The following is a 72089-nucleotide window of genomic DNA, read 5'->3' on the forward strand; positions in this document are numbered from 1 at the left end:
GGCTCCTTCTCGTGCTTGCTTGCATCTTGTATGCCATGTACTTCTTGCAGTTAACACTTATGCTCTAGTGAGTGGCTCAGGCTTAGGGTCCTTGGCATCTTTTAAAAACCCACCAATTTTACCTACCTTGATTGGTACAATAGGGGGATCATCTTGCTCATTTTTAGCAGAATGACAAATATGGTAGTCCAAGAGAGGAATTGCCAACCAAATGGCACAATCCCCAATGCCTTGGCCTCTTAGCTAGTCTTTCTATAAAAAGCAAGGGTTAGGTTCTTCACAAACCTAGTGAAGGATTTTTCAAAGGTATCATCTACATTGATATACTTCAAAAGATTAATGGAAACCCAATCCTCTTGGGATCCCTCCAATGAAACCACGAACTCATGGAAGTGGGCATTCATGTATTCGACAGGCCCTTTGTGACTGGGCCCATGCCAAAGTATTGTGTCGTAGTGAGATGGGAGAGTTGACAATTTGAAAGAGGTCTTCATGATCTCTGAATTTTGTCTTCTCAAAGAAGGCCATGAAGTTGCTTAGTTGGGAGTCTATGCTTGTGGACAATGGTTGGGAAGGGATTCAGGGTAGGAGTGCTTGGGTGAGAGGGAGGCAAAAAGAAAGCTATGAAAAATGAGAATGCGAGCCCAACGAACTCATAAATATAGAATTAGAGATAAGACCATTAAAAATTCAAAAATAAAATTTTAAATAATGAGCATTAAAAATTTGAAATCAAGAGAAAAGTAAGATTTATAACTAAAGCAAAACCAATATAACAAACAAGCATAATATATCATTCTTCGTTTTTATTTCCATCATCAAATTGTACATGGATCTCAACTCCATTCAAAGCTGTAAATAACATGAAAGATTTTTATATTCTCTTTCTCACTTATTAAAAAATTAAAACTTTTATGCATGCATCAAAACATAGAAGATCATAGATAAAGTCAAATAAACATATATTTCTACGTCCAACTCGAAAGCTAAAGCAATCAGTATCCACACTCTCCATCAAAGTTAAATATTCACGAACATTAAATAAGCTCTAATACTTGTTCATCGAGGCTTTCTCCACCATCCTGTTCGGCATATGAATTTCAATGTCAAAGGTTGGTCCACCATCTTCATTAGACTCTACAGGGATCCAACTGCCCGCTTTTTTCATCCACATTGATAATGGAAGCACATATACAAGGAAGAACGTGCCATCACGTACCGAAATGTAGTGATATTGCCAGGCACCCAACATGAGTATGCATCACCTCTATGCATACCGTCCACCTGATCCCAACCTTCTCCAAAAATAGATGCAATGAGTGTTTCACCTATACCTTTTCAAATGTACATAGAAGGACAATAATGCGAATTAGTAGCTTGGAAAATATGCGTGAAAGTATCAATTGACACAAACCAAGAGATTCCCATAGATCTTGAAGCTTTAGAGAGGTTCATAGAACTACAAATATCACTTAACATTTTTGTTGCTAGTAGCTGCATGGACCATCGATCAGGGATCAACCACTTGATCGAGTCAAATAGTGAGCAAGAAAGTTTGAAGCCTCCACTCCTCAAATGTAATTGAGTTGAGGGTGAACGGAACCAAAAAACCAATAAAAACAAAGAGTCTCATAGGTAGGCACTGGCCAACTTGATAGAAAAATTTGTGCTAAGATCCCCAAGTCATAGTGTGGTAGACATCGATCAGTTTGATAGAAAAGGCTATGGTAAGACTTTGCTAATAAGTCTAGTCTAAAACCAGCAAACACTTACCAACTTGCTAGCATGGACTATGTTAAGACCCTAGAATAAGTCAGTAAACACCACCCTTAGATTGTTGAGGACAGAAATCTATTGTGGAGGGGTGAGTGTAAGGGCTTTGTAGAGCCATACCATGGTGTTGTTGCTAGAAACACCTATATAGGGAGTAGTAGTGACTTTAACCTCTACTTGGTTTCCACTCTAGATGTGATTCCATGTATCTAGTGGTGAACCTTCATATGCATAGCATCACGAGGGTGTAGACCTAGGATGTGTCTATGTTGTATTGTTTTTTTCATTGAATAATGCAAAAGTATACCTTGATCTCACATATCGTGGTACCTCCCGTGTCATGTGAAGTGAGTGATTGAGTTTAGATGCATTACGCCCACCCCAACCTCCCCCCACAGCAAAATGAGACTTGCTCCTTAGTTATCTTCACCAGCTCTTATTCTCTCTTCGACCTTCTACCACAAGTGATTGACTTTAGGTGCATTACATCCACCCCCCCCCCCCAAAACAGCTCTTATTCTCTCTTTGACCTTCTACCACAAGTAAGTGATTGAGTTTAGGTGCATTACACCCACCCACCCCCCAAAATGGGACTTGCTCTCCTTAATTATCTTCACCGGCTCTTATTCTCTCTTCGACCTTCTACCACAACTACAGTTTGCAACCATGACAAAAACAAGGTAGTCCAAATCTCAATGTTTGCATCACGTTCGACGAGAGCTATTCCCTATGCATCAAGTCAAGAGTGGTGATCACAATCAGCAAGAGCCTTCTCAATCAGATCCTGAGGAGATGATATATTGATGTTAAGTATGAATATACAAGGCAGTGGTTACGCAAAATAGGGCCCTCTTGAAAAATGCATGTCTATCCTAGGATAATAGATGGGAGCTGAATTTCTATGGCTCAATGCAAGTGGAGGCCTTGAACACAATATTAGTGAGTTTGGGAATCTCCCAATTCCCATCTTTTAATACTAAAAAGGTGTCACCCAAATAACATGCCCATAAGTTACTCAAAACCATATGATGTGACCTATCATTGGAAAGCACTTGAAAAATGGAATCTATTAAGCTATAGAGTGCTTAATTTGGAGTTATAGTGTTCAAGTTATGACAAATCCAAAGATTTGACCACGTGTCCCAAACTTATGGGAAATTCCCATATTCACCAATATGGTGTTCTGGTGTAATTCGAATAGTATAATAGCAGGAGTCATGCAGATTTCTGATAAGCTGGTTAGCTCATGTTTTCCATGTGCCCTAGAATGAGAATCTGAGGGTGTGGGGAAGTGTACCTCTGAGCAAATGTAATAGGATTTTGGAGATCCTGTAGGTGTCAGGAATGTGTATACTTTGAAGCACAATGATGCAGTGAAAAAATTACATGTGCGATGGTATGTAGAATGCTTTATGTAATTAGTGAAGACAAAATCCATAGCTGAAAACGTGTTTGGTATGCTAAAAATATAAAAATTTATGGGGAAGCACAAGCACACAACTGGTTAAGAATATGGAACCTTCTAAAGATTATTTGCAGCTCATAAGGCCTATAGAGGTGTACACAATGCAACAAAGTATTGCGGTTACTAAAGTGCCAAAGGTCATGAAATTGGGCAAATGGTATTCCTAGTCTGACTCCTATTGGGGTTGTGGTGATTAGGGAGATCGCTCAAGAGTTGAAGGAAGCTAACTTGAGCAGAAAGAATTACTTGCAAATATGGATATACAATAGGCAGCAAATTGTTTGTACTCAACATCCTGAATTTTTGGTTGTAGCCCATGGTTCACAAGCAGACTTCGAAGGAAGCCAATAAGGGATGGTGGCAAAAAAAAGTGGAGAAGAATAAGCAACTGAACCAGCATGTTAAGAGCATCCATATGCAGCATACTCAAGAGATGTAGGGAGTATAGGAAAAAGTTCAAGCAGCTCAGCAGCAATTAATCAAATATAAAATTTTATTTGCTAAAACCTTTAAACAATGGACTAATGATTTGCAGATAAGGTGATGATTGAAATGCAAATGATGATGCAACAACATGCAAGTTTGAAAGTGGAAGTTGAGATACTAAACAAAATGTTAATGTCCTTAATTACAGTATAAAAGTGGGTTCTACACAACTTAGATATTGAAGTGGAGGGGATGGCTATAACAATAGTTGAGAAACCATTTGATTGTAGTAATCAATCAGGCATTGAATTTTATGATAGGGAGAATGGGTTTTATGATTCATAGACCCAAACCTAGTTGGGGCCTCCATAAGAGACCAATATTTGCGAGTTTGAATATTAACTAACTGCACTCCAAGCGAGGTGAACTTGATATACTTGCATGGAAAGAGCACCAGCAGGTGATTGGACTGCAAGAGACCCAAATCTTTCAAGGCACATGGCCATTGCAGTTGCATGGATATGACTCATTCCAGCGCATGGGCTCAAATAAGCCTAGTGAGAGAGGATTGGTCACCATAATCTCATGGGATTATCGAGCATTCGATCTATGCCAATCGGCTCCCAATTGCCTACTTGTGCAGTCCCTGCAGTGCAGGGAAGCAAGGGCCATGGATCCATGGGAATGTGTATAATATTCCCAAGAAGCAGCTTTGTGCAACAAAAAGGTAAGTTCTAAAAGACGTGTGCAAAACGTTCAGTACCCTACATCGAAAAGGCATCCCAATATTTATCGAGGATGATTGGAATTGTAAGCAAAGGATATTAAATCGGTATTTGGAGATCCACTGCCTCGATATCTCTATATTGCACACAGCTGGCTTTGGGCTAGCATACCATTCCAAGATGGGAAATGGAAGGTCAAACATGGACTTCTATGTCAGGAACAACACCGCAATTGCTAGACTCTCAACAGCTTATGTCTTCAGAGCAACTGATGTCTCTAACCATTGACCTGGCGTGGAAGCAATCCCAAACCCAAATACTCCACGTGTGCCTTGCATCAATGCAAGTAGGGTAGACACGGCGGTGAATGCTTTCCTGTCTAGTAATAGATGGGCAACATTAATCGACCTCAGAAAGGAAGTAGAAGGCGAGGGTCCACTCCCATAACAATTGGTGAGGGAATTCACCAACACAGTGAAGGCCATTGCACAAGAAAATGGAGTCATGTCAGTGAGACCCCCACCACCACCCAGGAATTATTACAGACTCAACTCCAAAGCACACCGTGCTATCAACCTGAAAAGGAAGGCTTGCAAGTGGCTCAAGTCTCACCCTGAGACATTTGAAGAGTGCACCAAGATTCAGAAACAAGCTGAACAAGTTTGTTGTGATAGCGAGAACCAAAGTTTCTCTCGTGCAATTGCCAGGGGGAAAGGGTTGCAATGAGCAAGGTTAGCCTATAAATGGTGGAAGCTCTAGAAAGGCATTGTAGGAGTCAGAAATTGTGGTGGACAAAAGGCTCAACCCCTCAAAGACTCAACTAGAATGCTACAGACAAAACCCCCTAAACTCATGAAGATATGGGAGAGCCACTACTCTAAGGTGTATGACAACTGTCTAGGAACAAGTAACAATGCCAACCACTAGAAGAATATGGATATGGGCTTGCGTCTAAGGCCCCACATCAAGGACCTAGACATTCCTATTGCGTGGTACGATGTTTGATATGTGCTCAGGAAACTTAAGCGGCCCAAGGCTACATGCATAGATGGCATCCCTCTAGAGGTATTCAAGATTGCGTACAAGAATGATGCATGCCATAAGTCCCCTTTATGGGCTAGCAATGTTAAAGGTGTTGAACGCAATTTTTGAGGCTGGTAGGATTCCGGAGGAATTGGAATCATCCATTGTGGTTTCCATTGCGAAGAAGGGTGATCTCACCGACCTCAACAGCTATCACGGCATCTCCCTAATCTCGCTACTACTCAAAGTGCTAACATCAATCATAGTCTCTAAGATCTATAAGGCCCTAGAGAGCTACAAGTTCTTCCTCAAAGCTGGGAGACCTCCTGTCCAAAGCCATATTAGTGAAGCAAGGTGTATGCCAAGGGTGCCCTAGATCTCCCACCCTATTCAACATATTTATTAATGATATCATGAACGAGGGTGACGGATTCAAAGTCAACGTTCTCGATTAAACCGGTTGAACGAGTGGGCTACCAAGTGGGGAATGAGGTTTGGTCTATCCAAGTGCAACATTATGGTCTTCTTTAGGAACCTACATGCTTTAAGGGCTCGGCCACTCTACTTAGGGACCAAACAGATCAAAGTCTATGAGAAGTACACTTATCTAGGCATTGTTTTGGATAGTGAATTCTCAATCGATACAATAATTCACGAAAGGATTGAGAAGGGTCGCAAGACCCTTCACACCTACCAGGTCTTCCTTTCTTCCCATTCGATCCCTATGTGGACTAGACTCAATGTCTTTGAGGCACGCATGCTTTCGGTTCTTACATATGAAGCCAAGATTATGGGAGGTCATCATCAAGCACTCCTTCAATCATTGGAGTCACTCGCGGTCATGGCAATGAAATGGATTCTTGGCAAGGGAGCTAAGTTGACAACAATTGGGGCAACTACCTTTTATAAAGAATTTCACATCCCCCCATACCAACGTTTTGCAGCACGCAACATGTGCATGCTTTGGAAAAGTACCCGTGACTCAAGACGTGGATTCGTGAGCTTGCAAAACTATTATCGTTTACTGGCAAAGTCCACAAATGGACCTAGACCTCCAAGACCAAATGTTGACTGGAAAGGTATGTCCGTGAAGCACCTCTACTCTCTGTAAGACATCATGTCTAGAAGAAATGGGAGCAACAACACAACTATTTGAGGCTTTCCTCTTATAACAGAAACAAGTTCGAATGCTCAAGGAACTACCTCTTTTGCGCCAATCTATCAAACAACATTAAGGCTATGGAGCAATGGTTTTTGTGACTGGCACATGTCGACAGTGTGAAGTTTGCAGATAGCTACCATCACTCTCGTCGACAAACATATCCCCTGTGCAGCTCTCATGAAGCAGGAACCTCTTATGCGCACATCTTGCTCACCTGTCCTCATTGATTCTTAGGCAGAACATGCACATTTTGGGTATAATAAGCGAAACTCGCGACCTTCTATCCTAGGGGAGTACCTTAGAGAATGAAGCTGCACTACTCCTTAGTGGGGAGGTTGATGGGGTGTGTTTACCCAACTGGGTGAGCACTCATCCGCACTTGGGGAATGTTGTTCCGGGGCATCACCTTGTAGCATCATCCCTCACCGAGGCAATGCCAAGGTACTTGGGAGCATTGTACATGTGATCCTTATTCTTTTAAAAGAAATAAGAAATTGACGATATCCTCCCTTTATGAACTTGTGCGCAAGCTCATACTTGTACCAATGATGGCACCGCCTCACCTAAGCAAGTGAATGTTGTCGAGAGACAGTGTTTTCTTGGGTGTGACAATACACCACCTTCGAGCCGATGCCCAACCTTGGGGTATGGCATCCTTTAAGGGAATGGCATCAAAGTCAAAACATGTAGGAGTTCCAAAACGAAGCTTAATGGATAGTCAGGCAACAACGCACTTTGATAATGAAAGGAAACACTAAAAGAGGAAGGAAAATCCTTAAATATCAGAGTGTGCTAAAACTTGCAAGAGGTAACATGTGAATGACTCGTAAGTTGTCATCAAGTTGACATGCTACAAATATGAAAGGGGACAACAAATTGGCTAACTTAATGAGCTAAGTAGCAAAAACGCTAGCCAACCAACAAAAAATAATAAAATAAGGTTTATCACAACAAAACCAGCTTGATCACCACATAAGCAATGTGAAAAGCCCTACAATCCACTAGCATCTAAAAAGTGAGCTCTATCATCGTAAACGCAACCAAAACTCACTAGAAACGAAATGCATGCTCTAAATACATCTACTCCTCAGTCAAAACACATGACAGAGTGAGTGTTAGAGTTCCTAGTGTCCCTGTTTGAGTCAAATTGAGGCTCATGGGCAAGAGATGATTAAATACAAATGCTAACATTTTTAAAAATGTCGTCACATATTTTGGACAAAATGTTTTGTAATTTTCTATTTCAGTCAATAATTATAATGATGTAGAATCTATAATTATTAAGGGATTAGTGGATTTAGGTTCTAGATTCCAACTATCCATAGGGCTATATCAAGTGTTAGGGCTAGGATTATGAATATACATGTGAAGCGTCTTAAGATATCATGAGACATGAAACTTATCTTTTGCATCTCCTGGCAAATGAATTGATGGGATGATGATGTCACAATAGTTCTCTAATCTATGTGTGCTGTGATTCCCTAATTCTCTATTTTCAAATGAGTAATACTATTGATCATTTCAATTCGAGCCTTGCATATCATATTGACTATTCTGGTCAATGCATACAACATGTATTTTGGTGCAATCTATACGTTCTATGCCAAGCTCAAGGACAAAATATGTCCATCTTTGCTCTAAGCTCACTTTTATTTGTCAATCTAACTCTTTATAAGAATGATATAATATTCATTGTTTATTAGTACACTATTAACATCACATCAAAGTCTAGTGTATAATATTCATTGTTTATTAGTACACTATTAACGTTGCATATTGATTGTCATCATGCAATTTTGAGAACAAATAACTTTGGAATATGTCAATCTTCTAATTTTCCCGCACTAAAAAAAGTGGCATAGGGGGCTTTTTTGCTGGTTTGGATGATTGTTGACTTATAATCCGTTGTTCTTTGTGGGCTTTGTCATAAGTAACGTCTAGTGCAATAAAAGAAATATATACATTTTGGAAAACCATTGATCAATAAGGTGACATGCACACAAGGACGATTGTTGCATTCATCTTTAGTTGTTTCCATGTGTTAAGAATACACTCTAAGGTATCTTGATAGTCTATGCAACCTCAAAGCTTTGATTGATCTAGAAGTTCAATAAAATGCATCATTTTGCAATGTTGAGAATAACACATTAAAGGAATGCATGATGCACTATACAACAACCACAAGGGCATATGGACATATCTTGCATTTATCCTAATTGAATCTCTGAGCTACTTTCTTTGTGAAATGTGTCATTGTTTTCTTCTCTGAGACTTGCATTTAGACCACAAACAAACACATAAATAGGCATCATGTTCACATGATTGTTTCAAACCACAAACATCTAATTAGGCACATGTAGGTTTGTTCTCCTCTAATTTGTATATTCATTGGTTAATGAATATAAAGTAATGCAGACATGTACACGTGCATGCATAGGTTTTTAAAAGCAACTTGTTTATGGCAAGTATGTATAATTTGTTTATACATCTACATGAGAACATGTAACCAAACCAATAGGTTCAATGTTACACAAGCCTTTTAAGTCGCCTTGTCTATATAAATAAATTAGCAACAACTAACGAAGGCAATGAAGCACATTCTATTCCATAAGGATATTGTGAATTATACAACAAAATGGATAAAACCACTATGCATATCTCCAAAATCAGCTTATCTATAGCCAAATGGACACAAATCTAGACCTAGAAATAAGTTGGGAGAAGCAAACAAAATAACGATCATCAATTGTTAAGGAACAAACCATTGAGACAACTTTTCCAAGACTACATAGAAAGATATTGGGGAAGTACGAGAGAATGGACAAGGTCTACAAATAAACAAGTTCCTAACTAATGAATATCCAAAAAGAGTCTTTATTTGTAGAAGTAATGCATTGTGCTCCAATTTATTACTAGCATGCTTAATAGCCCCGTAGACGTTTTGTACACTTTACCTAGTACATTGATCCTTAATCTCACTCAACATTCAAGCTCAATATGGGTGGAAGTTGTGGACTTCCCTAAATATACACAAACACATCTTCCAAGCTTCACAAAACAATATGGGTATCAAGAAATCACCTAGCTTCCATGTGCTACAATCTCTATCACAACTTCCAGCCCAGCTGGAGAAGAGAATCAATCCATATGTCCTACTAATATAAAACAATTCTCATCAACTCCGTATCCTACATAGCAGGCTTAACAGCAACCAAATCATGAATGAAATCCTTACAAAAGCATTAGGTATATACACATTACCAAATAAATCAACTCCTTGATTAAATCATTGGCACAGAAAGATGCAATATTTCAACCAAACCATCATAGTTAAATTTCCCATCTGACTAATTGGTGTTGTAAGCCCAGAGTTTTCTTTGGCCACAAATTGTGTTAAAATGTTATAGTTTTAAGTTTATACAAATGACTCAATAATGGGAGTTTGCTTTCTTGAAGGCTCACCCAAAAGATTACTTCATTGTTTATCTGGTTGTAGAAGCTTCTTGCGAGGGCTTGTTTACATTTTCTTCCACTGTGATTGTGTGGGCGCTTTTAAACTCTACCTTCATAGTTTTGGCATTTCTTTGTCCAATGTGGATGTGCATGTTGCCCTCAAAATGCCAATGTGCTGGGATGGATAGAAGTGTGGAAAAGCCAGACAATGTTAAACTTAATTTTAGATTAGTGCAAGACATGAAGGAATTGTAAACCAAACCAGATGTTCCTGCAGATGAGAGTTTTTTTCTGTCACTACTGAAACCAGAGAGTAAGGAATCTGGAAACTCACAAAGGCACAAGAATGCACTAAGGCATGAGAGTGTCATTAGAAGGGCCCATCTTGGGGTCCAAGCTTAGCATTCATAGCAAAAGAGCGTTTACAAGATAGAAGGGGGCACGAGAGGGATTTAGTTCACAGTGAGGGCTGAGCTATCAACACGCATCGAGCATGGCTCAACTCCACGGGGTGAGGGACTAGCTCAGAGAAGCTCATACCCCTCATCCCACGGAGTTTCTGCTCACTCCCTTGCACATCTCTGCTTGAAGTCTTAAATACTAGTGATGTCTCAAACCAAACACAATTCCCCCTTTTGCGTGAGACATGCAACACTTGTGAAATGAAACTTGCCCAGCTGTTACCCATGCTGTAATTTCGACAGGAGTGTGTTACTACAGCAAGGCAAAGAAACCTCTGCTATGAGAAATGATGTGACATATAATTGACTTTGGCATTAAGCTCTTATGGAGATACGAAAACAGATTCCTATCAGTGACTCTCTCATGAGACACACATCAAAGTACTCAAGAATGACGAACAAAGAAGCTCGTAACTATCTTCAACACATTGAATATCAAAGAATTTAAATATAATAGAAAGAACACTGAGCCAAATTCTATTAGGTTAATGAACTCCCCTGTCAGTTCAGTTGCATGTCAAATTGTCAAGTAAATGTACATCTCAAGATCATATCAAGGCAGAGCTCCATAATGTTAGCCCTTTGTCACAGGGCCTAGCCTACTGGTTTATCATACAAACTAGGAAGGCTAGGGTACAAGAATAGGTCTCAAAATATGAAAATAAAAAATTACCAGTCATGTAGACTTCACAGAATCGTCATTCTCTAGCCATCCTTCAGCTCATCCAATACTCAAAAATACGTATTGAGATTGTCTTCAAAAGGACTAAGCACTCACTGCCAAGTGTGCATAGTGCTGAAAATTATTCAAGGCGCATTCTTACAAAGCCCACCAAAATCTTACTGCTGTCAATTTCAGACTCGCTGCTAATGGCTACACTGAACGTTATGTAATAGAGGTACAAACATCTCAGGGAAGTAATATGACGTACATTCCAAATGGTTAAGCACTTCTTCTGAACAAAAGCCACCAAACCCATAAAGAGAACCAATTATTCAAAATGAGTGAGCTTTATAGCTACGTTGCTCAAAAAACTTGATATTCTGAAAAACTGAGAATGCTCCAAGTTGAGACTTTGGATATCACACAGGTATAACATCAGCCTTTGAGTTATCTTCACATATCAAAATTATCCCTTCTAGATTTGCAGGTAGAAGAAATCTTCTCCACTGGCACCCAGTAGAGACTGGTTCTGAAGGTGGCACAATCATCAACACATTGTCGGTCCTCTGAACTACTCCCATAACAGTAACTGTGCTTCCTTCCTTGATGTACCTGCGATCACATTATTATACCTCATTATTCTCATACAATCAAGCCAACTTTTTCAAAGACTAGGGGAATAACATACCCTTCCTTCAGTCTCATAACACGATCATCACTTGACAAACCATGTTCCGCAAGCCAACGCAAGAAATTTGAAGGCAATTCTCTATTTTTGTTTGTGACATCCACAACTGTGTTCTCCTCCACATAAGGTGTAACAGCTGCACCATAACCAACCTTAACGAGAGCTCTCAACCCAGACTGGAAGTCTGATATGTAGAAGTCAACTACTTGACGCTGCAACCATGGTAGAAACCAATTAATCTTACATAGGCATAAGAACAGATACTAAGTTGTTCGAGTCTCCTGATAAAAGGACAACCAGAGCATTAATGTTATAACAATTGCAAGCACGGAATAACTGCAGCAGGGATCTAACTGCTGTTTGAAAGAATAACCAGTCAATTCCACAAACCCATGAAATTCTAACAAGTTAAGAAATCAGAGAATAAAACAATCTGCAGAAAATCGCAACTTATTACCTCCAAATATCTCAAGCCCCATGTAAAGATTCGATGTTTTGGTCTTGCAGGCTTTGCACCTAGACTTCTGTACTCGTATAGTCCAGCAGATGTATACACACATCTACTCACTTTTTGGTAGGAGGATTCAAGAGGCATACTTCCACAAGTTACCATCTGAAATGAGGAGCACAAAATGCTTCATTTAACAAAATATCCATGATAGCTTCTCAAAAGAGAGTGGACAATGAAGTACCAAAATTTTTCATTGATCAGGTTTCCTAATGCATCTTAACAACATAACGATTGGATCAGGTACCCTATAAGAAACAACACATAGCATGAAATTGGAGCAAAATAATGTTAAACTTTAGGCAAAACATGCATAAGATGTTGTCACTTAAACCACTTAAAAAGAAACATTAAATGGTAGTCAGCTCAACTTTGAAGCAGACATGGGTAATCCATCAGCTCAGCTGACAGGTAACAGCATGGTTCCAAACTGTTTACAGTTCAGTATCAGCAGGATAAAAAGCCTGAACCTCCCCAAAAAGGGAGAATATAGTATTGCACAATCATCCTTTACTGCCATAACAGTGCTGCATGTTAATGAAATTGAGTTTTGTGCTCTAATCGACACCTTAAGCTTTTGCATTGTGGCTCCCTATGAATTTATCAAGGCAATGAACAGCAGAAGCCAACACTAGACAATCACCTATTTAGCTTCTTGTCCTGCGAACTATTGAGCTACAAAATGTATTATATCTTGATTATCTCTTTATTACAGCCCCAAAACATGCTTATTACCAGAAGTATCATTAAATGGCCAAATTTCATTTAGGGAAGTTTGTAGGCCATCTTATAGGCTACACCTTGATGCCCTTTGATCCATGATCCAAGCTCCCTAGGCATTTAAACCGTCATTAAATGCAGTTGTTGCCCCTCATGTCCTAGGCACTAAGTGACACCACGGTTAGGTTTCATTTAGGGTTTCCTATGATCAGGGTTTTATTTTCTTATAAAAATACATTTTGTGCCTCATTAGTACATTAAGTGTCGCATTTTTCATTGTAATCGCCTTGAGCATTGTATTCTCTCTCACTCATTAATACAATGCCTCTATTTTGCGATTGAGTTATTATGCATTGATCAATTCATTCATTATCTTTCATTCTCTATCAATTACTTCTCGCGTGAGCCAATAGAACAAAGATATGACGACCAATACGTGTGAACCTTTCTTGTAGATGGAAACGAGGCTGAAAATACAAGTGGGTGTCTACCCCAAAAAAAAAAGTGGAATTCACTACAAAGAAGATGAGAGCATCAGCTGTAAATGAAGAGTCATGGCTGGTCAAAACAAAACAAAACAGGTTGCAACATTGAGACATAGGTAAAGAAAACAAGCTGCCCAGCACCTTTAAATTGCTGCCCAATTGTCAAATGAGGCTGCCTAGGCCAGCCAGATTAGAACAGCACCAAAATATAAGGTTGGGAGCAATCAAGAAACTATTAGCAATCATGTTTGTCATGCACTATCATCTCCTACCTATGAGCCTCAATTCGAGTTAGACTGGGACATTAGGAGCTTTGACATGTCTGCCGTGCCCTTTGACGGAGGAGGCAGCTCATTCTAGAGCATGTCGAGTTTTGTGTGCATTTCTTGCATTTTCAAATTAGTTTCCAGCCCTTGCCAATGCTTGCTTGCCCTTGGACTGCCCAAGATGCCACATCATTATTTGTCAGATTTTTCAGCATACTATCCAACAGGTCAGCCAGATTTAGAGCCATTTTTTGGCAGCCACCTAGATTTGGAGGCCTTCAGCTATTTATAGTTGTCCTCTCCTCACTTGGCACTATCTATTAGCAGTCATGTTTGTCATGCCTTGTCATCTCCTGCCTGTGAGCCTCAGTCTGAGTTAGACGAGGACATTAGGAGCTCTGACATGTCTGTCATGTATTATGATGAGGGAGGCTAGTCACTCTCGACTGGCTGTCTTAGGATGTGCATTTCTTTTTTGCCTCTTTTAGTGGGCAGCCACTGGCTGCCTGGCCACTTTTTTGGTCACTGATGTGGGTCGCCCATTTTAGGGCATTTTTAGGGTTTGAGCCCATTTTAGGGTTAGGTTTAGGGTTTGTCCTTTTGCCTATTTATAGGCAGCCCCCCTCCCCACTTGATCACTTGTCTTCTTGCAGATTCCGACACTCCTCCTCCCCCGTGGTGGTGCTGCCATCATCATCAGCCTGATCTGGTGCCCTCACTGACGCTGTGGGCTGCGTGCAGGGACTGATCAGTCTCCTTCCGCCTTCCCATTTGTATTCAGCATTCATTTCAGTCAATGCAGATTTCTCTTCCTTATTTTCTGCTTTCTCTCTCTCTCTCCCTCCGTGTTCGTATTCCCTCTTCCGCAGCGCACTCTCACATGGTATCAGAGCCGAAGGAGAGTACACGGAGCTGAGATTTACGCGGGAGATCACCCAAATCTTTGCGTTTGCTGCTGGCCTCATCCCCAACAGCCAAGGCGGCCCTTCTAGGAGGTCACCATCCTTGCGTTTGCTGCAGGCGCCCTCTGCCACGTCATCAAACACCACTTCCTGCTTGCGTTTTCAGTCAGGGTGGCCACTCCTACAGCTGGGCAACATTCCTCCAGTCTGCGGTAAGCTGTTTTGGCTGTCGTTCCATCTCCAGGCGGCTCTTCTCCTACTGGTGACCTACTCCTAGGCTGCGTTTTGGTGCTGGCGGTTTTTGTCTTGGTGCTATTCATCAGACAACCTTACGTTTTGCAGCTCCAGGTGTTTGTAGGCCTCCCCCGCCTGCGTTTTGGTGATTGGTGACCGTACTGTTGGTCATTATTCGGCATCGGCAAAGTTTTCTTTGGTGTTTGGTGTTTTGCAAATTGGAAGATGTCTTCTCATCAGTTTACGGGCTTTCATGACTCGGATGACGAGCTTTTGTCTCGACACTCATCTGAACAGAGGCGTGATTTCTATCACGAGAACCATCGTCCGAAGTCTACTCCTCTTTCCCGTCCCCCTTCTATTCATGTATCTTGGCGAGCCCCTTCCAATGGCCGAAGATGCAGCCTTTAGTACCCCCTGTATAAGTACCCGTACTTCCTCAGCTGCCCAAAGAGGACCCGTTGGATGGCTCCAACTTTTCTTTATGGTCCTGCAAGGTGAGGTGTATCTTGGACTCCTTCAATCTTTGGGAGCTTGTTTATGTTCCTATTCCCCGGCCTCAGGTGGATCCCGCAGATGGGACATCTATGGATCGTGCAACCTTATGGGATCGGCTCAATTCTAGAGCCAGATCTTTCCTCTTTCTGAGTTTGCAAGATTCTGTCCTTGTTCATGTTCACAGATTGAAGACTGCAACAGACGTGTGGAGAAAGCTCGCGTCTCTCTATCAACAAAAGATGTTTGCCCACCGGATCTCTCTTGAAAAGAAGTTGCGGATGCTCGCTATTGATGATAGTCCTTCCATGAAGGACCACATCAATAGATTACAAGATATGAGGGATGAGCTTGCATCCCTCGGTCAGACGATATCTTCTGAAGACATGGCTATGATTCTCTTGACTCAGCTGCCATCGCCTCGATTTGATGTTTTCTACACCAACCTTCTTACTTCGAGGACCCGTGCCAAGCTTCTATGGGAGGAGCTATCCCCGCTTGTCTTGGAGCATGACGAGCGACTCAGAGAGGTCAGTGCTAGTGGATCCGACTCCACTAGAGCCTTTGTTGCAGGTTCGGGAGGACAGAAGAAGAAGAAGAAGTCAAAGGCTAAGAAGAAGGATAGTTCTTTAAGCTTTGACTCAGATTCAGAGAGACCGATGTGCCCACACTATGGGAAAGGGACACATCCCGAGGAGAAATGCTGGAAGAAGTACCCTCACCTTCGTCCGGGAGCGAAGGGTGGATCTACATCAGAGCCTTTTTCTACCTCTACACCAGCTGTTACCCATGAGTCAGTATTCCTTCATAACCATGCTTTGGAGGAGGATTCTTTTTCAGTGGCTGCAGTGTCTTTTGCGCAGCCTTGGTTAGTCGACAGTGGTGCTTTGAGTCATATGACTCCCCGAGGTGATTTGTTACAAGATCTCCGTCCATTAGAGGGTTCAGTCACTGTTGGAGACATTTTATCGGTGCCTATTAGTGGTGTTGGCACATTGCCTTTGTTTACCGACCGACCTTCGAGCTCCTTTTCACAGGCCCTACATGTTCCGGATTTGGGCTTTCCCCTCCTCTCAGTTTATGGCCTTACGAGGCTTGGCACACGAGTGATCTTCACCGAGCATGCCGTTATTATTGAGGATTCTTTTATAGGAGCTGTCTTATCTACAAGTTGGCAGGAGAGCGAGCTTTACAGGCTTCATTCCCCTTCTTTGATGCAAGGTCCTCGGAGGCAATCTATTGCTACACCCATTCCCGCTTGTGTACCTTCTATTCCACAGGTTCCTTCCCATCCCCCACCTTCTCCTCCGATGGTTTCCTCGTACCCCCCATCCCTTTCAGAGGGGGACAATCTCGGTGATGCGGCCATGGATTCCCTGGCCCCTAGTGTTTTAGAGGGAAATTCCCAGGATCGTGAGGAGCTCCTTCAGCGGCAATCTTCATCGACGGACTTCATCAACATTGGCATTCCTCTTGCCACCCCAGGATCTATTTCTTCTTCGGCCTTCAGCCACATCCAGGATCTGAGAGGGGGTGTTAGCAGTCATGTTTGTCATGCCTTGTCATCTCCTGCCTGTGAGCCTCAGTCTAAGTTAGACGAGGACATTAGGAGCTCTGACATGTCTGTCATGTGTTATGATGGGGGAGGCTAGTCACTCTCCACTGGCTGTCTTAGGATGTGCATTTCTTTTTTGCCTCTTTTAGTGGGCAGCCACTGGCTGCCCGGCCACTTTTTTTGTCACTGATGTGGGGCGCCCATTTTAGGGCATTTTTAGGGTTTGCGCCCATTTTAGGGTTAGGTTTAGGGTTTGTCCTTTTGCCTATTTATAGGCAGCCCCCCTCCCCACTTGATCACTTGTCTTCTTGCAGATTCCGACACTCCTTCTCCCCCGTGGTGGTGCTGCCATCATCATCAGCCTGATCTGGTGCCCTCACTGACGTTGTGGGCTGCGTGCAACGACTGATCAGTCTCCTTCCGCCTTCCCGTTTGTATTCAGCATTCATTTCAGTCAGTGCAAATTTCTCTTCCTTATTTTCTGCTTTCTCTCTCTCTCTGCCTCCATGTTCGTATTCCCTCTTCCGTAGCGCACTCTCACACTATCATCTTCTTTTGTTCCTTGGTAGGTGCACTGTCGGTCGCTGCAATCTTCTCCATCTCCAAAGTGGACAACAAGCTGGATATTCTCCATCTTTGTGTAACCAGCCTTCCTTCCGTGGATGGGTGGTAATTCCCTGATTACAACTTAATTACAGCAGCAAACAATAAATACAAATCTGAAAATACAAATTTACTTACTGATCTTGGACAATGCACATCCGATTGGCCCTAAAATTGGTACCCCTTTCGATATTTCTTTAGCTTTATTGGAGAAGAAGTTGATTTACAATGGGATTCTCCCGATCCCCTTTGCAATCCAAACTCCCTTTGCTATCCAAAGTGACCAGCAAGTCTTCAATCTAATTTGCCCCTTGATTCAAGCACTTAATTGGCCTTCGCACACTTCATGGATGATGGAAATGCCCCAAATTCAATGGGATTCTCCCGATCCCCTTTGCAATCCAAACTCCCTTTGCTATCCAAAGTGACCAGCAAGTCTTCAATTTGATTTGCCCCTTGATTCAAGCACTTAATTGGCCTTCACACACTTCATGGACGATAGAAATGCCCCAAATTCAATGGTTGGCTAGTCCTCCACCTAAATTTAGCTGAAATTCACCTTCAGCCCTGAAAAATCCAAGTCTTTGAGCTTCCAATTTCTAGTACACTTCTCCAGGCTGCTGCTAAACCCTAATTTCTACTGTAAATTAAGGTTTACAACAGAGAAATTTGCAATTTCTCAGTCTCCAAGGGCCTAAAAGCTGAGATCTTCGGAGTAACGCTGTGAAATGGCTAGGAGATGAGACAGAAAGCAGTAGAGAGAGAAAATTCACAGTTTTTTCATCGCGAAGAATGGTTGAAAATTAATCAAATGCAACTGCTGCCTTGCCACAACAGCTTGTAGATACAAAGAATTGAAGAAAATCAATCATTTACTGCAGCTACCCTATCTCAACAACCTGTAGATACTGTCACCTATTGTTGATTGGTCTTCTCCAGCCCTTGGCTGCCTTAAAAGGTCCTCCAATGGCTGCAAATCAAACCAGCAGAATGTCCTCCCTCTCTCTTGCGGGCTGAATATACTAAAAATGCCTCTCCAACCTCTAAAGACGTTTTTCAATCTTACATGGGCATTTTTTTACAAGTGGCAACCTTCCAAGATGGTTTTTCCAACATTATCCGTAATTGAATATTAATTTTCAGTCTTTAAATATTGAAAATTAATCTAATAATTATTTCCGTGCCTTGAAAAATAATCTGACTCGCCAATAATTAAATTGGCTAGACATCTTCCACTCCCGAGTGTCTCTACATCATGTTTAGCCATTAGATTAGCGTTAAGTATCATTAAATGCCACTTCTCTAGTATCACCAACTAACACTTATGGCCAAATGAATGACCTAGACCAACAACCGGTACCAGATAACACCAAGTACCTGTGCGGCATAACTTATAGTAACTTTTGTCTTTGACATCCTGTGATTAATCATGTGATTAAAAATTAATCCACATGTTAAGTGAGGTTTCAAAAATACATGTTCTCATGACAACCCTCCCTCTTGAAATCCTTGCAATCGTCCTCGATTGCATTACCAAATGCATCAAAAGTAAAGTACTATCCTAAAATTTCCATAGGGCATCATAGTCAACACAACATTGCGCATTGCTGTTCAACCATTTCATATGCCTAACATATGCTGAAAATTACCAACCAACATAACATAACATAAGACTCATTAAGAATCTCAAAAACATTGTCAGATTATCATGTGACATATCCATTTCTCATAAGCTCAACTCATCTAGCAAAACCAAACCATAGTATAGCATAACCAAGCATAAACTAGATGTAAACCATTGAAAATTGAGTATAATCTAATCATAAACTGATCACTTGCTAATCTGAGAGCTGATCACCAGCTGCTGCAAATGTAACCCCAAACTAATCACAAACTCATTGCAAAACTGACTAGCAATCAATGCAAAAATTGATGCAAAACTGATCCAAAAAGTGGCCATAAACAGTTCTCAAGCTGATCAAAAATTGAGCTGAATACCACTCAATATTAATGATCATACACTGAAAACCAACATTCCATAATCAATCCCTAATGATCATTAAGTAATCTTACACCAAGCATAACCAATACCATACCAAGCATTGTAGGGACCAGTTAGACATGGAGATCGAGACAGATTGTCGTTACACGCAGTGAGAGACAAAGAGAGTGAGATACAGCAAAGTAGAGAGTAAGGACATTTTAAGGTACAATGACAAGTGTTAACGAAGACAAGGCAAGTAACCCAAACGAGAAAGCACTTTCATTCTTGTTTGACTCATGTGTCCCAACCAGCCATGCCATAAAGAAACGCTTGGTTGCTCGGTCACGGCAACAACATAGTCACGCACACTAGATACATGAAGTGGATACAAAGTATCACTCTTGCAACCTCTCACAATAACCCTAGTTCCCTTACAGATCTTCCATTTTCCATCACCAAAGGTGGTATGAAAACCATCATCATCTAGCTGCCCTGTGCTAATCAAGCTCTTCTTGAGCTGAGATACATGTCGTACATGCTGAAGTGTAAAGATGAAGCCATGCTGAAACTATAACTGCACACTGCCAATACCTGCAATCTCACATGCATAGTTGTTCCCAAGATGAACAACACCATGTCGACCCCCTGTATAGGTGGAGAACCACTCACGATGAGGGGTGACATGAAAGGAAGCACCTGAATCGAGAATCCAAGTATGCACATCATCATTTGTATCTGCAAGTAAAGCATGTGCACCAAAGTGTGAAGAGACAAAGAGTACGTCACTTCTATTGTCACTATCATAAGTGACTACATTCACCTCTTCAATTTTTACATTGCTCTTCTTAGGCTGACTCTCCTTCTTCTCTTCCTTACTATCATCTATCTTTTTGCATTTTCCTTTCTCTTTCTTCTATTTGTAGCAATCACGTTTAAAGTGACCCTTCTTACCACAATGATAGCATTCAACATCTTTGCCACGTGATTTACTGCGTCCCTTGTATTCATATTTGCCCTTTTGTTGTGACCTGCCCCTAGTATGCAAACGACTAGAAGACTTACTGGATGCATTGTTCTGCCGATTCATTTCTTCCATGAGTAGAGCACTCTCTATATCAGCATACAAAAGGATCGCATTAGAATTGCTCATAGCAGTTCTGAATGTATCACAACTCTCTGGTAGAGTGCAAAGCAAGAAAGTAGCCTTAAATCCCTCATCAATCATGAACTTCAAGGCAACCAGCTGGCTGAAAATGGAGTTAAACTCACTCAAGTGAGTAGGCATTGCTGTACCCTCTTTCATACGCAAATCCATAAGCTTTTTCAGCCAATACACTTTGCTTGCAGCACTCTTTTGTGCATACAGTTCTTTCAGTCTAGTCCATATAGCATATGCAGAATCCAAACCTTCAATGTTGAACAGCAAGGCATCAGAAATCGATAGCTCTATGGTTGAGCGTGCAAGCTCATTTAACTCATCCCAATCGTCCTGTTCCATGTCTGCGGGATTTGCCCCTTTGGTTTTGATCAGCTTTGCTTGCTTCTTTTGCAACAGGATATTGTAGCACAACCTTTGCCATACTACAAAGTTATGTGCGCCTTCAAGCTTCTTTATGTGCATCAGATTACTGTTGTCATTGCTGCCAGCCATGATTTTCAGCCCAAATGTGACCAAAAAACTAGCAAATGCAGGCCCAAACTATCACCCAAGTGACCAAGGTACAAACAAGTACCAATCAGCAATAAATGACCACGCAGAAGCACAGATTTCAGATCTGTAATTAAATTTTCAGAAGCACCAAACCATGTGCTACAGCATTATCCAACTGATTACAGCTGTTCCAAGGGCATATGCATCACATTACATGAGAAATCCCAAAATTTCAGCTCAAATTTCTATTGTACATATACCCACACGCATAAAATTTGACATGAACGGTCAAAAGCCCCAAAAATTTTGTGCTCAAAGCATCAAATACTATCTGCATTTTCTCTGTCATGCATAGATTATGCCAAATTGCCAAAATAAGGAAATTTCAGCAAAATCCCCAAATTTTACGGAGTGTTGATGTCCAAATTGCGTGGAATTCAACCTGCGTGTACATAAAATGACCAAATGCTGCACAGATTTTGCCCAAATTGCAAAAGCCCCAAATTGCACGGGGTCCAATGTGCCTCAATGTCGAGAAATTGGATTAATTTCAGCCCAATTTGTGCATGTACATGAAAAGCCCCAAATCTCAGGGACAAAATGTCACAAATTCCTGCAATTTCCGAGGCAAATTTGTTTGTCCTACATCACAATCCCCAAATCTGGGAAAAGCCCCAAGTTTCTGGGCCTAAATCTGCATAGATTTGCACACTGTGCATGCGCGCACCAACACCCAAAGGAGAGGAGGCAAATTCAAAGGAGATTTTGAAGAAATAGAATTTCTGAAAAAAAAAATTAAATGACGCGGGGGGGGGGGGGGGGGGGGGGGGGGGAGCCGGGTCTCGTTGACCTACTCGACCGCCATCCCGTGACGCATGGGACCTATCCTGCCGTGCAGCGCACCCGTCGGCTGCTGCCCCTACATTGCCCAGTCCCGCCGACTGCTGCCCACTACCCTGTCCCGTCCGCTCGAGTCGCCTGTCACCTGGTCGCCAATTCGCTACGCTGCGATACTCCAACCCTACACTTGTCGACTATATCTCCAACACACGAGCCTGCCTACGACTCTACTGCTCACCTTTGAGCTGTCTCGTCACCACGTTGGTCTTTTGCCTCAGCCTGACGATCGTCTGCAGCACCTTACGCTCTAATACCAGTTTGTAGGGACCAGTTAGGCACGGAGATCGAGACAGACTGTCGTTACCCGCAGTGAGAGACAGAGAGAGTGAGATAGAGTAGAGTAGAGAGTGACCACATTTTTAGGTACAATGACGAGAGTGTACCTTTAGGTTTTTAGATAGATATATATGTGTAAGTACAAGTGCTAAGGGTGTGTTCACACCTGAGCACATTTAAAAGGCATGAGGCCTTTATTACCAACAAGCATAATTGGTTACACACCAAGCATAACGGATGCAAATGTACAATTTCAGAGCTGAAATGAAAACCATACCGATCTGCATACCAAACATAGTGACTAGTACACTGAATATTGATCTCCTGGCAAACATACTGTTTAGGTATAGTACCTTGAATGTATGCCGAATACATTCGAGATCCACTACTTCTAGAGTTGTCCATTACTGAGGAGCAAAGATGCTAGCTCCCTCACAAGCATCACGTAATACTTTGGACCTCTGCTCTGCTACCTACTTGAGCCCAAACTAAAGTCGGTTGACTTGGCATCATCATTGTGGAATCCTACATCCTTTCTACACAGCAATGTGTCGGCTGTAGTGGTAGTTTCTATAAGCTAAGACATGCTAGAAACAGTGGACTTAATGCAAAAGTCATGAATACCCTTTGGCAAACCACAAATATACTTCTCCACCTGCTCATGAAGGGGTATTGTGCGATAAGAAGTAACTGGCAGTAATGCATCCCGAAGCTTCTTATCATATTGATCCAAGTTCTAGCAGTCTTTGGAATTCAACTAATTCCAAGCTGTCATAATGTCTACTTCAAAGGTACTTGTCAACCAATTTGAAGCAAACATTTGCTTGAACTGGACCCAAGTGGTAGGTGACTTCCCTTGAATAAGAAGTGTAGACCACCACTGCAATGCATTTACCTTCAAAAATGTGGCAGCCTTGCGTATCTTAGATGCCTCTGTGAAGTTGCCTCCAGAATAGGCTGCATCTAACTGCTCAATAAAAACAAGTGTTTTCAACCTATCTTCTGCACCACTGAAAGGCTCAAACTTCACACTTTTGCCACCTTCATCATAGTCCTTTAGCCGACCTATGGAAGTCAAGTTATCATAAATGGGCTGCTGCAAAAGGGGTGCATTGGCTGTATTTGCATAAAAACCAGTACTATTTGAAGCACCTACATGACCAGCATCAAATCCTTGTGCTCCAACCATAGTAGCAATGGAACGGGAACGGGAACAGGAACGCAAGGTCCTAAGGGAACGAGAACAAAGCCCCAAGGGAAACGGGAATGTAAGGGGGGAACGACTTGTACTATATATATGATTTATATATTTTAAACTATTCATTTATATATTTCATAAAAGCTCTTTGAAAAACACATGCACAATTTGCTAAACATGATAGTCTTTTTCATAGATGAAAGGATGGTTACATTGAAATGGCACATAACTTATAAGATCCAAAATAGATGATAATCTAGGATTATACTATATAAAAGAGTCAAGAAGCATCAAGTAAAAAGTATAGTTGACAAAATATGGCAACTTGGAATTTGAAAGTCTCTCAAAGTAACCATTGGATCATACATGGCTGCCACTAGCAGCAAGACTATCCAAAAGACTATCATCCACATTGTCTAAGAAAGCCATATCATCATCAAAATCAGCATTTGCAAGTTCCAAAGCATCTTGATCATCGGCCATATGTGTAGGCATAGGGGTCTTCCCACCTCATCATCAGAGAACTCTTCTTCATCAAGAGCTATAAACTTTTCTGCCTTGAGGGAAGCCACGTCTACAAGCAAGCGCAAGTTTGCACTAACAAATATCAAGTCATTCACTTGTTTTGTCCCAAACCTATTCCGCTTTTTAGATGCAACATACCCAAATACACTCCATAGTTGCTCAATGGGAGAGGAGCTTGCACCTTGAGACAAAATCCGCACTGCCAATGTTTGAAGCTTAGGTGTACGTGCCCCATAATCTTCCCACCACAACGCAGCCCCAATCTTAAACCGATCTATTTGTGCATCAGCTGACCCAAACCTTTCTACCTTGTTTCTATAAAAACCAAGCCGATCTTTCACCGATCTTCTCTTAGTATCAATGGAAACCAACCCAGAAAGCACTATGTCCCAACCTTGCATTGCCTCTTCATCCTTCTCTTGACCACACTCTTGGAACTTTGGATCTAATACATATGTTGTTGCATGCAAAGGTGAGTGAGAAGCATTCCATCTTGCCTCACATAAATCTCGAACTTCTTGATACTTTGCATCATCCAAACCAAGCTGTCCTAGCTTCTCAATCATGCGATCTACCCCCTCATAGACCTTTCCAATGCATGGCTCTTGTCCATCTGCAATTCGCATCAAGCGCATGATTGGCTTCATGACAATATTAATGCTTTTCAATTCATTCCAAAATGCATGATCTTGTATGATGCTCTCCACTGCTATACCAACACTTGATCTAGAAGTAGCCCATCCCATCCACTCATTACTTACCACCAATTGCTTTAGGGGTAAGCTTACCTCCTCAAGTCTCTTTGTCATAAGAAAGTTATAGCCAAAGCACGTCCCAGAGTACTTTAAGAGATCTTTTTTAGGTGATCTCCTGCGGAACTTGCTAAGAATAAACTGATGGCTTTGAATGAAACTGATTATATCCTTGCCCTTTGGGATGAAGGGATCGATCCATAACAAGCTACCAATGTCTTTCAACAAATTGCTCAAACAATGAGCAAAGCATGGGCTGAATGTGATGTGTGGATATCTCTCCTCAAGTCTCATACTTGCTGCTCTATTTGTTGCCTCACCATCAACAATAAACTAGATTACATTTTCAGCCCCAACTTTTTCAACACCTTCCGCCCATTCCTCCACAAGCTGAACTACACTTTTTCCTATACTTCAGACATCATGTGAGGAAATGAATCTACTATCAAAGAGACCATTCTTCACCCAACTTTCTTGCACAATTGCCAAAGCACATTCAATTGCATCATTTTCTTTTTGCAACAAAGTGGTACGCAATGTCTCATATGATGGAGGCTTATAGGCTGGACCATACTTTGCAATCTCTTGGACCATCTTAAGGAAGTAGGGAGATCTTATAACATTGAATGCAACATGATCATGGTAGGAAAACCTTGCCATGGTTGCATCCACCCTGTCCTTTTTACGAGGATCCCAAGTTGTTCCCAAGGTTTGTTGCTTGCTGCATTTTCCATGATGGGATCGTGAGGATGCAAAAGTTCTAAGTCCCCCATGCATGGCTCCATCACCCATGACTATATCATCAGCTTGTCCACTAAAACAAGATGCATCAATTGCTTGCTTTTTCCTTGCACATGCTTTGTCTTCTTTACTTGGGTACTTTGCAAAGAGCTGCCTTCACATTTTGGGTGTGGTATTTGGGCAGAAATTTATTTGGGCTCCGATGTCAACATGACATAAGTGTTGCTTCACACGATTGAATCCTCTTGTTTTCAATTGCTCACACCTTTTGCATTTTTATTTCTTTGCACCTCCCTTTGATGCATAATGGTCCATTTTCTCAACCTCGTCCCACCAACTAGGCTGAGATCGCTTATTGCCCGAACGCTTTTATCCCAAGGAAGCCATGACTTCTACAAATTCAGGAATCAAAAGCATTAGTCGACCCTCCATGAGACTCAGCCTGTTTTGAGAGAGAGAGCTGTAATTAGTAAAAGAAAAGGCTAATAGCTATAAACAGTAAAATCTAAGGCTCTAAGCTTGTTTTGAGAGAGAGAGAGAGTGTGTGTGTTGCAAAAACAAAGTTGAGAGAGAGAGAGAGAGAGAGTTGTAATTATTCTAAAATGGGAGGGAGAGGGGGGGAGAGAGAGAGAGAGAGAGAAAGAGGAGATTGAGGTCCAACGGACAGTTTTCTCTTACCTAGATGTTGAAACGAATGCATACAAGTCGCAGCACATAGCGCCCTGCTCCCAACAGTCCGACAGTTTGCACGCTAATCGCCACAATCCGAACACCTCGTGAATCCCAACAACAACCGTCACTTTTTCAATGATGGCAATATCCACGTCCAGCAGCCGTTCTCCCTTCACAAGCGTTCCCCGCAGCATCCCCTCCACGTTTCCCCAGCCGTTCCCCCTTCATAGGTGTTCCCCCATAGCATTCCCCATTTCCCTTGGCATTTTTTTGGTGTGGAACGCATTCCCACATTCCCAAGGGGGTGGAACAGCGTTCCCTTGCTACTATGGCTCCAACAATCCCTGGGGCTGCCGATACATATCCATATGGCCCGCTTTGTGCCCCAGGCATCATGCCTATGCTGCCATACATGGGGTTAAGCATTCCACTTGCATTACCCGAATACATTGGGTGTTGTGAGCCATGCATTGGCTGTTGCATACCATAGGGATTTGAGCCATACATTCCTGTATGCGGTGCCTATCCAACCATAGCATGAAAAATGATACCACTACCAAAGTATCCTTGCTATCCCATGCTTGCATGTGCATAATTGCTGTCCATGTTCCCATGGATTGGCACTACCAAGTTGGCCATGCATTTGCACTTGCTGCCCCATGGATACCAACTGTTTGTGCTCATCGGGCATTTTGGGCTCTTCTAAAGAAGGCTTAGGCATTTCCTTCAATTCTTGTGGCTGTTCCGAAGCTGTAGGTGTCTTCTTCTCTTTGCCTTTGCTGTCCTTCTTTGGGGCATTCAAGAATCGAGTAAACTGGGGATCCTTTACCAATTCAACAAAAATATTTGCTCCTATACGCATTCGATCCTTGAAGCTATCATCAAATTCTTCAGCCCCTTGCTGGTCATCAGTCTCTTTATGCATTGAAGTGCCAAGTGGATCATTTCCCACATTTTCAGCATGTTGTCCATGCTGAGAACCATGTCCAACATCAATCATTGCATTTCTCCCTTCACCATGTGATTGATCAAGGAGTGATGCATCTTCTCCACTTGATCCCGTATCACCATGTGAAGACATGCTTACTGTAATTCACTGCTGAGAACAATTTTAGCAATAATGCAATAGTCCCAAGTTGCAATCAAGTACCACAAGCCCACCAATTCAAAGGATTTGATGGTATCCCGGCAATGGAACCATGTAACCAGCATTTCTTCCGTGGATGGGTGGTAATTCCCTGATTACAACTTAATTACAACAGTATACAATAAATGCATATCAAAAAATACAAATTTACCTACTGATCTTGGACAATGCACAACTGATTGGCCCTAAAATTAGTGTCCCTTTTGATATTTCTTTAGCTTTATTGAAAAAGAAGTTGATTTACAATGGGATTCTCTTGATCCCCTTCACAATCCAAACTCCCCTTACTATCCAAAGTGACCAGCAAGTCTTCAATCTAACTTGCGCCTTGATTCGAGCACTTAATTGGCTTTCACCCACTTCATGGACAATGGAAATAACCCAAATTCAATGGCTGGCTAGTCCTCCACCTGAATTTAGCTGAAATTCACCTTCAGCCCTGAAAAATCCAAGTCTTGGAGCTTCCAATTTCTGACACACTTCTCAAGGATGCTGCTAAACCCTAATTTCTGCTGTAAATTAGGATTTACCACAGAAAAATTTGCAATTTCTCAACCTCCAAGGGTCTAAAAGGTGAGATCTTCGGAGTAAGGCTGTGAAATGGCTAGGAGATGAGACTAAAAGCTATAGAGAGAGAAAATTCACAGTTTTTTCATCGCGAAGAATGATTGAAAATCAGTTAAATGCAGCTACTGCCCTACCACCACAGCTTGTAGATGCAAAGAATTGAAGAAAATCAATCATTTACTATAGCTACCCTATCTCAACAGCCTGTAGATACTGTCACCTATTGTTGATTGGTCTTCTCCAGCCCTTGGCTTCCTTAGAAGGTCCTCCAATGGCTGCAAATCAAACCAGCAGCATCTCCTCCCTCTCTCTTGCAGGCTAAATACACTAAAAATGCCTCTCTCCAACCTCTAAAGACGTTTTTCAATCTTACGTGAGCATTTTTTACAAGCGACAACCTTCCCAAATGGTTTTTCTAACATTATCCATAATTGAATATTAATTTTCATTCTTTAAATATTGAAAATTAATCTAATAATTATTTCCGTGTCTTGAAAAATAATCTGACTCGCCAATAATTAAATTGGCTAGACATCTTCCACAAATTTACTTTAACCCCAATTGCACCTCACATATGCAACATTTACTTAATCATGTGATTAAAAATTAATCCATACGTTAAGTGAGGTTTCAAAAATACATGTCCTCATGACATCTGTCACCGTCATTGTCTCCGTTATTACCGCCGATGCTACTATCATCATTTCAGCCTAATCTGATGCCCTCACTGACACCCCAAGCTACGTGCAAGGACTAATCAATCCTCTCCTTTGTATTTAGAATTCTTTTCAGCCAGTGCAGATTTCTTTCTTCATCTCTCTCTCTCTCTCTCTCTCTCTCTCTCTCTCTCTCTCTCTCTCTCTCAATGTTCATGGTTCTCTTCCATTGCATGCTCACATAGTATCATCACCAAAGCGAGTACATAGATTTATCCCTTTGAGAGGCTGAAAACGCACATTTTCAATCATCCACCCCTTTCTAAAAACTCAGATTTTCTATATTCTACTAATCCTTTGACTCAGGCGGGCCATCTCCAAATCTTCCATCATGGAGGTTGCTTTGATGACTCTGACAAGATCTTTCATCACTCCTCTTAGAGGTGGTGTGATCATCACAAAGATCGGAGGTCCCAACCCCGTTCTAAACGTGAACCCTCTCCTAACATGTCACACTGATCGGAGCAGCCCTCTCCTCCCCTCTCTCTCCATGTCTCTCACAAGGCCCATCCTTCTCACACTAGAATGCCTATGATAGCATTGTCAATAGAGGTGCCTATTCTTCCTTCTCTTCCTAAAGAAGACCATTTGGATAGACCAAATTATTTGCTTTGGTCCTGTAAGATGAAATGTATTCTTCACACCTTCGATCATTGGGAGTTTGTGACCCACCCTATTCCCCGTCCCATGGAGAATCCTCAAGAAGGATCCATGATGAATCACGCAGCCCGATGGGATCGTCACAATTCTCAAGCTTGATCTTTTCTCTTTATGAGCATACATGATTCTGTCCTAGTGCATGTGTGTAGGTTGCAAGACAAGCAACGGAAGTGTGGACAAAGCTTACTTCTTTGTACCATCAGAAGACATATGCCCAGTGGATTACTCTTCTGAAGAAATTATGGATGCTCACTATTGATGACTCTCCTTCCATGAAGGATCACATCTACAAGTTGGAGAATACGAGGGATGAGCTTTCTTCCCTTGGCAAGATCATCTCTTCAAAGGATATGGCCATGATTATTTTGACCCAATTGCCCTCTCTAAAATATAATGTCTTCTACACCAACCTTCTTACATCAAGGACCCATGAGACTCTTCTATGGGAGGAGTTTGTCCCACTTCTCTTGGAGCATGAAGAGCATCTGAAAGAGGTAGCCAATGAACCTAGCTCCACAAAATCTTTTACTACAAGTATGGGAGGGGAAAGAAGAAGGGGAAAACAAAGGCCAAGTCCAAGAAGGAGACACAATAGCATTCTTCGAACTCTAACATAAATTCGGAAAAGCCTCAATGCCCACAATGTAAAAAGGGTACACATCATGAGAATAAGTATTGAAAAAAGTACCCTCATCTTCCTCCGGAAGCAAAGGATGGAACTATATCATCCATGTCTTCCTCTACCTCTACACCAACTGTTACCCATGAGTCTATGGTCCTTCATGTATGTGTGTTGGAGGAGCCTTCTTCAATGGTTGACTCGTCTTTAGTGAGCCCTTGGCTCATTGACAGTGGTGCTTCAAGTCATATGACTCCACGAGGTGATATGCTACAAAATCTTTGTCCATTAAGAGTTTAGTCACTATTGGTGACATTTGTTTGGTGCCCATTAGTGGTGTTGGCAATTTGCCATTATTGCCACATCATTCCTGGAGCTCCGTTACGAAAGTCCTACATGTTCTAGACTTCGGCTTTCCACTCCTCTCAATTTATGGCCTTACTAGACTTAGTACTCGGGTTATCTTCACCGAGCAAGCTGCGTTTATTGATGATTCTTCTTCAAGCGCTATTTTAGCGATCGATTGGCAAGAGAGCAGACTTTACATGTCCCATTCTCCTCCTCTTATGCACAATCCTTCACGGCAATTGTCTATTGATGCACCATTCTCGCTTGTGCAACATCTATTCCACGTGTTCCTTCCCATCCCCCACCCTCTCCTCTAATGGTTCCCTCGTACCACCCATCCCTTGCAAAGGGGAACGATCTCGGTGAGGCGGCTGTGGATTTCCTCGGCCCTAGTTTTTCAAAGGGAGCTTCCCAGGATTCAGAGGAGCTTCTTCATCAACACTCTACATCGACAGACTTCACCCACATTAATACTCTTCCTCTCACCCTCGGATCCACATCTTCTTCGGCCTTCAGCCACATCCAAGATTTGGGATGGGGTGTTAGCCATCATGTTTGTCATGCAATGCCATCTCCTACCTATGAGCCTTAGTCTAAATCAAACGAGGACACTAGGAGCTAACATGTTAGCCATGTGCTTTGACGAAGGAGACAGCTCATTCTAGAGCATGCATTTCTTCCAATCGAGTTTTGTGTGCATTTCTTGCATTTCTAGTCAATTTCCGACCCCTGCCAATGCCTACTTGCCTGCCTTTGGATTGCCCACGATGCCTCATTACTATTTGTCAAATTTCTATGTACAATTGGTTTGCATTTATTGCAGCCCAAGTATATTATTCAGCAGGATTTAGAGCCAATTTTGGCAATTGGCCAGATTTCGAGACATTCAGCTTATAGTTGTCCTTTCCTCACTTGGCACTATCATCTTCTTCTATTCCTTGGCAGGTGTTTCATTGGTTGCTATAGTCTTCATTCCCAGCATGGACAGCAGGCTGGATACTCTTCGTCTCCATCACCATCATCGTTAGTGCTGCTGTCATCATTTCAGCATTCTTTTCAGTTTGTGCAGCTCTCTCTCTCTCTTTTTTTTTTCGTAAAAGGTAATTGTATTAATTACGAAAAAAAGTACATGATTACTTGATTACAAGATACATGAGGACAATCTAAGTCATCATGTGAAGAGATTCTAAGCACTACAAGTTACAACGTCGTGGCAAGGATGCAGAGGATTTCCTGATTACAGGATACACGAGGGCCCTAGGCCAACATGTGGGGAAACCCCGTAGCAATGCACTAAAAAGGTTACACCAATCATGGCAACGACCCCGAGGCAATTGCCATATGCCACGGATGCAAATCCTCCCGAGGGAGCAGGTCGGAGTGTCGGATAATATCTAGCTGCCAATGCAAGAGCCCTTTAAGCCTGGCAATATGTCGGGGTACATTAGAGGCCGAATCAAAGAGAAAAGCATTGCGCGTGGTCCAAATGTGCCAGCATCCCCAATATCTGAAAAAGTGAAATAAGATCTTCTCATGCAACTGTGGCGGTGTAGGATACTTCGGGCGCACAAAAACCCAGTTCGAAAGGAGTTAGCGAGGACCCGACCACCGCGCGCCAAATGTGCGACAAGAGCGACCAGATATTCTTGGCGAGCGGGCAAGAGAGAAAACGATGTCGGGCCGATTCCGCCGGTGTGGTACAGAAGAAACAATTGCCATTCGAGATGCAACGCTTGGCAAGGGCCGAGGCCAGAGGAAGACCACCAATCATCACCCGCCAAAGAAAAACCTTGCATTTGAAAGGCGTCTTATTTAGCCAGCCCTCCATCAGCGTTTTCTGCCACCATGACAGCGATTTCCGCAGTCCCCAAACAGTATTAGCTTTCTCTCCCAGCCATTGGTGATCTTGAACAAGAAGATGATACACCTGATTAGTAGAGGCCTTTTCCAAACTCAGGCGGCCTGCAAGGTCCCAGTCCTGCCAAGGGCGGTCCACAGTCAAGGCAGGAAAGGGTTGCCGACCCTGAAGTTCCGACGAAAGCTGCTCCCATAAATCACGGTATCCACGCGGGATCTTGAAGAGTCGCCGAGCAGTCCGAAAAGATACGAGGACATTGCGAGTGGCAAGGGTAGCATCCGCCACCGACGTCACACCTAAACGGGCCATGCGATTAAATCTCGGTCTGAGTTGATGTTTATCTTCCCATGAAAGGAGTCTCGATACTGCCAACAATTCCAGCTGAAAGGAGTTAGTCTGCAAGCGGTCCCCTGCTGGGTGCCAACGGGCCTTTTGGAGCACCACTTTCCACGAGCCGACCAAGTGCAGTAACAAAGAGGAAGAGGGACTGGAAACACGAGAGTCCGCATTAAGGACATGCCACCAGGAGGCCCGAAGCCGTGTGTTACCATGGCGGAGCCCGCTGTCCTCAAGAAAATAGCGGGCTATGATGGTCCATGGGTGATGGTCCACACACATGGCACGAAAAAGGGACCAGCGGAGAGCTAACATATGAGTGTGTGCATCCAAAATAGCTCCTCCACCCATGCGCTTAGGGGTACATGCGTGTGACCATGAAATCCAGGAAATGCCGGCTTGCAGTGAATCCTTCTTCCACAACATGAAACGGATGGGATGCGTGAGGGCCTTCAAAGTAGTAGGCGTCCATGGCAGCAAAGGCAGGAAATAGGTAAGCATCGGAAGCATGATTGTCTGGGCCACTTTGAGGCGGACATGGAATGGCCACGCTTGTGACTTCCAATACATAAACTTCGCCGCCAGTTTTTGTGAAATCCAGTCCAGCAGGTCTTTTGGCCGTACATCCACCCCCAATGGGTATCCAAGATGCCTGACAATGGAGCCACGGGAAACCACCTGGCCTTGCCAGCCTAAGGACTGCAAATCAGGCTCCGTACAACTGAGGATGGCTGACTTAAGGGCATTGATGCGAAGGCCAGAGGCCTGACCAAAGAGTGTCCAAACATCTAATGCCCTGCGAATGTTGTCCCTATCCGCCTGCAAGATCATAAAGGTATCGTCAGCCAAAGATTGGCTAACGAAGTGCTGACCCAACGGAAGAGACAGCCCGGCCAACTGAGCAGATGCTGCCATGGAGGATAACATGGAAAGGACCGGGTGAGTCGCCAGGGCAAAAAAGAGCGGGCTCAAAGGACAACCCTGTCTGACTGAGCGCGCAAGGACAAATGGCTCTGTAACTCCACCATTAAGCATAACTCTGGAGGAAGCCTCGGCACTAATGGTGTAGATCAGTCGGGACATGCGGATACCAAAGCCCATAGCCGACATGAGGTCTGCAATGAACGACCAGTCCACATAATCAAATGCCTTTTCCAAGTCCAATTGGATCAATACCACTTGCTGACCGGAGTGCCGCGCATAGTCAATCGCCATTTGCACATTTAAGATATTATGCAGAATGTTGCGGCCCTTAATGAAGCCATATTGGAGAGGATGCACAATAGCTGGAAGGTGCTTGTGAAGCCGATTCACCAGCACTTTGGAGTAGATTTTATACATGGAGCCCATCAAAGAGATTGGTCTCCAGTGTTGTAACTTTGACGGCGAAGGGACCTTTGGAATTAGTTTGATAAGGCCTTCTTTCCATGAGGAGGGCATGACCCCCGTTTCCCACACTTGCTGAAACATGGCCACCAATGGCTTCACCAACTGCGTGGCCGAGGTCTGAAAGAATTCATTAGTGAGACCATCCCAGCCAGGACTTTTGTCATTCGACAAGTGCAACAAAACGTCCATAACCTCTTCCTCGCAAATATTCGTCTCCAAAGCGGCTTGCATATCAAGTGGAACCTGCTGGCGGACCAGTTGATAGAAGACCGAACGGGCATGCGTAACCTGGGTAGAAGGCGAGAAAGAGGAACCAAGGAGTTCCATAAAATAGTTTCTGCACATAGTGACAATGGTTTGCGGATCCGTGACCATGCGACCTTCCGAATCCTGGAGTCTGGTCATATTTTCGCGAGCTGGAGACGCATGCAACGCGCGAAAGAACTTATGAGACTGGCAGGCGCTGTCTTGCATTGTGTCCGTCAAGTTGTGCAGCTTGGCCTGTTGATAAGATTTCAACTGAAACACTTGAAGAAGATGGGCCAACCGCCTCTCCAGAGACAGCAGAAAATCATCATCAGGGGAATCCAGGAGCAAGGAACGGACCAACGCCAACAGGTCTTCTGCTGCATGTCGACGCCGGCGACAAAGTGAGGCATGATGGATCCCATACTGGCGAGCAACTCGCTGCACATTGGAGAGCAGTCGTGCAAATGAAGGCAAGCCCTCCGAGGCGAAGTCCAATAAGAACCTCTCAATCAGCTGCTGCATATAGCCCTGGAAAATTGAATGCTTCAAATAAGAGGAGTTGAAACGTAAAGGGAGCCTATCCAGGAATTGCAGAAAAGGTGCAATAGAGAGTGCTCGCATCTCAAGCTGGAGGGGGAAATGGTCCGACAACGCATATTGCCGCAAGACCTTCATCTCCAGCATCTCGGGAAGAAAATCATCGCCCTGCATGATATATATTCTGTCCAGTCGCGACCAGGTAGTTGCATATTGTGCGGAATGAAAAGTAAACCCTGAAAAAGAAGGGTGAAGCCACGACCAAAGATCTTGCTTGAGCACGTGCAAAGCAAAGGAATTCCACACCCGGCTTTCCGGCGTATCCATTACCGAATGCCCTGAAGTGGACTGTGAAGAGTCAACACACATATTGAAATCGCCCATCAAGAACCCCCTTCGGCCGAGTGACATGGAGCCTTGCAAAGTGGACCAAAGATCCCGTCGGGATGCGGGATCATTCGGAGCATAGAGGCCCAACAGCCATAAAATCTCTCCTTCAAATAAGACTTCGATCACCAGAAACCGGCCCTGCACATCATTTTTAACAAGGACAGGCTGATATTTCTCATGGACAATCATCAGCACGCCCGAATAGTGCGAAGCATGAGTCCCTGCATAAAACAGACGAAATCCATGACAATCTATCACTTTCCCTGCTTCACCGTGACTTTTGTGCTCAACTGCACACAATACATCCCACTGATTCTCGTGCAAGACGGTCCACATGGCATGTTGCTTATGGCGAGAGCAAATGCCTCGCACATTCCACGTGGCTATCTTCATGTATTCTCAAAGAAGGAAGTCAGGAACGAGGCGCCTGCTGCCTCGATTTCACCTTTTCCGCGAGAGCATCCAGGACACCCTCATCCAAAAAATCAGCCAATACAGCGAAAGAATTCTGGCGACCTGCTTTGGAGGTAGAAGGGAAATCCACTACCTTGGGAGAGGGGCGGGGATAACGCCGATCCCAGGGTGTAATAACATTTCCTTTGGCATCGAACGCCAGCTTGGCAGGTGGGCCTCTGGGGCCGTCGGTATAGGCTCTCCTTGGAGACTGATTGCGAGGGCCCGACGGGGCCGTAGGACGCGCAGCCTGCTGTGGAGTGGGCATGTCTTTCCAGCGCGTATACGTGCGCACGGAATCCTGGGAAGCGGGAGGCCCAGGATCTGCCAGGCCTGCATCCAACTTTTTACCTTTTTTAGGACGTGCCTCAATCCAATCAGTGCGACCGGAATCCACACTTAGGACCTGTTGTTTGCCTTTATCCATGACATGAGAAGACTGAAGAGCTTCCTGGGGCGTGGCATCAAGCACCATGTCGTCCTTGGGCAGCGCAACCTGCGCATCCTCCGAAGACGTCTGCTTTTCAGGGCATTCAGCCATGAAATGCCCCAGTTTTCCACATGAAAAGCAGTGGCCCGCAAAGTTGCCCCATTTTAAGCGAAAATACAAAGGATGCATGCCCGAACAATTGAGGCGAAGCCACGCGGGCCTTTTCCTGGCCGTGTCCCAGAGCATGCATAAACGGTTGCGGTTCATGGCCCTGAGGCTTGGGGGAACCAGCACTGTTCCCACAGCTGCCATCGCATCCTTCAACATGGGTCAATAGACCGCCGGACAGTTTTCCACCTCCACCCACACCGGGCATTCGCGTTGAAGCAGACGCTGGAAGTCGGCCATGGGGCGCCAGGGCACAACATGAACCAAGCGGCGATCAAAGAATAGCGGCAACTTGGACAGGAGCTCAGCGCGATGGGTTTCTGATTTCAGCAGGACCTCATAAAACCCGCGAGGTCCAAGGAAGATCTCCTCAACCGACTCCCCTTGCAAGAGATGGTGCAACCACTGGCGAATGTGCGAAAGCACTGGGATCCTGCCAGTGAAGAAAAGTATAACGGCACGGTCATAGAACACCGAGAAGGATCGCAAGACTGATTTGGGGTCGACCGTGGCTTCCAGCACATCATCCGTTCCCGCAACAGAAAAAGATTCGGTATTATGCTGGACATAATCACCAAGCAGAGTATTGGCGAAGTCCAGCAAATGTTCCCAGTCAATTTCCTGCGAATCCACAGGATCAGAGGCCACTTGCGCATAGGAGCGTTCCGGAGGGCTCATTGGCTCATTAGGCATATGCTTGGAGCGTTTGCCGGCAGGCGGCTGTTCAGAAGTCGGCGGTAACTCCTCCGTGCATGGCACCATATCTTCCGGCTCCTCTGCATCGGAATCAGGGCCAAGGGCTGCCACCGTCCGGTCAAGAAAGTCCAAATCCAGGCCAGCCATACTGCTGTCTTCACACGCGTCCTGTCAGCCTGAGTCGTGGCCTGTCCCACGAGCGTGTGTGGCAGGGCGCAACCCTAACGGTGCACGGGCCTTAGGGTGGGGCACAGGTCTGGCAGTCGACGGCAGCACGGGATAGTCGAGGGCGCAGGGCAGGGGCCTCGCCAGCAGAAACCCTAAAACTCAGAGGGCAAACGAACAAAAACGGGTGCAGAGCTCACCACGCAGGCGGGCGACAACAGGGCGGGGGCCGCTGGCGATGGGCCGACCAGCAGCGGGGCGAAGGACCCAGCTGCGCCCGACGGAACAGGACGCCAGGGGCAGCCGCGGCCAACGGGGCGTCAGGGGCGGGCAATGGGTGACAGGCCTGCAGGCGACGGGCAGCTGCAGGCTCAGGCAACAGGCGGCGGGCGCAGACGACGGGCGACGGGCGACGGGCGACGGGCAAGAGGCGACGGGCGACGGGCGAACCTGGGCGGCGACGGGCGCAGACGACGGGCGTACCTGGCTATGGCGGCGACAGGCGCAGACGACGGGCGAACCTGGCTATGGCGGCCCGACAGACGACGCGCTCCCCGACCACCATGCGAGCTCGCTCCGAAACTCTCTCTCTCTCTCTCTCTCTCTCTCTCTCTCTCTCTCTCTCTCTCTCTCTCTCTCTCTCTCTCTCTCTCTCTCTCTCTCTCTCTCTCTCTCTCTCTCTCTCTGTGTTCATGGTTCTCCGTTGCACACTCTCACAAAAACAACAATCAAAAACAAAGGACAGCATCAAAACCAAGACACTTGGGCTCTAATACCATGTTAAACTGATTTGGAGCAACAAAAGCAAAAGTTAGAGAAGTTGTAAGCACAAAGAACTGAACTGAAGAGCAAGAACACATGAACTCAAATTGATGAACTTGGGAGGTGGAATCCATATACCAAAGCACAAGAGTGTACAAAAGCACAGGCAGTGGATCTCACTCTCCAACAAGATGCAGTGTCCTCATATAAATGATGAATGATATGGAGGAGAGGCAGCCTATAAATAGGCAGTAATAATACATTGAAATAATCAGATGCAGTGACCTGGTATAAATGATGAATGATGGGGAGGAGAGGCAGCCCATAAATAGGCAGTAATAATACATCAAAAGAATCAGGTATGCCAACATCAGTAAAAGCCAAAAAAAAGGACGGCCAATTGATAAAATGTGCTGCCTCAAAAATGCAATACACTCAAACAATGAACCTACGCACCATGACATGTAGATCACTAACAAGCCTCCTCAAAAACCAGCCCTCCTTTTTACAAGAGTCTGGTGGAACCCTAAAATATAACAATTACAGCAACCAACAATTTCACAAAATAAACAATAAATTGAAAATTTCACCACTTTACCACTTTGGGCTAGATTGTCCCATGAAATTGAGACGAGCCAACACCTGATTGGCCCTAGAAAGTTGATGGCCCTGCAGTATTTCTTTCCACATTAATTTCAAAATCCTGTTGTACAACTGAGATTTGACTCGAATTTCTAAGGAAGATGTCAAGCCTTGCCACGAACTCGAGATACACTCTCAAGTTCCCAGCTTCTTGTATTGCCAGAGCCAATTCTCTTACAAAATTTGAAACAGCTTGCTTCTCTATAACCAACAATCCTAAAATCCAATTTGCCCCTTGATTCCACAATCACAAAAAGCCAAATCGAATCCTCTTCCAATTGCATGCAAATGAACCCTCTTGCAAACCTTCAAATCTCACCAATTCAGCTGTCCATTGATCAAATTTACATCAGCAACTTCCCTCAATCACCAAGGCATGCATATAAGCATCCCAACACAATTGTGAAAATCCCTAAAACCCTGTCTGATTTCAAACCAAGTTCAGTAAATCTTCAATCCACAACCCATCAAGTTCAAATCCAAGGCCCAACTCTACAGTTTCCAATGCAAGTGTAGGAGAGAAAAATCGCTAGTTTCCAACCCCTAAAACAATGACCAGCACCCATTTCCAACCTCAAATAGTGACCAGTATCAGTAATCCCCAATTTGTCCTTGCTTCTAAATGCTCGTGTCTGAGGGACCAAATTGAGTCTTCAACAATTGCATGTTGTCACAGAAGTCACCCTTGCAGTAAAAGATCAAATCTCTCCAAACTCGCTGTAAATCTTCAGTTTGACAACAATAATCCTTCATACATGACTAAGTTTTGTTGGTACACATTCCAATATAGCTGGTAAACCCTAATTTCTACTGAAATTAGGTTTGTAACAAGCAAATTAAGACTGACAAAAATTCAAATTTGCTCAGATAGAAGAGATGAGCAACAAATTAGAGAGAGTTCTTTGACTTTCCCACGAGAAATGCTTGCATAGCAATTGTCATCTATTTCCAGCCCCAAAAATGCAATGCCTTGCTGTAATTAGGGTTTTCTAGCTCTTGTTTGCTCCAAAAACAGCCCCAAACCTGGTCACCTGGCTGCCTTGATGGCTCAACTGCTCTCTCTCAGCTCAAAACTAAGTTCTCTATCCTCATATTTGCCACAAAAACAGCTCAAAATGGGAAAGAAAGAACCATGTTGAGATTCAAAGTCATTAAGTGCCCTATATTACGTTAATTTGTATTTTGTTTTCCATTTACAGCCCCAAAAAGACTTAACTTGTATTAGTTATTAGGGTATGGGTGCCACCATGGACAATTTAGTGACTCATGCCTATAAATAGGGCATGGACATTCATCCATCTTCACTCCACACTTACTCTCTCATTCTTTAGTTTGTCTCCCTCTTCACCAACTATTAATCACCTTCACCTCTCCAACGCCCAGTAGATGCTTCCTACAAGAGTGGCTCATGTTCTGCCTTTTGGAGTTGATTTGATGCCGCCTTGATTCAACTGGCTGATCACCAGCCTCCAACCCAATTAGAGGAGCTGCCCAACCTGCATTTTCAGCCTGGCAACTTGTTCTCCATCATTTCCACTACTACATTTGCTGGTTTCACTCTTCCCTGGACTAGTACAATAGATCATCTTCATTGTTGTTGTCCATTTCTAGTCTTGCTGCCACCCCAACATCCAAGCAATAGTTCCCAACAGTTAGTCACTTTATGGAGGCTTCCTTTGCAACAAATTCAAGTTGTCTACAGCAAGGTACACCCTCTTTATCAGCCCTACATCAAATACTTGTGTTTTAGTGTTTTCTTCACACTTGAAAGGCTGCCTAACAATCGTCTTGATAGCAACCACCATCCCAAAGAGATTTTAATATATCCTTCATCTCTAATGACTCTTGAGGACTACATTTCGATCTATCTACTGCTGTACATCTTCTTCCAATGTCTACTCCACATTCCACTAACCGAAGGATTGTGTTTCGCTCCCTCCATAGAGCAGCTCTTTTCTTCATCATCGACACCCATGCCCAAAGGATTGTGTTTCACTTCCTTCACAGTGCAAATTCCTTCCAAGTTCTACTACCTGATCAGCCAAGACAGTGCAGTCATCTCCAACCACAACTCCACTGTATTAGCATGACTCATTCAACATGACTCAATTTTCATCACTCCTCATTCATCTTCTTCTTCAATGTTTCTAAGTTTCTTTGACTCGATGTTTTTTGTATACACTATTTCTCCCCACAAACCCTATCGTCTCTCAACATGGTATCAATGCATATCGTCCCTCTTTCGACAAGCCAAACAAGGAAGATACACTTGCATGCAGCCCAGAACTGGTCCAAACTAGATACATGGAAATTTCCAATTTTCACTAGGGCCTCCACGTGCAATTTCAAGCTAAATAGCCATTTGGCCTTGCCCTCATTTAAAATAACATTAAATGCTGCCCAACCTCAATTTTAAATTTCTAACCTCTATAAACCTCAAAGTGTCCCACAAACCTTAGTCTAGGATTAAATCATTTAAATCCCTAATCCCCATGACATCAAAAGTCATTTCCAAGGGGATATTCAATATCCTAACCCAGATTTGACTTAGGTTACCCACCAACTCACACCTATCCATCACAACTTGTGCCAATGTCTCCCACTCCTCAAGCTAAGATTACCCGTCACTATGACACACATTCAACTTAATCTCACATGTGCACCATTTCAATGTCCCAACTCAAGTATCCCAAAATCCATGTCCTAGTGACAACTTCCAACTAACCAAAAATTCCAGTTTGCACACTTTGCTGCATGCCAATGTTACCATACATGCCATTATCCATTCTAGGTTGCAATGCCCCATGAGAATTCCCCTATATACCTTGCACACATTTCTAAAAACCAGCTGTATTTTGCATGCCAACATTGACACATAGCCTATCACACTAAATGACTCCCATAATAACCTAGGTGAATAGATGGTTGAGGAACTATTTGTTGTCCATAAGACACATATTGCACTCTATTCCTTGGTGGACAAATTTACTATTGAACTAGAGGTCCCTGTACATTCAGCATTATTAGTACCAGTGCATGCAATGCAATGCCTTTGATGAAGAAGACTGCATGAGCCTCACTAGGCTGTTTGGAATACAAAACCACCTTTTCTTTTAACATTGAGAACTAATTGCATAAATTCAGGCTTCAACAAGCTAAGGTTGCTGAATCAACTACTACAATGTCATAACAGCAATGGCCAACTGCCCTACACATGGCATTATCATCTAGAACGTCTAGCAGTTGCCTTAGTGCATGCAAATGAGTTGCATGCTCATTATTGCCATTAACTACATGCTGTCCCATAGCATTCCCTACAGTTGGTGATTCAAACACGTGATGGGTGCCCATGTTCGGCGCTCCTGTTGCCACTATTGTGTGACATTATTTACTGTTTGCCCTTTCTGTACACTGATTTCAGCACAGGAAAACCTTTTGTAATGTTCCTCAATCTTGTGACAATATTTATTGTTTGCCCCTTGCCGTTCACCAATTTCACCACCCGAAAACTTGTTGTAATCAAATTGCAGCAACACTTCATCACCTTTCTTGGTAGACTCCTACCAAAATCCACCTATACACTTCAACTTATGCAAATCTCAAGTGCAATAGTACCACCAAATCTGATGAAGATGCAGCTGATTAAAGCTCAGAGTGGTGTCACTCCACAACCAAGGGCTAGTCGGAGTGATGAATGTCTGAAGATCTAATGCAAAATGTTATAAAAGGTCAGCATGAAAAAAAGCTAAGTTCTAAGAAAGCAAAGCATTTTATAGCCTTACAAAAGGCTAAATCAAAAAACTAATCGAAAACATGTTGTATAGGAGAATGCAAATCAGCCTGGAGTGCCTAATCAAAACACAGGGCTAGAAGGAATCGCCAAGGAGAAAACAAGTTGTAGCTAGCCTGAAGGACTGAAAATGTAAATCAAGATGCAGCCACCTTGCTAAAAACAGGTCGCATGTAATGCAAAACAGGTTGGCGAGCTGTGGATGAGGTCATACCAGCCATAGAACAAATTGCCTCGTGTGGATAACTAAGCATGGATAACAAATGCAGATGCTGGAAATGAAGTCATGGCAGCTGAAACAAGGAGAAGATGCCTCCAATGAGTAACAGATTGGCCGCTGATGTGGGTAATGATGATGGTGACAACTATGGATGCAAAGAGTAGGCAAAGTATCAAATATGTGCACATTGAGTCCCTTTTATAGGCCTACGTAATTGGAACCAAAAGATGTCTCGTATCTTGTTATAGCATAAATGCCTTTTTGGGGCTATTTTAATGAGCTGAAAATGACAGAAAGATAGGATAATGCAAAAGGCAAGTTTTGATGATCAACAGGTTCTTCTTCTTCTTGCCTTGCTGCTAATCTTTACCAATATTTTCCGCTTTTTATTAGAATAATCATATGCCACGTGACCCTCCTCTTCACAAATAAAACACTTGCTGCTAACCCTCAAAGCCTCACGCTCCTCCTAAGTCCTATGTCGTACTATTCATCCATTACCAAGCTTGAAAGGTTTCTTGTCATTCTCTAGTCTGTTGCATATCATCAGCCATAGTAGCAACCTCAATGAGCTGAAACATCATGTGTATTTCAGTCTTGTACAATAGTCATATGCCTACTTGGGCACCCCCAACACTTGCTGCTAACCCTCAAAGCCTCACGCTCCTCCTAAGTCCTATGTCGTACTATTCATCCATTACCAAGCTTGAAAGGTTTCTTGTCATTCTCTAGTCTGTTGCATATCATCAGCCATAGTAGCAACCTCAATGAGCTGAAACATCATGTGTATTTCAGTCTTGTACAATAGTCATGTGCCTACTTGGGCACCCCGCAACAATACTTTTGTATCAGTACTTCCACAGCAACCTCCCTATAAGACTAGAAGGCAGCAAAGCATTCCAAAACTTTTTTTTGTACTCCAAATCTTCGCAATCTGCTGCTCTCAACTTCTTCTAGGCAATCTTCACTTTCACCTCAATGGTGCAAGCAAGCACACTTGTTTGAACAATACCCAATTTTTTGGTGCTTTTCCCTAAACTGATAGATTTGTCCACCATTGTTACACGTTCCTTTTGAGAAAAGTAGATGCCTTGGACCACTCAATCTAGTTTCCACCTGTGCAATCTATGTCAAACCATTGGATGAAAGACAAAGCTTTCATCTTGTCTTGTACTGACTACACGTCACAACTTTACCACTTGTCCTCCCTCTTTCTAGTATTTTGCTTTTTCCTTTAGACTAATGTTGGCATAGACAAGTGGCTGCAATAATCTAGGTCTACTTACACTACCAACTGCTTGATCCACATTCTCAACCAATAGTGCCTAATTGACATTACCAAACATTGGTAGAAGCATACTCCATGGAGCCTCCTCTGAAATAAATAACCAAGATGCATAGACGGTGACTAAGCTATTTCTTGTATCTCTTGTACTTGCTGAAAATTATTACCCTATCCATTAACTTCAACACCCAAAGCAAAAAAAACTGCTGAGCTAGAACACTTTGCACATGTGGAATCATTGTGTGCTACCCAACAACGAATTGAAACCCAATGGGCTATAGCCTATCTCCAAGCCACGATAGGATCTCAAATCAGTCTATCCTATTGCCTTCGCTTTGCTGGCTCCAAAGAATCCAACAATGCAGCAAGCTTAGGATTCTTCATAAGTTGGGCAAAAATCTCAATGGCACAAGCACTGAGTAAACCCATCACTTACACTAAGCAGCTATGCTTTGAATAAAGCATCATCATCAACATTCATCCCCCTAGGCTGCCTAGACTCTAAGCCATCATCTAGCTAATCCCCATGTACTCAAGGACCAAACTCCCATGCCTCTTGGTACATCATCCACCTATCAAGATACACTTGTCTAGATATCTCGATCCTTCAAAAAAACTCCACTCCTTGTGAGATCCTTCTTGGATGTTTTTTCTATTTTGCCAAAGTTGAGCGATAAGTGCTCACACCCTAAGTAACCAAGGACTCACCCCTTAAAGAAGTTTGTGCGGTCCCAACGATAAAACATGGACCCATCCTTTGGTGAACCAAAGAGCAACGAACATTAACTTGCAAGTGCTAAATTGTCAATATAGAAATTTAGCAACAAAAAGACAGACCAAACAATGGAGTAAGAATGTGCTTGCACCTAAACACAAAGAAAGATAGGCCCTTAAGCCTAACACCCCTTGCAATATTTCTTTTATCATTACTCAATTGCCAATATATATATTACTGCTCAAAAAGCCCTAATCATTGGAATTTCAACTCAGTCCCCCAACAAGTCAATCCAATAAACTACTCAAGCCAATCTACCTGACATAGAATCTTGCCAAATTTTTCTCTCTAACAAAAACTATTGTGATAAAACTCTATCAAATAACATGAATCAGAATAAAAAAGCACAAAGCTTGACACAAAGACCCAAATCACCTCTAAAGCCAATCAAACACCTCCAAAACTACATCACCCAGCCTAGGACAGAATTTGCCCACACCAAAATAACCATCATCCTGCATGAAACAGCCATCACCAACTCTAGGAAAACTTCACTGTGTATAAATCAGCTTTGCCAAGCACAGAAATCACATTGCCAAGCCCACTTTTTTCTTCCTTAGAAATTTGAGTTTGTTGGAAACATGTTTCAAAAGTACGCAATGCTTGCATTTGCCATATGGAACATTTTGTAAGTTTCAAACTATACATAACGAAGTTCTATGCAACATTGGCCATGATGAGAAATTTGGCCCACACCCACATAAATCACATGAACCTTTCTCATTAAGGTTTGCTTAGCTTGAAGCAATTAAATATGTGCACAAACTTACATATTTATTTATTCATTGTTAAAGCATATGACCTTAGCAACTAATGGACTTGTCCATGTCTAGCACAACTCATGCAATGTCTTTGACTCACAAAAATAGAATTCCAAAGATAAATTATCCTTGGGACAATAGATGGAAGGTGCATGAATTAGGACTGGGAATGACAAGAAACATTTCCTATCTATTTCACCACCTAGGAGGGTCTCAAGTGCATTAAGGCTCAAATGGCCAATCCTACGAGTCAAAATAGCCATTCCTACCTATTATGGCATGTTCCCTATTATATGTATATTTATCCCACTTTGCTACTAGCTGAAAGCCAATTGACTCATGGTGTTCAAAGACACAATGGTATGCTCTAATACCATGTCAAGAGATGGTAAGTTTTGTGAGGAGAAACACAGAGTATACGGCAAACGTTGTGACAAAGAAACCTAAAAACATAGCAGAAGAATAAAGAATGATGAACATTGGATCATGCCAAATGAATCATGCCGATACAATGGAGTGCAGCTTAGAGATGACTACACTATCTTGACTCATTAGACGCTAGCACCTGGAAGGGATCTGCACTATGAAAGAAGCGAAACAAAGTCCTTTAGGCAAAGATGTCAATGACGAGGAAAAGAGCTACTACTCTATGGAGGGAGTGAAATGCAATCCTTTAGGCAGCGCAATGTCAAAATAGGCACTGAAAGATGAAGGACAGCCGTAAAGGGAGCAAAACGCAGTCATCAAGAGCTATCAAAGCTGAAGGCTATGCTGAAATCTCTCTAGATGATGGCTGCTATCAAGGCGATTGCTTAGGAGCTTCAAGAGTAAAGAAAATGCAAAAATGCAGCCATTTGATGTAGGCCTGATAAAGAGGGTGTAACCTACTATAGACGATCTGAATTTGCTACAACACAAACTCCAAAAAGTGGTTGATATCTAGGAATTGTCACGTGGGTGTCAAAGGGCAGCAGGAACTAGAAATGCATAATAATGATGAAGATTATCTACGTTTTTTGCTGACATCAGCTTCAATACAGCTTGCATGTCCGTTTCAGCCTGCGTTTTGGTGTCTTTGCATCTCCTCCTGGCTGGGCACTTGCATTATCAGGCCGTTTTTGCTGTTTTTGGCAGTTTTTGACTGATTCTTTGACTTTTTGCAACAGCTTTTGTTTTGTTTTGGTCAGATTTAGGTGAATACTGCATGTGAACTCTCACTTTCTGCAGTCTATGCTCGTGTTTGTTAGCAGAGTATTTGTCAGCTCATGTGTGAGTCTGAGCTTGATCTGGGCTGGGCATTTTTATTAGGTATTTTAGGTATTTTTCTGGTATGGCATTTTATGTCATTGGGGCATTTTATGCACCAGTCGGCCAGCATTAAATGCTGTCCGACCAGCATTATTGCTCCCCACTTTTTCAGCCTATTTATACTCAGTGGCTCCTCCTCAGTCAGTCACTTCATTTTCACCATCTGCAGACTCTGTGGAGAGAGGAGCCAGTGCCAGTGCCCACGCAGCCAGTGACTCACTGTTGTATGCGACTGTCTCGTGTTCAGATATATGGATTCCATTTCCCGTGCATACATCTAAGTTCTCATCTGTATCGTGTTCTTTTCTTTTCTCTTTTTGTCTTGTGTTTCAGCAGTTTATTTCAGCACATGTTTATGCTTCCACCGCTGCTCCACTTCTGACATGGTATCAGTTTTCAGGATTTGTGTTTCTGCTGTGTTTTCTTGCTGATTTCAGGACTGTTTTGTACCCCTGCTGATCAGACGACTGCTGTTGCAACCAGGCGACCTGTTTTGGGGCTGTTTTCAGCCTGCGTTTTTTGCAGTTTTGCCATCGCTTGCTGCCCCCGCACCCTCTGCTGCCTGCGTTTTTCATCTGCAGCTGCTGGCGACAGTTTTCTACCTGTTTTTCTCCAGTTTACAGCCTGCGTTTTGCTGATTCAGCATCTCTTGTGGCTGGGTGACTGTTACTTCAGGCCGTTTTCTCTGTTTTTGGCAGTTTTTGACTGATTTTTTGACTTTCTGCAGCAGATTTTGTCTTCTATTGATCAGATTTTGGGTTATATTGCATGTGAACTCTCATTTTCTGCAATCTGTGCTTGTGTTTTGGCTGTGTTTCCTCTCTAAATTCCATCTCTTCTCTACTTCTCTTCTTATCCTCTCCATATGGCTCCTCCGTGCACTTCCACTGATGATAAGTTACATGGACCTGATTATCTCACATGGAGTGCTGTCATGAAAGCTTGGTTTGTGCAGAAGCGGTTATGGTACATCGTCTGTGGAGCTATTCCTCGACCTCTCCGTCCTTTTCTTCTTCCTGAAGATTTTGATGAGGACAACCATGCGACATCCTTGAGATTACAGGGGCGGCTTCCGGCACATTATGGAGGTGAGGCTTATGTAGCTTCCGAGAGGGGTGACGGGAAGAAGAAGCCGAAGGCCCAGTGTTACCACTGTGGCAAGAAGGGACATTTGCGGAAGGACTGCAAGAAGTTAGCGGCTTCCAGGAAGAAGGAGCAGAAGACGAAGCGGGATGCTGACTCTACCGATGAGTCCTCTCCTTCATCAGACTCCGACTCCGATCCTCCGACCAAGGTGAAGTCCAAGGCGCGGAAGGGATCCTCTTCTTCGGATCGCGGGAAGGGCTTGGTGGCCCCTTCCTCGGCTGCTTTCTAGTGGTGGTGATGAGGTCATCCCTCACGACTCTCTTGTGCCAGAGAGGAAGTGTGAGCGGGTGTTCAGATGGGGCAGCCGCTCCTCATCTATATTTTTATACAGGTGCACAGGTTCCAAAGAGGGACGTCCCTAACGCATCGACTTCAGTCTGGCGGAATCAAATCCTGGAGCTGGGATTGACATCCAGGTTCATGCTGAGCTGGTTATCTGACAGAGAGCGGGAGGCTTTTGTCTAGAGCTCACATGAGGGGACACTTTGGCGGTCTGGCCAAAGGCGGGGACTCCATGGTCACATATGTTCAAAGGCATTTTTGACAGGATGCTCTTGTATGCTACTGCGAGACATTGGTGATGGACACAGAGACATGCTATGATCTTCTCTATTTTCAGGTGTTTGGTACACTCGACATCGACATCAGGTTCTCTCCGAGGCACCTTGGTGGTGGCTTGATCACCCACTGCTTGGGTATCCATGGTTCTACTTGGTGGCTCTATGTTATATAGTTTCTGATCCCTTTTCATTGTACTATTGTATTGTATCAGATCACTCATGATCTGAGAGAGGGTGTTAGCAGAGTATTTGTCAGCTCATGTGTGAGTCTGAGCTTGATCTGGGCTGGGCATTTTTATTAGGTATTTTAGGTATTTTTCTGGTATGGCATTTTATGTCATTGGGGCATTTTATGCACCAGTCGGCCAACATTAAATGCTGTCCGACCAGCATTATTGCTCCCCACTTTTTCAGCCTATTTATACTCAGTGGCTCCTCCTCAGTCAGTCACTTCATTTTCACCATCTGCAGACTCTGTGGAGAGAGGAGCCAGTGCCAGTGCCCACGCAGCCAGTGACTCACTATTGTATGCGACTGTCTCGTGTTCAAATATATGGATTCCATTTCCCGTGCATACATCTAAGTTCTCATCTGTATCGTGTTCTTTTCTTTTCTCTTTTTGTCTTGTGTTTCAGTAGTTTATTTCAGCACATGCTTATGCTTCCACCGCTGCTCCACTTCTGACAGTGTTTTGGCTGTGTTCCCTTTCCAAATACCGTATTTTCTCTTTTCTTCTGAGTTCTCTTGCAATGTTTCTCTTCTCTCTCTTTTGTGTTCAACAATCTATTACAGCAGTTTCCCATGCTTCCATCGTTGCGTCCACTTCTGACATGGTATCAGATTTCAAGTTCTGACATTGTTTCAGATTTTGGATCAAGGTTTTTTCTGCTATTTTCTATTGTTTCAAGTCTGACTTTTCGATTTTCTACTGTTGATCTAACCTGCTTCTAACTACTGCAACTGAACTACAGCTTGGGCGACCATATTTTAGAGCAATCAGCAAATAAATATAAATTAAAATGCACAATTTATCTTGATAATCTTGGACAATAGACACCTAGTTGACCCCAAAACAAGAACTCCCTTTCGATATTTCTTTAACTTTAATTGCTAATGGGTTGAGTACAAGTTGAGATTCTACAATCTCCTTTGCTAATCCAAAAGCCCCTTGTACATACAATCAACAAGCAATTTGGGCCAATTGCCTCTTGATTTTCACCCAAGAATTGCACAAATGGAACCGCCAATTGGCCAAATGTTGCCCCAATTCACAATGGATGTCCTAGCATTTGAAATCCCTATCAATTCCACGAATTTCAGGTGCTGATTTTAGCGTACAATGCCTTCTATTCGCGTGAGTCCCAAGATGGCCGCTGAACCCAAATTTTTGCAAAAATTTAGAGTTTACAACAAAGATCTCTCTGCCATCCACCAAATTTGGCTGAGAAATGCTGAGATCTCCTAAGAATGGATTGGAGAAGGTGAGAGAAAGCCAAGATGAGAAAGAAATCTGATTTTCTTTGCGAGAGAGAATGGTCTCATACCACGGGTCAAGAGTTGAGTAAAATGCACAATCACTTTTGATAGAGTGGAAAATCTCTAAATGTTAGCAATATTGTCAGCTCACAAGTGAGTCTAGGCCATGTCTAGTATTACTACCTATTTTAGGCATTTTATTGTGGCCTATATGATACATATTTGGGCATTTACTGCTGGCCGACTAGCATTAAATCCTTCCATACCATCAATCCACTCTATTCTCTTCTTATCCTCTCCATATGGCTCCTCTATACACTTCTATTGATGATAAGTTACATGGACCTCGCTATCTAACATGGAGTGCTACCATGAAAGCCTAGTTTGTGCAAAAGCGGTTATGGTACATTGTTTGTGGAGCTATTCCACATCCTCAGCATCCTTTTCTGAATCCTGGAGATTTTGATGAGGACAACCATGAGGAAGCTATACTTACATTGGATACGGATGTGTTAGAGATCACAGCCAGGCAGGAGGCAGAGTGCAATCAGACAGGTGTGCAGTTAGACTGCCACGTGGCAGTCCGACCTGTACAGTCAGTCGGCTGCATTTAATGCAGCCGACAGGGTATTTCTGGCGCCCTATTTTCTGGCAGATTCTGGCTATAAATAGCCGACATCCCCAGCAGTCTCGTACACTTCTCTGCTCGCACATTACAGACTGGTGACGCGCAGATTCCGTCTCTATTCGCAGATTTCAGACAGCAGACAGTGCAGACTGCAGCAGACTTCGAAGTGAACAGCAGGTTGCATCGTCGAGGTGGAGACACACAGTCCAGCGCACTGCGCCCGTGTATATATCTGCATATCTTTGTATTCAGCACTCTTTATACAGCAGATCTTCATCGTCCACTGTCTCTCTCTCTCTCTTCTCTCTCTGCGTTCTCTCTCTCTCAGTCCTACGCTTCCGCACTGCTGCACTCTGACATGGTATCAGAGCAGTGTTTGAGGGCTGACTGAGCACAGAATCAACCTGAAGAGGAGTTTCCATCGCGACATAAATTTGCGTTTTTTGCGTTTAAGGGCAGACAGGAGGGCTGCGCCTTGGAACAAGGCTGAAACGAGTGTGGGCGCACAGGAAAGGAGTACAGGTGGTGGATTTGCTGCTGTTTATTGCTGTTTGACGCGGAGGAAGTTTGAGTTTCTAGCGTACAAGTGCAGGTTTTGCTTTTTCATCGCCTCCGGCGGGTGAAGAAGGTTCAGGACGCGGAAGAGCCTTAGCAGGCTGAGTTTTCCCAGTCAGAGGGGGCTGCTTTTGCGTTTGTGAAGGCATTGCAGGTGAAGATGTCTACAGAGATGGACTTGGAGTTCCATGCGATTATGGACCGCAAGGTGCCTGTCTTACCGGCTCTTCCTACTGATCAGAAGCTCGACGGTGACAACTACCGCATTTGGCGCGTCATGATGTTGGCCATCCTTGAGTCCCATGATTTGGCGGAGTTGGTACAGGAGGAGAATGACCGGCCCTCAGTAAGAGGTGAGTCCAAACTCTCTTCTGATGCTCGTGCGGAGTTGGCCAAGGCCCAGTCTCATTGGGACAAACTGAATGCCAGGATTCGATCCTTTCTCTTTCTATCATGCACTACAGCCGTGATCGCTCACATCGAGCACTTGACGGTGGCTTGGGAGATATGGCTGGAGCTTGATCAAATGTACAATCGGATGACCCTAATGAAGAGGGTTTCTTTGGAGGTACAGATGCGGACCTTGTCCGTAAATAAGTCTTCTTCGCTGCGAGAGCACATTAACAAGCTAAGGCAGCTTCAGATGCAGGTTCAGAATGCGGGGAAGCCGATTTCCTCCAAAGACATGGCGATCACACTATTGTCCCAGTTGCTGCCACGATTCGGTACATTTTACTCTACCCTTATTGCTTCGGGGCGAGAGTCTACTCTTCGGTGGGAAGAGTTGGTTCCTATGGTCTTGGACCAAGAGGAACAGTTAAAGGGACAGAATGCTTCCAAGCCGGAGGCGTTGACAGGTCAAGCCTCTCAGAAGAAGGGAAAGGACCAAAAGAAGAAGAAGGGGGATAACAAGTCCAAGAAGGACAAGGAGAAGGACAAGGACAAAGATTCCACATGCCATATTTGTGGAAAGACTGGCCATTGGAAGAAGGATTGCCCTGACAAAGACACGAAGGACACCAAGAAGGAGGACACCAAGGATTCTGGAGCGGTGGCTGCACCCTCATCAGCTGCATTTCTTCATCTAGCTGTCATTGAGGACGCTTCACCGAATGCTTCTGATGCTGCGATGACGGCTCCCCAGGCTCGAGAGTGGATTGTTGATAGTGGTGCCTCACAGCACATGACTCCTTCATCAGATGGTGTTGCCCAGCTGCGACCCTCGCGTGGGCAGATTCTCATTGGAGACAGCTCTTCAGTTTCTATTGCAGGTCGGGGTAAGATGCAGCTTATTCCGGATGGATGAGATGGTACCCATACCTCAGAGGTTTTGCATGTACCAGGATTAGGGTACCATCTCCTTTCAGTTCATAAGATTTGCTCCCTTGGCCTTTTGGTGGAGTTTGACAGTACTACGGTGCGAGTCCTTGATCGGGGATCGAGGAAGGTTCTGTCATCCGGATATGAGGAGAACGGCATTTACAAACTGGAGTCTTCCACCGCCCTCTCTACTCTTCTTCTTACCTCTCAGTCACAGTCAGAATTATGGCATGCTCGGTTTGGTCACCTGAACTATGACTATCTTCGCAGGGCGTCACGTGGACAGCTTGTTCGAGGGTTGCCGGATATAGTGGTGAGCCAGCAGCCATGTGTCTCCTGCATTCGGGGGAAGCAGCATAGGGATGCCATTCCCCACACAGCTTCGCGGCGGTCTACTTCACCGATGGAGCTAGTATCTACGGATCTATGTGGCCCTGTGAGGAATGAGTCCTTGCGTGGGAGCTCGTACTTCATGCTGATCGTGGATGACTACAGCAGGATGACATTGGCCTATTTTTTGGCACTAAAGTCAGAAGCTTTCTCGCACTTCAAGGATTGGCTTCTCTTTGAGGAGAATCGATCGGGCCGAAAGTTGATGACCTTACGATCCGACAAGGGAGGTGAATTTGTTTCTAATGAGTTTGCTCGATTTTGTGCAGATAGAGGAATTCACCAGGAGTTTGCCAATACCAACACTCCTCAAGAAAATGGTATTCTTGAACGGAAGAACCGCAGTGTGATCGAGAAGGCGCGCACCATGATGGAGCACCAACAGACCCCTCAGGTTCTGTGGGCCGAGGCTGTGGCTACCGCAGTTCACATCCTTAATCGATCCCCTACTTCGGCCGTGGACGGGATGACCCCATTTGAGGCTTATTTTGGGACGAAGCCAGATGTTTCTTACTTTCGGGTCTTTGGGTGTGATGCCTATGTTCACATCCCCAAGGCTCACCGTGATAAATTTGAAGCAGCTTCCCGAAAACAGGTATTTGTTGGCTACAGCTCCCAGTCCCAGGGCTACCGACTGTATGATCCCGTCAAGCGGGATGTGTACACTAGCCGTGATGTGCGGTTTGTGGAGGTTCTGGCTACTTCAACGGGTGAGGAGCATCCCGTTCTTGGAGATCCAGGGGAGAGTTGGGCTCCTTCTACCGTTCCACTAGAGCCCGTGCCTTTTGATTATGATTCTGTTTCTGACACAGAGTCTACTGTTCCGCCGGACTCCTCTACGAAGCTTGTTTGCTCCAACTATTGTTTGATGACCCATGTTATGCAGGATCGAGAGCCCACCTCCGTGAAGGAGGCCTTACAGTCCGCACCATGGAAGAAAGCTATGGAAGCTGAGTTGAAGGCTATTGAGAGGAATGGCACTTGGTCACGCGTGCCTCGCCCCCCGAAGAAGAAGGTGATTGGAGTCAAGTGGGTCTTCAAGACCAAATACCTCAGCGATGGTACTTTGGATAAGCACAAGGCTCGCCTTGTTGCTAAAGGTTTTGCACAGCGCCCACGTATTGACTGTCATGATACTTTTGCCCCCACAGCTCGTATGGCGACCATTAGAGCTGTTCTTGCTTTGGCTGGCCATAGGAGATGGCCTGTTTATCAATTGGATGTGAAGTCGGCCTTCCTTAATGGTGATTTGAAGGAGGAGATCTATGTTGAGCAACCTCCTGGCTTTGGTTCTTCAGATGGGAAAGTCTACAGGTTGAAGAAGGCCTTGTATGGCCTCAAGCAGGCTCCGCGTGCATGGAACGAGAAGATTGATTCGTTCCTCCAGGTTCAGTTGGGATATCGGCGGTCCAAGGCCGATCCGCAGCTGTATGTTCACACTTCCGAGGATGGTTGTGTGTTGTTTGTCTTATATGTTGACGATTTGATTGTCACAGGTGATGATGCACAACAGGTCCAAGAGACGAAGTCAGCTTTACATCGGACATTCGAGATGACGGACTTGGGTCTACTCCATTTCTTTTTGGGCCATGAGATTTATCAGTCTCAGAGGGGGATCTTTATCTCTCAACAGAGATATGGACAGGAGCTCTTGGTGTCTTTTGAGATGGAGGATTGTCGAGCCCTATCTACTCCTATGGATCCGAATTGGAAGGCCACTTCCCATTCAGCTTCTCCTTTGGCGGATGCGTCCCGCTATCGACAGTTGATTGGTTCCTTGATTTGGCTTCTCACCACCACGGTTGATCTATGTTTTGCTGTTGGGCTCTTGGCAGGGTTCATGAGTGAACCTAAGACGGTGCATTGGCAGGCTGCTCAGATACTTTGGTATCTGAGGGGGACGTCTGATTTAGGGATTCATTACCCCGCAGGGACAGATGGGTCAGATCTTGTACTTGCAGGTTGGAGCGACTCTGATTGGGCCAGTGATGTGGACCACAGGCGGTCTACTACAAGTTACTATTTTACTTTGGGTGCAGGTGTTATTTCATGGAGTAGCAAGAAGCAGCCCACAGTAGCCCTTTCGTCCTACTGAGGCGGAGTATCGGGCCGCGTCTTTTACCAAATGCGAGGTTGTGTGGCTTCGGCGATTATTGGAGGAGCTTGGGTTCCCCCAGACTCGTCCTACATTGCTGCGATGTGACAATGAGAGTTGCATTGCCTTGGCAAAGAACCCTGTTTTTCATGCCTGGACGAAGCACATTGAGATCCAGTACCACTTCATCCGAGAAAAGCTTCTGGATGAGACCATCACTGTGGAGTATTGCAAGACGGAGGACAATCTTGCCGATTTGTCGGACAGGTGTGCAGTCGGACTGCCACGTGGCAGTCCGACCTGTACAGTCAGTCGGCTGCATTTAATGCAGCCGACAGGGTATTTCTGGCGCCCTATTTTCTAGCAGATTCTGGCTATAAATAGCCGACATCCCCAGCAGTCTCGTACACTTCTCTGCTCGCAGATTACAGACCAGTGACACGCGCAGATTCCGTCTCTGTTCGCAGATTTCAGACAGCAGACAGTGCAGACTGCAACGGACTTCAAGGTGAACAGCAGGTTGCATCGTCAAGGTGGAGACACGCAGTCCAGCGCACTGTGCCCGTGTATATATCTACATATCTTTGTATTCAGCACTCTTTATACAGCAGATCTTCATCGTCCACTATCTCTTTCTCTCTCTTCTCTCTCTGCGTTCTCTCTCTCTCAGTCCTACGCTTCCGCACCGCTGCACTCTGACAGGATGATGCACGTGCCTATACTGCTCTTCTTTGATGTATTTCTAAAGAAGTTCTACCAGTGGTTACCTCATCCAGGATATCTCCAAAAGTATGGTCCTCTAGGATATCTCCAAAAGTATGGTCGAAGCTGCAAATGTTGTATGAGGCACCTTCCACCATGCATGGAGTGGCCCTTTATGGATTGCTTCAACAATAAAGTTCAAACCTAAGGACACTATTCAATCGTTTTTGCTCCATGTTACATAGGTACAGGACCAACTTCGACACATGCAATCTACCCTTCTAGAGTCACATCTCTAGGACCGGTACTCTACAAGGCCCCCTCGGAGTCTAATTGAGTATTGAATGCTTTGCAATCGCAAATATCATCTACACCTATAAGCTTCACACATGTCCTCAATGTTGCTTGAGCATGAGGCATCTTTCCGTTTACAGGGGAGGCTTCTATCTCATTATGGAAGTTCTGGTGAGTCTTGCAATTTCAGAGAGGGCAACAAGAAAAAGTCGAAGACCCAATGCTACCACTGCAGTAGGGAGGACGCTTGTAGAAGAACTAAAATGAGTTAGTAGCCTCGCAGAAGAAAGAGAAGCAAAAGAAGCGGAATGCGGTCTCCTTCGATGAGTCATCCTCTTCTTCCGACTCGGACTCCTATCCACCGGCCAAGGAGAAGTCCAAGGCACAGAAGGAATTTGCTTCTTCTAATCAAGGGAAAGGCTTAATAGCCCCTTCCTTTGATGCTTTCTAGCACAGTTGATACGACCATCCCTCACAACTCTCCAATGCCAGAGGGGGAGTGTGAGAGGGTGGTGTGATGGGGCAACTGAGCCTCATCTAAAAATGTATGTAAGTGTACAAGTTCCAAAGAGGGACGTCCCTGACGCATCACGAACTTTGGCAAGTTCAAACCTTGGAGTTGGGATTGACATCCAAATTCATGATGAGATGGTTATTTGACAGCAAGCAGGATTGGCTCCTAGTCTTAAGCTCACGAGGGGACGCTTTGGCAACCTTGGCCAAAGGTGGTAAATTCATGGTCACATATGTTAAAATGCATTATTGACAAAATGGACTTGCATGCTACCGCAAGACATTGATAAGAAACACAAAGACATGCTATGGTTCTTCTCTATTTTCGAGAGTCAATATGATCAACATCAACATCAAGTTCTCTCCAAGGCACCTTGGTGGTGGCTTGATCATCCACTACTTGGGTATCCATGGTTCTACTCTAGTGATTCTATGTTGTATGGACTATGATGAGTCATTTTTATTGTATCATTGTATTATATCAAATCATCCATGATCTGAGAGAGAGTGCTAGCAGTATTGTCAACTCATGAGTGAGTCTGGGCCACGCCTAGTATTACTAGCTACGCGAAGCATTTTATTGAGACTTGTATGATGCATGTTTCGACATTCATTGCTAGCTCACAAGCCTCAAGGGGATAGGGGATAGGCCAAGGAATGTGGAAGAAGGGGGGCAGCTGCAAAAGACCAAGATAGGGGCAAATGCTGTCTTGGATGTGCATGCACCCACAGCCCCACACCCCCCCCCCCCCCCCACCAAAACAAAAATACCCCAAAAACAAAAACAAAAAAACAACAGCAAAACAAAACTTTTTGGGTCATGGATGGCACTTACCCAGGCTGCCCCTTGCGACTATGATGCCAGCACTGGGCAGCTGCTTATTTGTTGTTAAAACTGATGAACGGAAAAAGTAAGGATCATTACAAAGTGCATAAATACACTTTTGTTCGGTGGTAAATCAACAAAGCAATTCAAAGAGCAAATGCTTCCTGTGCCTGACCCTGAAACCCCTGTATAGTGCAGCTTACTCTAAAAAGAACGGATGAATATTTTAGTCCATTGGACTTTCTTACAGAGTCAAAAGGAGCCTCCCAAATGTTCTCATGCTAAGCCAGTGCACAGCAGACATCATTGAAAACATGAGCAATCACACAAAACGTCAGAATGCTTCTGATTCATGTTTAATGGATGACAATCAAGAGATCCACATTGAGATGCATGTAGACAAGTGCATCAGCCAAAGCTCTCCGAATATCCAAATGAAAATGAACTACCAAATTACTCACTGAAAAGGACTTACACCAGTGATTTTCACATATTGGCCATCTTTAGCCTGGTCCAACCCAAAATCAGGATAGTTGGTGACGAAACCTGTAACAGCACCTTTACCAACACAAGTGTTCCAAGTCAGCAGCATCACCACAGCACCAAAAAGGCAAGCTACCACAATCAGCAGTACTGCATTCTGAACGGCTCCCAGTATGAAGCCACCAGCAACAAAACCAATGACGAAGAGAGGCACAACAGTCCAGAGAATAACACGAGGGAAGTTCCGGGTAAAAGAGTAGCTCTGATCAATGGTCAGTTTGCTCACAGCTGGATTGCTTGCAACCCTGATTGGTATGCCTCCATCAATGGGCCCTGAATACTTCCTGGAAGTTCCTGATGAAGATAGCGGACCTGATGAGACAGGACCTGATGTGATAAGGCCTGTGGCAGGGAGATTGGGAGCTAGCGGCCCCGAATTCTGGCGAGAGAGGGGACCCGAAGTCTTCAGATTCGCTTTTGCAGGGTCAACATTTCGAGACAGGGGCCCTGAATTTGACCCCTGGCGACCTGTAGGCCCAGAAGTTGAGCCCTGCGGAGGATTGTTGCCCGATAGGGGCCCTGAGTTGGAAGACGCGGCTCTGAAAGAGCCTGCTCTTGCCGCGCCACCATGGATGGGGCCCGACTTTTTCGCCTTGGGAGCCTCGACACTGATATCAAACATCTTACCGAGCTCCCCTGACTTCTTAATATCACCACCGGTGTAAGGCATCGCGGTGGACGTCATGGTGGGCTGTCTCTCCTTGTACTGGTCGGGGGCCCCAGAAACGTAGAGGCCATTGCTGAGCTGATGGGAGAGAACTCTGTTGCTGCTCATCTCTGCGGCTAGGTTAGGGTTCTACAGGATGCGTGCTCTGTTATGTTGACAACAGATCCACTATATCTGCGTGCATATATCAGACCTGCATTGTGCAAATGGATATGGAGAAAAGCAGGATCCCCGCGATACACTCCCTGTGGCGCAATGGCATTTGAGCAGATGGCATTGAACCTGAAGCGACGCCACTCCACGTGCGGAAAGGACTCAGAGCCTGATGGTCCGCTTTCTTGCCGATGGTCCGGGCCGTCCTGCTGAGCCTACGCGAGCTCTGTCCCTTTCCGCCATTGCTGTCGGGGCTTGCGTCATCATTATCATCTTCCTCTTCTTCATCTTTTCTTGTCCCTGCTGAGCATCGACGCCATAGCCACAGCCTTTCTTTTTTCCTACTGCCTGCTAATCGCCTTTACACCAAGCCCTAAAAGGTTTGGGCAGCAAAAGGTCTCTCTCTCTCTCTCTCTCTCTCTCTCTCTCTCTATTCCAAGTTCTAACTTCTTACTCAAAGGCAAGAATGTTGCCCTTGTTTGTTGTGTGTGCACGCACGCGCATAACGAGTGATCGAGTCTAAACCACGCACATGGCTATCTCTTTTCACTAGTTTGTTGATGTGCCAACCCTTTTTCATCGATGCCTGTGACAATCTAGAACAATGAAAATTAGCTCATTAGTTAGCAGAATGAAATAGCCTATCAACCATTTGGGATTGATGTTGTAGATAGCCTAATCTCACTAGGATGTGATGCCTTTAACAAAGTTCATCAATCAACATCTCATGCAAATATTGATTAAACGCATCTATCAGACTTTCCATTACAGGCATTGATAACAAGCAACCATGTGTGCTTTAAAAGATTCATTTGAAGCCACATAAGAATTATCTAACTAATCAAGTAGGCAATTGGTTATCTCATGTGCATAACCTGTGAGGTATTGGATATCAAAATTCCTCGTTCCATCCTTCTTGTGCATACGTGAGTGTTACTCAATGTACTTACCAAGCTCTACGAAGAGCAAAATTACAAAGGTAATTCTCTTGTGCACTACTAGCCCATTCCCTGGCTCATTTGGGGGACCCTCCACATACCAAGTAACAGAGTGAGGCCCAAGCCATGCTAGTATCATCCCTACATGCTATAAACATAGGTCCCAAGCCAAATGAACAACAAAGCTTGATTGCATTCTCCTCTATGGCCCTACCAAGGAGGAGAATCATTTGAGGGTTTTAATTGTACAAAGAGTGAAAAACCAATGTAAGGAGATTTGGGACAAACCTCGAGCTAAGAGCGATTGTAAGCATGAAAAGTAGTGGGAAAATCTATGTAGTAATGGATATCTTAAGCTTGCAAAGCACCTAGCCTCAACTCTTCTCCAATGGTACTTACTTCCACATGTCATAGTATTGGTTCCATATCTTTCCACAATATCATGAAAACTAAGCTGTTAGCATCTTCCTTGAGAGTGCAAGTACCCTACACTACGATGCCCTTATTTGTCATGATAAAGTAGATACGTTGACAATCAAGATTATTATTGATAGTAACCATAAAATTATCAAGATTTGGTACCGTTTTATTTCTTTCTCACAAATATTGTTGTAACAAACACTTATGGCACTACTCTTGTCTTACAAATTGTGTGTTATCCTCTCTATAGGCATGTGACTATCTATCATGGGGTTGACCATGAACAACTTTAATATAGAGTTTCAAAACCACAATTATATGATTTTAGTTATAGCCTCATTCTCCTCTAAGTCAATATTTGTACTTATATATGTGTGTATAATGCAATGTGTATTGGCATTCATATAAACATATAATATTTTATTTATTTATCTCTATGTCTATATCTTGAAGTTCTTACACACCTTCATGCCAAACTTTGGGAATTTTACATGCCACCAAAGTAAAAGGCATAACATATAAGCACATAACACTACACCATGCAATCTTTTTAGGTGGCCCTTTATGATTAAGACATTGAATAATAATGAGGAAGAGGCATTTTTATGGAAGACATCAACATCCTCCTTACTTGGAAACCCATAAGATGCTTTGAACATCTAGAGAACTTAAGCAATCCAAAGCCATGGTGGGAACCACTACACCCTTGCAAGCTAACATAATTTGTTATGCATGTATTTGATGTCATTGTTTTCTTTTCAATGATGTTTACTTAAGAAAGTTGAAAAATGCTACCCTACTAACTAGCATAGCATTGGACTTTGATCAACAATATTGAGATTGACAAGAAATCATGGAGTGTAAACTACCCTTGTCCTTGGAGGCCATAAATTGTGGAAATTGGGAATAGTCATAAATTGTGGGTACAATACCTACACTCCAAAAAAAGCCCATAAGTGTGGCCATGATTTGCAAAATCAGAATCTTTTGTTTGGCATAATCCCTCCATGCTCCATCAACATCTTGGTTGCTACTTATGAACCTCCATTGAGCGTACTTTTAAAAATTTTAATATTCGTTTTGTGCCACTTGGAAACTTTGATGTAATTAAGAAATTAGGTTTGTTCGAAACTTGGCCTTTTCTTAATTAAGAAATCAAGTTGTTAGAAACTCTCTCTCTCTCTCTCTCTCTCTCTCTCTCTCTCTCTCTCTCTCTCTCTCTCTCTCTCTCTCTCTCTCTCTCTCTCTCTCTCTCTCTCTCTCTCTCTCTCTCTCTCTTTGGTCTTCAAATGAGAAACGTATCACATATATGTGGATGAGGGGATTTTCAAAGAGGCATGACACTCGTTTATTTTGTTGACTAAGGGGTGACTCAAATTTTAATATGTGTGAATATTAAAGGGGGGTCATTTATAGATGTAAGAATGGAACAATAGAGTATTTAATTACACATTTCCTAGCATTGACATGTGGATCTAAAAGATGCACACTCTAAGGAATCTATCTAAGATGTTGCTTTGAAGATGTGTGCTTATAGTTGCAATCTAATGGAGTATTAGCTTGAATCTCTTATAGAATCGAAGTGAATCCTTGCAACATATACATAGTTGGCCATTGAACATATAATTTGATAAATGTCATGCATTTTTCATTTAGGTGTAATGATGCATGTCTTTTGACAGTGTGCTTAGAATAAGGGTCCTCTTTTATTGTAAGATGTATTCATGTAGTAGCTTGAAGTGGATGTTCATTGTTGCCAAAAGTTTCTTTTATTTAGTACTAGTGGGAACTAATAATTTTGTCGATGATTTACCTAATGTGTTTGTAAAGTAAGTAGCAAAATGTGTGTCCATTTTAAACCACATTAGTTTACAAGACTTGGACATGTTTACAAGGCTTCTACATTGTTGATTTTCTATTCACATGATGATCTAAGCAATCAAAGTAAGCATCCTCTTAGCACATCGTGATTTTGGGCCATTTCTACTAATTTCATTCAACTTCATCAATGCATACAATCATTTTTTATGTTTAGCTTTTATGACAATGTATGTAAATGAAGTTCCTAACATGATCAAGTTCATCAATACTTACAATAAATCTTGATGTTCAACTTTTTAGTATAACTTGAATGACAATGTATGTAATCAAAATTCCTACTATGATCAATCTCAACAATGGAGCACATTTCATTAGCTCATATTTGAAAAGGCAAAGCATGCTTTTGCCCTCTTTCACATACGACTATACTCATGTACACATAGGTCATTCCTCAAATGAGAAGGCAAGCTATGGCTTTGTAAAAAATGGACTATACAAAAGAGTGAGACAAAGTACTTTGATATAGGTAAATAGATTGCATTAAATTGTCATAAAATACATGAGAGGAGCTTTATACTTAACCCTTGCAAATTGTTAAGAGGATAAGAGCCCATAACTAATTTGAATTGAGTGCAATTACATCTTTGTGAGACATAAGATAATGCTCACACATTCTTTCATGGTTCTATTTGTCTTTATCTTTTTCTCTTTCTAATGATGGCACATAAAAAGTTTTCTTCCACATAAATCAACAATGGTTTCACTTTATGTCACCACATTCTCATAGATCATATTCTCATAATTTAGGTCATGCATTCCAAGGTTTTGATTTGCCAAGTCCCCAAACTTCCAATCCCCTTTGATGTGCCCGCTCAATGGATCATCTAAACATTCCACAACGGATCTATGTGGATGGCTTTAGAATTGTTTGAGTAGATAAGCATTTGTCATCCATGCTTCTCACTCAAATACCACATCATGAGTTTGAAACAAAGCCCGTACATGCAGTGGCAACATCCCAACTTTGTCAACAACATAGAAGGAGCATTCTATGTGGTCCTTAGGCTTTAATGTCAAAACCATCCTCCATTATAAATATCCGCAATCCAAGACATTTCTTACCAACATGTTTTTAAAGTGTTTCACCTATTTCATTCGTGTTAATAAAGTAGTCTATCTTTGCATGCACATTTCTAAATGGATTAGCTTATCACCAAATATAAAGCTTATAGATTTGTTGGTGTCCTTAGCTTTAGAGATGTTATGTACTCACCTTTATTCATGTCAACCATCCCTTGGTCTCTAGTCTTCTTGATATCTTCTAGTTGGCATGCAACATGTCCATTATTTATCAACTTTGTTGGCAACATCATGTAGTATGTTGTACAAAATTCAAATGTCTAGGAGCTTTAGGTGGACAAGTAGGTACTTGAGAGATTAAGACAAGTAAATGCTTGAGATATTGTCTACAAACATATCAAATAAGTAAATGCTTATAGCTCACATTTGTGCTTGTTTAAGCATAAATTATCTCATACAAATATGCATGAAATTTTGATTATTCTCTTTAAAGCACATGCCATAGGGTAAAGTTTAAATGGTCATAATTATCTATATAAAAACTAAAAGATAAGCTAATGGAAAGAGCAAATATTAAAAGGATCTAGTATCATTGTGAAGAAATATACTTTAATGATGGTTTTTCATACCTAAACACTAATGTGTGGAAGAGCAGCTTGCTTGCTTTCTATAGGATAATATGTTGTATGCTACTAAACATTATGTGATACATGAAAAAATGGAAGTTAGGAATATTATGTTTAAGTAATTTCCTTATTTCCTATGAAGCAGACGTGCAGTAATGAATATTTATTTTCAATTGCATGAGGTCTTCATGCACAACCATCACAACTTGTAGCATGAATCCAACATTCATTGACTCTCATGTTTGCCTTAGTGAGGCTTGTGACTCATGTCCTCTAGTTTTCCCACACTTTTGAGACCACTCAAGGCACATCAACAAGATTTCTATTTACAAGTTACATTAGTAATGCAAGAGCATATATTATTTAAGGTTTCATTCCATCAAAGAGAGTAAGGTGAAGGAGTAGTTGCTCCACTGGCATGTTTGAAAGTCGTGCATCCACAATTTTCTAGATCCCACTAGTACTAGTACATGTCACCCTAGTTTGTGCTTTCCCTTGTGTTCTCCTTTTCCAATCATGACTATTGTATTTAAACATCCTTGACTCATAATTATTGGTTTTCCCTCTAGCTCAAATTACTTGAAATTATCATGCAAATGGTTTGCTCAAAATCAACCATATGAAAATCATTTAGCTTAATGTTTAAGGTTGTTGGGTGCTCCTAGGAGCTCAACCCATTGACACGATTAGGTGGACCTCTTATTCTCTTAAGAGCTTCCACTCTCTTTAGTAGGAGCTACCTCTCAGATAGTCAACTCCTACTCAAGTTCCAAACTAACCATTCTTTCTCCACTCTATCCCAACAATGGAAGAAAGTTATAGAAAGTTTAAAGCCCATTGTAGTAGACTCATTGAACCTTACCTCCCTATTGTTGTAGTTCGATCCATTAAGAGGGGTTCACAATGCAATCATTGTGCTTCCTTGTGCACTATAGCCTTCCATTCCTCAAAATTTTGAACATCCCCACCACAGGAAAAGAAAAGGAAGAAGAAGACCAATAGAGGAAAAAAGAGAAGAAAGAAAGCTTCTTCTAAGCTCTCTCTCTCTCTCTCTCTCTCTCTCTCTCTCTCTCTCTCACACACACACACACACACACACACACACACACACACACACACACACACACACACACACACACACACACACACACACACACACACACACAAAAAAAAAAGCAAACACCATGGCCTCAAGCTCTCCACGTATGCAAGAATAAAGGAAGAAGGGAGAGGGGTGTGAAATGAAAAATGAAAGTTGAATAATCATAGTTTCAAATACTAAGAATAATCAATAACATGAAAGTAAGAGATAAAAACTCAAACAATGAATAAACATGCAATGGAATCCATAACATAGTACATGAGATGTACCATACTAATGACATGAGTGAATGGCACATGTGGTGACATGCTTAGCTCCTCTCTCTCCAAGTAGATTGTTTAAGGCATGCTCAACAAGAACATGAAGAATACATAGAATAAAGACCATAAACACAAACATTTTCTCTGTCCACACTTCAACATTCATAATTGAAAACCTTTTATGATCTCATAATACAGAAACAGAGATTCATACTTTTGAAGAATATGACTTAAACATTCAAAACAGGCCACAACAATCATAAAAGCATAGCATTGTCCATTCCCATATATTAGAATCCATATGACTCTGACATCAAGAATACCCATGCCTACATAACAGAATCAGCGCCTAGCCTATAGGTATTCTTTCCTATGACATTTAAAGACACAATTACATAGGCTAATCTCAAACCACTATATCCATATATGAAAGTAAGAAACTAAGGTCACTAATGGAATTCAAGTCCTAGGGATTTGTGCCCCTAACACATGGCACAGCTTGTTGGATGACTAGCACAGGCATGACTTGAACCCACAAGCATAAAGTAAGACATTGGATGACATAAAGAACATACTTATACCTTGTAAGAGGCCTTGCACCCCTTGACAAGCCACACTGAGCAACAGTGAGTAGAGCCCCTCTAGGATACTCAAATCTCTTTGGTGCAGTTGCATAAGCAATTCTAAAGCCAATCAAAAAGATAAACAAAGTACAAAGATCCAAAAAAGAAAGAACAACATGAAACTATGAGCAACTAGAAAGAAATAGGAACATAAACAATGATATCTCTGCAAGATGACATTTGCACTCCAGAAGATTGGCCATCATGTCCAATAGGTACAACTCCTCCTATCTCCCGGAACTCATCATGCACCTCATGCACTACCTCCTGCACAATATCATTGCTATCACCGGCATAAAAATGTTTCTCTTGCAACAAAGTAGCAATATAATCCTCACTACTTCTCTTAGCTTCCATAGTCGCATGCAATCTTATCTCCAAATCATGACATTTTCCCTTAAGGATAAATATCTTCTTATACAACTCTTCACTTCCATGACTACTATCAACTGGTTGCTCTACCCTAAACACATCCTTAAACATAGCAAATGGAAAAGAAACCAAAGCGTTCAAAGTTTGAGCAACCCTCTACCATGACTATTTTTATTCCAAAAGCAAAGCATCATGAAGTTCTTCATACTCAGATTTAAGTACTACTCACCCATCCACATCCACATCCAATTTTTGAAGAATCTGTTGCTCAAAGGATCAAACCTATCCATCAACAGTTTATAATCAACCTGCAATTGTGCATACATATCCATTAAATTATGCATAATATCTAAGCAGTGAGACTTCAATTCTTCAGTCCATCTTTTAAAGACATTCACCGAAATTTTGTTATGCTCTATCTGATGCTACAATGCTGAAACTTGATCATGATGCTTAGCAAATAGAGTATCATAATTTACTGCTTTCTGCCTCAATTGCTGAGCCAAATACTCAGCCCTCATCCTCTCAGTAGTCAATTGATCTTGCAAACTCAAAACCTATGCTACAATACCCGAATGATCTCTTTCATGTTGTTTCAAATAAACCATGATCTTTTGCATCATACTCATGACATCAATCACACTAGCAACTCGAGAAATATCAGTATCCAACTCACCTGAAACCAAAGGAGTATCAGCTACATGTACATATTCAAAGTCTTTGTGCAAAGCCTTCTTCATAGCAGTAGGAGCATCCATTGAAACCTGTTGTGGCTGCTCATCCACCTTGGATTTACCCCTGAGCTAGATCTTACCAATCTTTTGCTTCTTTTTCCCCATATTACTTGTGCAGAGTTTAACCCATCCACCTTAACCTTTGCATCCAAATGCTCCACCTTCCCATCATACATTGACTTCCATAATCTTTCACAAAATTCATAGCAACCTATGTTGCATACGACTCCTGATAACATGCTTGCAATAAATATTTGTAAGTAGTTAATCTCTCTTCATCTCCACCAAAAAGGTCAACATTATCACTATCTTTTTGATTATTGGTATCCTCTGTCACCTCATCAACATGCCCTGCATCTCGAGACATAGAATTAGGTGTCTAAGTCAATAAAGCCTCCATAGTCAAACTAGGATATTGCTTAAAAGCATACTCATATAAGGCTGCCAAGAAGCAACCCATTCGAGATTTATGAAAAACCTTTTTAGTCTTTAGCACTTTGATCTTTGTCATTAACCAGTCATACAAAATCCTAGCGCAATTCGGCATACCCACATTCTCAGCATAATAAATCAAACCATAAGTTTCTCGATCTATGGAATCTGTCTTAATAAATAACATGAACTTCTCCATAAACCACTGAAGATGCATTCTGCGATCAGCATCAATACGCTTCATAACATAAACCTTACGTGGACCCGTGACATCTTTGAATGCTTCATGCATTTGGTCATCAAAGCATCTCCACAATGTCAAGTTTACATTCATTGGTAATGCAAAAACATGGCTTACCGCTCCCGTTTACCCTAAGATTGTCTCAAGATATCCAATTGTACCGATGCATGTATATTGGTGGCCCATGATTGCCAAGGAAGACATGAAAATTGATACAAACCGATTCTTTCCAGCCATGCCTTTGTAGGTGCATGCTCAATATGCAATGCTAAAGTGGAATCTACAAAAGGTGTAGATGTAGCACTCGAACTAAGTACCTTAGGTAAAGACCTTGGTGTTGATGCCACTTCTAGCTACTTCGAGCGCTCCTCCTCATGCAGATCATACTTGGTGTCATCATCATCCTCCACACGAGCTCTTTTCTTCCTGGACAATGCTTCGATGGATGTACGCTGAGTATGTGTCATGGCTGCCAATGTAGGTTGACATATAGATGAAGATGGAGAAAAAGAAGAAGCAACAAAAAAAGAACTCTTCTTCTCCATCTCGAAACTAAAGTCCAAGTCTTCTATAAGTTTGAACCTTGTCGTACCAGTTGTCATATCAATATGACACAACTTAGACCACTCCATATAATCATTGCATGTCACAATCAAGTGAACAAACCATGGTAAAATCAAATTAACCTTTGCATAACAAGGTTGCAAATGTGCCCTGCCCAACATCCTTAAAGATCACAAATGGGCATGCATAACAAAGTATTAGTTTACCCGAAAAATTACTGAGTTGCGAATTATACACCACAACCCAATCACCTTCCTAAAAAACTTTATTTTTTATATGTCTATTCATCCAAGCTTGCCTCCACTGTTGGGTAATCCCTGAAATGTAGGCAACACTAAGAACCCTATCTTCCTCTAACTTCAGGAGTTGTCCTAATCTATGGTACACTGATTCCTGAGGATCCAATCTATGTGTGACTGCTATTCTCAGGCTCTGTACCACATACTCCATGGGCACCATAGCTTCAACCCATACACAAGCCTAAAAGGTGTAAGCCTTGTTGTAACCTTATATGTAGTCCTAAATGCCCATAGAGCTGAATCAAGTTTGACATCCCAATACTCCCTATTATCTTCAACAAATTTCTTCAAGATGCGAAGTAAAATCTTATTGGGACTTTCAGCTTAACCATTAGCTTGAGGATGATACAGAGTAGATTTCTTGTGCAAAATCATATGCTTGATAGTCAGTTCTTTAGTAACTTGATTCAAAAAATGCTTTCCATGATCACTAATTAGCTTAATAGGACAACCAAATCTGGTCATAATGTTAGAATATAAAAACTTAGCCACACTAGCTACTTTGTTATCCTTTGATGCCTAAGTTTCCACCCACTTTGTAGCATAGTTTGTGCAAACCAAAATATATCTATTACCTGTCCTTTTAAATGTAGGCTTGATGGGTGCAACAAAATCAATCCCTTATTTCTAGAATGGCTCAAGTGGTAATACAGGATGATCTTGCATCATATCCCTATTAAGGGGTTGACCTTCCTTGAGACATTGCAAACACTCTTTAGCATATTGATGGGCATCTCGCAACATAGTAGGTCACCATCAACCTACTTGTAATATTTTTATGCCCGTTATCTCTCCTAAGAAATGACCTCTTGATAGTTTGGAATGGGCTTCATGCAAAACTGTTGGTTGCTCAAATTCAGGAACACACCTTCGCACCACATTATCAACTCCCCTTCTATACAATGTGTTCAAAATCACCTGAAATGATCTACTCTTCAATGCTAACCTTCTTCTCTGATTGGCTGAAAGGTGTGTAGGTATAACTTCTGACTTTAGGAAATGTAACATCTGATTATAATATGAATCAAGGTCAAGCACCTGAGCCTCAAAAAGTTTAGCATTAGGTAGCTGATCATGAATCCCTACTTCAGGCTCATCAGTTTTCGCAATCTACTCAGGTAATCAACAATGGCATGCTCTTTATCAGGAGTGTGAATAACCTTAAAATCAAACTCTTGCAGCAGTAACATCCATCTTGCCAATCTACCTGTCAATCAAGGCTTATTAATAAAAAACAACAGTGCCTGATGATCCACATGGAAAATAACTTGATTTCCCAATAAATAATGTCTGAATTTCGACACATAGAAGACCATTCCAAGTGCTCTTTCAGCAGCACTCAATCTTCTGCTTGCATAATAAATTGGTCTGTACGAGCTAGGCACTTTGTCCTGCATAAGAACAGCTCCCACTACCAAATTAGATGCATCAACAAAAACATGGAAATGAAATTCCCATGCTAGAGGGTGCAAGATTGGAGCCACGACTAACGCCTTTTTAAAACACTGAAGGCTCTCTCCTGATCTTCCCTCCACACAAACTACATCTCTTTCTTTGTGAGAGTTGTAAGAGGAGAGAAAATATGTGATAGATACCTCAAATACTTGCTATGCCACTTAACCTACCCCACTAACCGCATAATTTCTCGCACATTACTTGGAGCCTTAGCCTTCTGAACAATTGCAATCTTTCTGGGATCTATACTCATACCCTCTTTAGACAAGATGTGACCTAACAACACACCCCTTTGAAGAACTCTCTACACAACTTAATCAAATCCTGCTTGAAATTGTCTTCAACAAAAATATTGACCTTGATAGGTTTAGGCTCCCCTTCACTATTCATGTTAACCTCTTGAACCTCATCTTCAACTACTCTTGCAGATCTTCTCATTGTATGCTCATATCTTAATTCAACCTGAACAATAGCTTTCTACCCTTCCTCTTCCAGTACACTAGAACTGTCCATACCGGTTTGTTGTTTTTCAAGTCCTTATTGAAAAATTTTAGGATGAGTAGTACTTTGGTCCTAAATTAATTTATTCTACTCATCCCCATATCTGTCCTAAAATTCAAGATGCTTCTGATCTCGAGAAAGACCTTTTGAATTCTACCCTGACTGGTTTTGGACTGTAGTTTGAATAGTTTGCTACTCCAAATGTGCATTTCCAGCCACATTGGGCTCCTCTTGATACTCTTGTATGATGCCATCAACGTTACTTCAAAAACTAAAACCACATAAGGATTTGCCTGAAAAAATAAATCCTCCTCATCATCTTCTACTTCATCTACAAGATTAATAGTTTGAGCTACAATAGGTCTAGAGAAACTCTTCAAAATAACCTTATTAATTGTGGATAATCTAATTTCCTTAAATCCTCCTTGGATACACACATAATCATTTCCCCAATCCTGCTTGAGTTTAGCCAATTTGAACCACGGTCTCCCTAAAAGCATTATATAAGAGTCTCTAATCTAGCAATCAAGCTTCACACCTGCCTGGCTTCTAGTTACCACTAATACCATTCATTCCTCTACTTCAATACAATTAGAACAATCACAATGAACATGCATACTTGCAGCATTAGTGTTACTGTTGGAAGAGAGGGGGAGAGACAGAGTGGAGCGGAAGATAAGCCTCACCTCATTGTTTTTCCTCTTCCATTATTCTTCCATCATACTAATTGAAAGAGACTTGCACACATAGGTATGACTAACCAAGACTAACTGTGGTTAAGTCACTATGACCACACCGACTTATTGAATGTCATACACGTGTATAGTTGTATCCAACTAATGTCGGTCACACACATAAAGATAGACAGGAGCTTGATATTCTAACACTCCCCCCTCAAGCTCAAACCATCTGATAAACTCCAAGTAGTTGTCTGAAGTATATGAATTTTTCTTTACCAAGAGACTTGGTAAATATATATGCTACTTGGTCTTCAGTCTTCACATGAATCAAGTCAATCTGTCTTGTAAGAACCATTTCTCTAATGAAATGGTAGTGAACCTCAATATGTTTGGACCTAGCATTGTAGACAAGATTGCTAGCCAACATAACATTGCTGAGGTTTTCACAATGCAATCTCACTCTGCTTTCCAGCTACATTCCCAAGTCTTTCAGTAGTTTCATTAACCAAATTGATTCGCAAGCTACTACGGTAGCTCCTTTGTACTCAGCTTCTGTACTAGACAATGCAATAATAGGCTGTTTCTTACTCTGCCAATTAATCATATTGTTGCCCAATCCAAATGTGTAACCACTGGTTGACCTCCTGCCATAGGCACAACCATCCCAATTAGCATCAGTAAACCCTGTTAAGTCAATGGATTTTCCATATGCATAAAACAACCCATAACTCGTAGTACCCTTTACATATCTCATGATCCTCATGACTGCATCTAAATGTGGTTTGCGAGGCTTCTGCATGAACTGACTAATCAGCCCCGTTGCATAACATAAGTCAGGATGGGTAATAGTCAAGTATATCAAGCTGCCCACCATCTGCCGATACATGGTCACATTCTCTATGTCATTCCATTCTGATCAAGAGGTGTCTCCATAGGCTTGCATTCAGCCATACCATACTTCTGTAACATGTCATTTGCGTACTGCTTCCGTAGCAGCCATATACCTTGAGGCATAGAGACTACCTCAATCCCAAGAAAAGACTTTTCACCAAGGTCTTTGACTTTGAATTCAGCTTGTAAACATGATTTAATTTTAGCAATGCCCTCTTCATCATCTCCAGTGATGATAAGATCATCTACATAAACCACTAGAAACACATATTTATGATCTGTCTTCTTCGTGAATAGACTATGATCTGCATCACCCAATCTAAATCCATGTTGTTGTAAATAACTGCTGATTTGAGCATTCCATGCTCTAGGTGCCTGTTTTAGTCCTTATAAAGCCTTTTTTAGCTTACATACATGTGTAGGAAAGTCCGGATGAACATAGCCTTCAAGTTGCTCCATATATACTTCCTCAACCAAATCATCGTTTAAGAAAGCATTCTTGACATCCATTTGCCATAATTTTCAGCCTTTGCATGCTGCCAAAGCAATGACAATTCTGACAGTTGCCATTTTAGCTGTTGAATTGAAAGTCTCCTCATAGTCA

General features: G+C 42.8%; 2 protein-coding genes across 2 annotated transcripts; both read right to left on the reverse strand.

Annotated features, from left to right (window-relative positions):
• Nucleotides 1–10939: 10939 nt before the first annotated feature.
• Nucleotides 10940–58846, reverse strand: LOC148022598 (protein SHOU4-like). Its single transcript, XM_087695555.1, has 4 exons — nt 57559–58846; nt 12298–12453; nt 11841–12052; nt 10940–11764 (listed from the first exon to the last, which is right to left on the reverse strand). The coding sequence occupies exons 1-4, from the start codon at nt 58399–58401 to the stop codon at nt 11572–11574; spliced, it is 1404 nt and encodes a 467-aa protein (XP_087551681.1). The 5' UTR covers nt 58402–58846; the 3' UTR covers nt 10940–11571.
• LOC148022599 (uncharacterized) lies at nt 22658–24888 on the reverse strand. The gene has a single exon (XM_087696534.1). It carries the CDS (start codon nt 24886–24888, stop codon nt 24034–24036), a length of 855 nt encoding a protein of 284 aa, XP_087552660.1. The 3' UTR covers nt 22658–24033.
• Nucleotides 58847–72089: the final 13243 nt, after the last annotated feature.

Source organism: Lygodium microphyllum, chromosome 16, assembly GCF_053477565.2.
Source record: "Lygodium microphyllum isolate KBCC chromosome 16, Lygodium_microphyllum_v1.1.10, whole genome shotgun sequence".
In the NCBI taxonomy this organism is placed as follows: domain Eukaryota; kingdom Viridiplantae; phylum Streptophyta; class Polypodiopsida; order Schizaeales; family Lygodiaceae; genus Lygodium; species Lygodium microphyllum.

Bases quoted from the DNA above. Each gene is read 5' to 3' on its own strand.
- LOC148022599 (XM_087696534.1), bottom strand. From the start codon at position 24,888: ATGGGATGGGCTACTTCTAGATCAAGTGTTGGTATAGCAGTGGAGAGC.
- LOC148022598 (XM_087695555.1), bottom strand. From the start codon at position 58,401: ATGAGCAGCAACAGAGTTCTCTCCCATCAGCTCAGCAATGGCCTCTAC. The intron at 12,053-12,297 runs GTAATAAGTTGC...CCATGGTTGCAG, and splicing joins GGGGCTTGAGATATTTGGAG to CGTCAAGTAGTTGACTTCTA. The intron at 11,765-11,840 runs GTATGTTATTCC...ATGTGATCGCAG, and splicing joins GTTATGAGACTGAAGGAAGG to GTACATCAAGGAAGGAAGCA.